Source organism: Alosa sapidissima, chromosome 14 (genome assembly GCF_018492685.1).
Source record: "Alosa sapidissima isolate fAloSap1 chromosome 14, fAloSap1.pri, whole genome shotgun sequence".
In the NCBI taxonomy this organism is placed as follows: Eukaryota; Metazoa; Chordata; class Actinopteri; order Clupeiformes; family Clupeidae; genus Alosa; species Alosa sapidissima.
Genome location: NC_055970.1, coordinates 12,017,403 through 12,079,503, shown reverse-complemented (window position 1 = coordinate 12,079,503; position 62,101 = coordinate 12,017,403). Strand labels below are relative to the sequence as shown.

At 43.5% G+C, this 62,101-nt stretch overlaps 3 protein-coding genes across 7 annotated transcripts in view; 2 read left to right on the top strand and 1 right to left on the bottom strand.

The window, feature by feature from the left end:
- Positions 1-1,812: 1,812 nt before the first annotated feature.
- On the bottom strand, positions 1,813-3,912 carry cartl (cocaine- and amphetamine-regulated transcript-like). The gene is made up of 3 exons (XM_042062634.1): positions 3,001-3,912; positions 2,672-2,746; positions 1,813-2,135 (listed from the first exon to the last, which is right to left on the bottom strand). The coding sequence occupies exons 1-3, from the start codon at positions 3,136-3,138 to the stop codon at positions 2,028-2,030; spliced, it is 321 nt and encodes a 106-aa protein (XP_041918568.1). The 5' UTR covers positions 3,139-3,912; the 3' UTR covers positions 1,813-2,027.
- A 451-nt stretch (positions 3,913-4,363) lies between these two features.
- iqgap1 (IQ motif containing GTPase activating protein 1) lies at positions 4,364-53,016 on the top strand. Its single transcript, XM_042062578.1, has 37 exons — positions 4,364-4,591; positions 6,384-6,486; positions 26,417-26,573; positions 26,928-27,005; positions 27,426-27,502; positions 28,148-28,215; positions 29,161-29,274; positions 29,829-30,007; positions 30,700-30,787; positions 31,085-31,248; positions 31,640-31,724; positions 31,871-32,034; positions 32,294-32,454; positions 33,736-33,860; positions 34,517-34,680; positions 38,482-38,572; positions 39,957-40,124; positions 40,649-40,791; positions 41,238-41,408; positions 41,810-41,893; positions 42,323-42,394; positions 42,770-42,839; positions 43,443-43,807; positions 44,076-44,239; positions 44,541-44,765; positions 44,993-45,133; positions 45,442-45,526; positions 46,385-46,617; positions 46,948-47,080; positions 47,211-47,313; positions 47,731-47,866; positions 48,011-48,098; positions 49,297-49,506; positions 50,552-50,718; positions 51,138-51,260; positions 51,799-51,907; positions 52,055-53,016. Exons 1-37 carry the CDS (start codon positions 4,546-4,548, stop codon positions 52,166-52,168), a joined length of 4,968 nt encoding a protein of 1,655 aa, XP_041918512.1. The 5' UTR covers positions 4,364-4,545; the 3' UTR covers positions 52,169-53,016.
- Positions 53,017-56,391: 3,375 nt separating this feature from the next.
- Positions 56,392-62,101, top strand: part of crtc3 (CREB regulated transcription coactivator 3) — a 48,561-nt gene continuing 42,851 nt past the window's right edge. For 3 of the 5 annotated variants that reach the window (XM_042062593.1, XM_042062591.1, XM_042062590.1), the window contains exon 1: positions 56,392-58,063. In XM_042062593.1, the coding sequence (XP_041918527.1) occupies positions 57,932-58,063 (132 nt within the window). In that variant the 5' untranslated portion in view covers positions 56,392-57,931. The remainder of the gene's footprint in view (positions 58,064-62,101) is intronic. The other 2 variants (XM_042062592.1, XM_042062589.1) reach the window with 1 other exon arrangement.

Below are 62,101 nucleotides of genomic sequence, written 5' to 3'. Positions count from 1 at the left end.
ATGTTTTTTTTTTACTGATGCACTGTATCTTAAGGGTTCTTATTGACTAACAGTAGGAGTAGAAGGCATTCATTCTAGGACACACAGGCAGCAGTTTTGTGACTTTTTGAATGATGGAGGAATGAATGATGTGACTGTGTTGGTAGTAGAAGTAGAAGTGTCAAATATTCTGTGCCATGTTTTTTTTTTAAAGAAATAATAAAAAAAACTGGAATCTATTAAACACCAGTATCACTAAAGACATATCAGACATATCTTGTTTCTACTTTTGAACTAGCTGTTTTGACCTATCAGTGGCGATCACAGAATACAGCTGTGAAGTATATGGCTTCAGGGTTCTCTCAAATGCACATAGCCAAAACAAACTGCTACAATGTTGCTGCATTGACTGCTGACAGTAATGACCCAGCCGACCACACCCCACCCCATTCAGGCATGATCCTGGACCCTCAGGAAGGGCCTGAGGAGTTGGAGTGGTACACTCCCCCATGAATACCACAGTGGAACAGTGTCAGCAGCTGTGTCATATCATTGCCTTGTTGGGTCTTTAGTGTGCTGTGTCATGTAATCATTTGGCAAATCAACACACAGAAATACAGGTGCTCAGTCAGACAGGCTGCTTCCATTAGATATGGTGCATTAGGAGTTCATCTCTAACAAATTAGACAAGCCCTGCTTACACAACAACATTGTGTAAAATATCTTATGGTGTAAACATTTCACTGAGACAGTGTAGTGTTCTTCACAATATAAGGTGTCCAACAGATATCCTAACTCAATATGAGATTTAATAACTAAGAACTTATGTTGTGCATCTTTACTCTTGCAATAAACATTTTTATTAGGCTATGTTTGAACAACTTAGATCAACCCCTGAATCATGTTTGTTTACCTTCAGGTCACATAAAGGTTATTTTTACATGTCTTTGAAAAGATGACTACATTGAATACACAGGGTTTTTCTGCCATCTACTGAAAGATGCATCATAAGTTCTGGTGCTGTGTTTTTTGTAAAATACCAGGTTTATGGAACATTTGTGATTTTTGTCATTTGTCTCTTTTAAGGTCAGCTACTGCTGCCTTTGTCTGTTGTTGAAATGCTCACACCAGAGGATGTGGGCTGCTTAAGCCACTGATGATCACTGATGAGTTTATGTATCATTATGTCGAGAGTTGACCTTGGTAAGTCATGCTGATGGCATGTAAAACTAGACAGATCACAACTCATTCACTGGTGAGTTCTGTTGACAGATTCACAGGATAAAGTTATGCTGGGATGCTGTGTAAGATGTCATGGGAGGCCAAAGTGGAGGGATGCTGCATGCAAATTGAGTTTTGTGGGGTAGGCTACTCTCAGAGCAATAATTATGTACCATTATGACTTTCAAAGGTTCTGCTCAATTAAATTAAAAACCCAAACAAATCATTAAATAGGCCCTTTGCATCATCAGTGCACTTCAGACAGACATTGATGATGAGGGAATACCTGTGGTATAGTATTTCTGTGACTGTATGTTACATGAACGGGTAGGCTATCATTTACATCCTAATTCTAATTATACAGTAAGCGGTCAAAACTGCAGTAAACTATAACACATCAAACTTAGTGATATGAACAGAGCGTACTGCAGCAGAGGTTTTTCTGGCTTTTCTTATGAAGGTGAATATGACTGTAAATAACCTTATGAGAGCTATTTGTTGAATTCAGCTGTTTCCCCCCATATATTAACTGTTTACACAGGATAGCTAAGATTCACACAAAACGAGAAGTTGTATCTTTATATTATTCAAATGATGGTCCTGTAACAAAGATCTTACAGGTATACCTTTATTTCTCCCATTAAAGTTTACAACATTCACAAACATCATCATAAACAAACACATTAAAAAAACATTGTACATTTCATACCATACTCATGCTCAAAGGTAATTACAACGCAAGTAAATATTTTTGGACACTGCGCACACGGGTAGATATCTCTTGGTGGTAGAACAGTGGTAGTTGTGCTGTGGTGTTGGTGAAGCTCTTATATGCACTTGAGAAGGTAAGAGTTGCAGTTACTCCCCCGGCCACAGTCGCATAGAGTCCCATAGCGTGGTCCGTATCTCATGGCACAACGGGAACCCATCGCACACTGCAAAAATAAAGTAAAGACAGTCATCACGCACTGCGTCATGGCGCTGCCGTCACCTTACCTCTTTCTAAACAGGATAAGTGACACCTCCGTTAAGGACACCAATTGGCATACATGTAATGTAGGCAATATTTAGCTCTTCAAAGAAAAAAGGAACGTGAGGATAGGCTATTTTGTTGTGGACTTCAGTTGTAGACGTGAGCTATGGACAAATTAAATAGGTCTGTATCATAACTTGCATTCCAATTGGGCTAATTATAAGCTCTGTTATCTTGACTGTTGGCTAATTGCATGTAGGTGAACATTGCCCATATGAATGATGGTTACTGACATTTCGCGGCTAGTAGCCTCAGTGTGTACTCTGCCAGAACTTTTTAATTGCATCAGACTGCTCCCACAGTTACAGTGCAGTAGGAGTTTATCTCTAAGAAACGAGACAAGCATAGCCCACACAACAACATCGTGCAAATAAAACCAAACATGTCTCTCTCTCTCTCTCTCTCTCTCTCTCTCTCTCTCTCTCAACAGTTACTGACCAAGGGGATGCCTCTTTTCTCCGCACTTGGCAGCTGGTCGTGATATCTTCCCAGGAGTGCCTCCATTGCCTGCAACTGTAGGAGAAAGTACAGCGAAGCTGTGGCTTTTAGGTCAAAAATCCAAAATCTCTTAACCTTACCGCATTCAACTTAGTTTCCACTGCACATCAACAGGCCTGACCTTCAGATTTAAACAAAACTGGTTGTTATTCTAGTCTTTGCTGATTTTTAATTAGTCTATCAACATTGTTTCAGATTATATTTGGTATAGGATATACTAGAAATGAAAAGTCTAGCAGTTGTGTAAGACAACATTTTGCATGACTCACCAAATCTCTCTCCGCAGACACTGCAGAGTTCTGTGGCCCAGCATCTTCTGCCGAAACTTCCTTTGACACCTGTCCGTTAGAGATGGCGGACAGTACACAGACGCACAGGAGACCAAATAACAGTCCTGCGCTATCCATGGTCCTGAGAGGCAGTCAGATGAAACTTAGAATCAAGGGTCACCAAACTCAAACTCAGGGGCAAGACTGAAGACTGGAATGACCGTACGACCCTCCTTTATAAACTAACAAGCTCCGCCCGCAATGGAAACGTTATTGTCCTCAAATGCATAATTTATCGGTCGGAAATTATCCAGTAGCGTATCGTATCTGATGCATTGGGTAGGATGAAAATAAACAGCAACAATATCCTTGTTGTATCCGCCAAGAGCTTTGTTTACTGTTCATCTAATCTATTAACGCCTGTTCAAAATCATTGTGCATGACTCCAGTCAGTGAATTGGTATAATGTTAAGAAATATTTTAATTAAACTAATCTTTTTTAGTCCAATTTAGAAAAAGCCCCTCATAAAAAAAAGACATTCAAAAACCAATCACTTTCCCAGAGGATGATAACTAAACTCCTAGTGCTTCAAAAGTAGATTAACTGTGGAATTGAATTCAATTCTAAACATATTGCGTTTGGGTTATTTGACATAGATAAATTCATAACGTGCTAATGAGACTTATTTGTGCAAGGCTACCTACAGGCAGGCTTATAACCTTTAACAAATCATATGACAGATCATAACAATTTGTTTGAGCAGAAATATAGTTGTGGATAACTGCCATTTGGTGAATTCAGAGATCATAACTGGAATGGCCAAGTATAAAACATGCCCACCGACGCCCCCAGAATTACAACTGGGATTAGAAATGGAAACAAATGGGCAAATTCAACATGTTGTAACTTCTTCTAAGCTTAGCCATTAGCCTATAACATGTATCCCACACATACAAGCCAAAAAGTGGGTTCCTTTTTGGGCCACAGCCAGACTCTGAACCTAAAGGAAATAGTTTCCAAAAGGGGATGTATTTATTACAGTAATTTAATTTATTAATATCATGATAACCTTATTGCAACAGTAGACTCCACGATAAAAAAAGATAATAATTTCAACAACGTTAAATGATGTCAATGGACCACAATCTTTTTTTTTTTGTTTCGGATCACTTACAATAGGCTACAGTAGGCCCTATGTTGTAGCCTGCTAAAGTTTGGTCAGCATAACTATGAAGCTATACGTGCCTGCCCTGCGCTGCGCGGTAGAGGGAGCTGCTGTAGCACTTAACTTGTTTGACTTGTGATGGTTATTTCCTGAAACGCATACTTTTGGATTTAGGAAGGAACACACCCAGTGACATCAGTAAGAAAAAAAAAAACCTTCACTCAGACCTTGCACTGAAGGAGCGAGGGGCAAGGGGTGCCTTTTCGAATATCTTAGAGCAACTTTACAGGGAAGATCTGGAAGAAACCACGGCACGCAAAATAATCCAGAGGAACACCTGGAGAAGCGTGGATACCTTTAAGAAAGTTTTAAAGAAGCAATGTCAACTTCAGATGAATCAGACGGGCTTCGGCCACGTTATGGGTGTAAGTGCTCAAAACTTTTTCTCTCTCACCTTGAGTTATACGCTACCCGTAGGCAAAGAAAGAGGAGTTGCTTGAACTTCTCAAGGATTTTGGAGCGTCATTGTTTTGTGCGATTATGGTCTGCAAAATACTGCGTAAAGAAATTATTACAACTGTAAGAAGTTGTCTCTGGTTAATCCTTTTGAATCAACGCGTGTAACTCAGACTTCCGCGTTTTCATTAATCGCTCTCTACTGGTCCTCGCCCTGCCTTCCATCGATACTTGAAGTTAATTTGTGTAAGATATGTACTCTCAGTTGGTTCTTGTGCTAGTTAGAGCACATCTTTGTTTTAGGTTAGATTTACAGACAGTAGGCCTATATGACGAGCAAAAAATCCTAGGTGGACACAAGTTGCTCAACTTTTCTGTGCAACGTAGGCTATTCGTTTCTCACTAGTTGGGTTGTGCCTGATATGTGTAAATTATCCATGCAGCATGTGGTAGCCTATTAGAGTGTGTACAGTTGTTAGTCAAACATCAGCCCCAGTCGACGTTATCGTTTCTCCAATTGAAGGGGGCCTGCGTCGAGGTAGGATGGAGACGAAATTTCCATTAAACACTGAGGTATTCGTATGAAACTATAGTAGACTGTCATTGACTAGTAGGTTCAGTAATGAAAGCATCACACGCCACAGCCAGCGCAACAGACAATGACAGAAGTGACGTCTAAGGATACATTATAGCCCATCCATCGTTACATTGCTGCTCATTACCGAAAACAATATCTATTTCAAGTATCTGAACTACGTAGGCGGGAAGTTTATTAACACTTTCAAAACCATTGGCGAGAACAGGAGTAGTTATCACCCCCTACAAATTGATCTGTAGCTTACATATCAAACATAACAGCCCAGAATAGTAGCTTACATATCAAACATAACAGCCCAGAACAGTAGACGATTGCTGAAGAGAAATGTAAGAAGTTCTCAAGGGATCAATCATGTCCACACCTTGCTGTGTGTGTCCTCTTGAGCAGTGCATTCATCTCTACATAGTGAGGGTGAGAGAGAGGCTCAGTCTTGAAAATGTATCAGTCAATGCATCATGACTGAAATAGAAGCTCAATACCCAGTTTGATGTTTTGAAATTAATCTGAGGTTCCTTTCCCCAAGGTTCATCAAGAAATCAGAGTTCACTTTTGAAGTTCAGATCATCCACAACACAACACAAACATTAAACAAATGGCGAGGTCTGAAAGTTACAGGGACAACAATATTCTCCTCTCAGCCAGCCATTCTTATGACTCTCAGCAAGACCCTCATAAATCACTTCAGTATGTGAGCTCAGCACAGCTTCATAGGGAGAGCAAGCGAGTGAGGGAGCAAAGGAGGGAGGGGAAAGGACCGAGAAATAAAGAGAGAGAGAGTGAGTGAGAGAGAGAGAGAGCCAGAGGGGCAGAGGCTGCTGCCAAGTTACGCAATTAGGATCCTGCGTCAGCCCAGTCGGCTACACAGCAGCACCAGCAACCTTTAAAAAGCCAATAAGAAAACCCCAGAGTAAGGAAATGAATGAATGCACTACTTTGTTTCACAGCTTGGGTATCTGTAATGTAGGGCAAGGACCCAGGGCCAAGAAATGACATGAAATACTGGTGTTACTGAATCAGTGTATGTAACCCCATGCTCATAGTGAACTTAATCCCGCGCCTGGTTAGAGGGGGTCTCATGTTTGTGTCTGCGCTGACAAATAGTCGTGGTGCATGCCTGAGACGTTAATGTGTTTACCACTCGTTTATTGTGTGTTTGTGTTCAGCGGTCCTGGATGGCGAGCAGCGGCTCACAGCCGAGGAGATGGACGAGCGGAGGCAGGCGAACATGGCCTACGAGTACCTGTGCCATCTGGAGGAGGCCAAGAGGTCAGTGGCTTGGGCACCTGCTGAGGGCTGGGCAGTGGGGTGGGGTGGGGTAACTTTAATGTGTTGAATGTGTTGGGGGATGTGTGCAGCCGTGGCCTACTGGTTAGCACTTCGGACCTGTAACCGGAGGGTTGCCGGTTCGAATCCCGACCAGTAGGCACGGCTGAAGTGCCCTTGAGCAAGGCACCTAACCCCTCACTGCTCCCCGAGCGCCGCTGTTGATGCAGGCAGCTCACTGCGCCGGGATTAGTGTGTGCTTCACCTCACTGTGTGTGCAGTGTGTGTTTCACTAATTCACGGATTGGGATAAATGCAGAGACCAAATTTCCCTCAAGGGATCAAAAGAGTATATATACTTATACTTATAAACTCGGCTGTCAGCTGAGATGCAAAGGGGTGTGGACTTTGTGTGCTTTTGTATTTGGTGTTTGAAGAGCTTCTCTGAAGTTGTGTACAAGGTTGAATCAGTTTTGAATGGGAAAGGAAGTATAAGACTGGAATGGATTTGGCTAGGTCTAAAGTTTTTTTTGTTTGGTGCTTTTTTTGCCTTTGTTCAGTGTGTTGACTTTCATGTGAAGGAGTTGTTGGTTTGATATTGATGTGAGGCTAATCTCGTCGTCAGGGGTTTGCTACAGATGTTGACTTGATATACTGTAACTCTTAGGCTAAGGCTTAAAGCTGCAAACCCACTGTGTGCACTTTTGTCCTTGCTATCTGAGACCATTTGCGACTTTCAAAGGTTCTGCTCTGTTAAATTAAAAACCCAAACAAATCATTAAATAGGCACTTTGCATCATCAGTGGTAGGCTATCATTTACATCCTAATTCTAATTATACAGTAAGCGGTCAAAACTGCAGTAAACTATAACACATCAAACTTAGTGATATGAACAGAGCGTACTGCAGCAGAGGTTTTTCTTGCTTTTCTTATGAAGGTGAATATGACTGTAAATAACCTTATGAGAGCTATTTGTTGAATTCAGCTGTTTCCCCCCATATATTCACTGTTTACACAGGATAGCTAAGATTTACACAAAACGAGAAGTTGTATCTTTATATTATTCAAATAATGGTCCTGTAACAAAGATCTTACAGGTATACTTTTATTTCTCCCATTTGCTCTCATGGGAGACAATACATTTGATTCTCACTGACCTATCTCAAACCTGTTCTACGATTTAGTGCATAATAGGTTGTAGTTAAGTGAGGGTGGGGTGTTATGCGCCGGGCATGTATGAGTTCCCAGACAGGGTGACCCACAGATATGTAGGATCTGTGTGCTATGGACTCCGTTACCAAGGGAGATGGGGAAAGCCATGATATTGGAGCAGGACTTGGGCATTGGGCACAGTGTCGAAGTCAATGACTGGCTATCTCACCTATTAGCCTGTGGCTATCTCACCTATTAGCCTGTGTTTGTAGCTTGGTAATCCAAATGAGTCTGAAGCCCTGTCTCTTCCCGGTGCTCTGCTTGACGATCGGCCATTGTGGAGACCCATCAGAACCAATTGTCTCTTGTTATCCGGCCTGAACCGGAGCCACATCAGTAAATGATTTAATCAAGGCATAAATTGATGTTGATATCACCAGCGTCATTGGGATTTATTGGTATTCTGGAATGAAATGCACACACCCATATAATCACTTGAGCTACTGAGTCAAGAAAAGAAGGAAAAAGCAAAAGTCCTTTTAGACCAATTGTTCTTGAAACACACAGTGTGATGAACGCTTTGGCACAGTACATTTAGATATTTAGAACATTTAGTACATTTAGAAAGTGAATCTACTTTTACTTCTACTACTTCTCTTCATTCATTCATTCATTCATTCATTCACTCACATTCATTCATTCATTCATTCATCCATTTTGAAATGAATTCTCTGAAGCCTTCGGTCCTCCTCAGTGTAGTGAAACCTCTTGTCGTCAGTGTAGTGTCCAATACTAATAGGCAGCCTCTGCAAACGTGGGACAGGTGTTGAGAAGCACATGCCATCGTCTGCTCCTGCTCTCTGCTGCCTGTGTTGAGCCTGCGGCCTGGTTTGCCTCTGAAGAGTGACGGCTAATGGAAGAAGGGGCCTGAGACCTCTTCTTTTCACCTCTCGTGGTTAGCGTTAGCAGATGGATGGAGATGCCCCGAGGGTTCTGTCACTCCTGAGATCTCTGGCGGATGGATAGTTTGTTGTCTTGAGTTTCATTTGAAGGTTTCATACCTTGAGAACCTGACCCATAGGTTTTATATTAGGCAGAACAGTGCGGTTTTATACAGTAACTGCCCCTCTCTGTCTCTCTTTCTTTCTTTCTGTCTCTCTCTCTCTCTCTCTCTCTCTCTCTCTCTCTCTCTTTCTTTCTTTCTTTCTTTCTTTCTTTCTTTCTTTCTTTCTTTCTTTCTTTCTTTCTTTCTTTCTTTCTTTCTTTCTTTCTTTCTGTCTCTCTCTCTCTCTCTCTCTCTTTCTGTGTGTGTGTGCGCGCGCTGATGTGATTTGGGCATAGTGGGGACTAATGAATTGGTTTTGACCGCTGTGGCGGTTCACTAACTAATGGCCACTCTCTCTTCCTCCTCCTGCCCTATTTCTCTGACTCTAGATGACACTCTGACTCTGTCCTGCTCTTTTACTCACACATAGACACACTTGTCTTACACACACTCACACACAGTCAAGAATACATACAAGAATACAAGAGGAAGTGACTCACTTCAGTCCCTGTTGATTTCAGTTTTTCATTGTGTTGCTGCAGAAACCTTTGGTTGTTATAGCAACATGTTCCGGTGTGCTCATATCTCTGTGTGTGTGTGTGTGTGTGTGTGTGTGTGTGTTGGTGCATTTAGAAAGAGGGAAAGGAGTAAGATTGTCTATTCAACTGCTGCTGAAAGCTTTTGCATGGCTGCACTGCAGCTGCTCCATTCTTCTGTTTATGCTCTTCTGCTCCCACTCATACAAACTTCTTTGTGTGTGTGGTGTGTGTAGTGTGTGTGTGTGTGTGTGTGTGTTTGTGTGTGATGGTGCATATACATGTACTGTTATGTCAAAGTACCAAAAGGCTTTCCCCATCTTTATGTAGTCATTCATTTGCTGTGTTTACATTCTGCTGACATCACAGCTGTGGCGTGTTACTGGCACTCCACTTACTGTAGGCTGTGGGTGTGGGGGAGAGCTCAATGCCACTGGCGTAACCAGCCTGAGGGGTGAGATGGTCTTGGGAAGGCCCGCACGGCCCCAAGCTCCAGGCAGCCATGCTGGAATGCAGAGTGCATGCAGCCATGCCAGAGAACCAGAAAAACCTCAGCCAGCTTGGAATGCGTGGAATTTTCTCAGCAGGTGCACAGGTGGTGTGTGTGTGTGTGTGTGTGTGTGTGTGTGTGTGTGTGTGCGCGTGTCTGTGTGTGTGTGCGTGTCTGTGTGTATGCGTGTCTGCGTGTGTGTGGGTATGTGTGTGTGCATGAAGAAGTATTATCAGTTGATAGCCATTGTCTGCACAAATGAAGGTGTTTTGTTTTTCCTCTAAGCAGGTTATGTCTGTGGTAAACACTCTGTAAGTGTCATCTGGGGTTCATGTGATCTGCAGGGTGTGTGTATGCATGTAGGGTGACTTGTGATCAGTGTGTGTTGTGGCGTCCTGTGTGACTTCAGGCATAAGGTCTTGACCATAAGTGGACACAGTGGTGCCATCAAAGCCATGATGTCAGGGCTGAAGGTCTGCCGCTCAGCCTCGCTTGCAAATGAGTCAATGATCTTATCATTGTCATTTAAATGCGGTGTTCTTTGTGCGGTTCATGACACTCTGAAACTCACTGTAATCGAATGAGGGCTCTTCTCTCACACTCACTCACACACTCTCACTCACTCGCTTACACACACACACACACACACACACACACACACACACACAATTCTCTCCATCTTTCTCTCACACACTCTTCCTATCTCAGTCTCTCTCTCTGACGAGACTCCAGGAAGCCTGTTTTTTCAACATTAATCCACCTCAGTCCTGTATCTCGGTGAAACGCCACGTTCTCCGTCGTCAGAGAACGACCTCTGTGCCATAACAAGTGCCGCACAGAATGTGCAAAATTTTTCTCCTGTGGCTCATGCGTGCTGTGCGCTATTGTAGATGGAACACCCGCTAGAGAGAGAAACAGAGGGAGGGAGGGAGGGAGGGAGGGAGAGTGAGGGAGAGAGAGGGAGACAGAGAAAGATGGCTGGTTGAGTTCTCCTTAGTCCCTTCTGGCTGAGAGGGAATGCTGTCTGTCATGTTTAATAGGATCTCACCACGCAGCTCACTTCAGCCAGACTGAGAGGGCAGCTGGGCCTGACTGGGCTTCGCTGGGGCTTTATGAAGAGGTGAGGACGGGGACGTCCAGAAGCTGAAGTCACATGGGGAGTGGACAGAGCGTAGATGAAAGCGTTTTTTGGAGTGAAAGGACTGGCAGCAGCCAAATGAGAGACACTTAACCTGCCAGGCCCTGCTATGCCTAGAGCCCACAGCACATCATTTTAGCCTCCCAAATGCTACTGATTCCTTTTACGGCTGCTGTTATTCATTTTAAAGGTTTCTTATGTGCTCGCTGTCCAACCTGAGTTAACATGGTGTTTAAGGAGTTAGATGTGTGTGTGTGTGTGTGTGTGTGTGTGTCTGTTTGTTTGTGTGTGTGTGTGTTTGTGTGGTTGGGCTGTTTGAGTTCCGCTGAAATGTGGTCAATATTAGTCACCGTTTAGTCAGAGTTTGGATTAAAGATACAGAACATATTCTATGATTCAGCCATGTTCTCTCTCAGATAGTCCTAATATATTTCTGAGAACTGAGAAGATTTACTATGTTTTTTAATTGCTGAAACATGGACGGTTTCAGTGACCAATGCAGATTTGTTCCTGCTCCTTGGGTAGGTGCTCCATTGCCCACCAGTGTGAAAGGCCTCTTTGTATGGATCAGGCACGACTCTAATTACTGAATTTGATGCTAGTTGATTCTTAATTTAGTTGATTTGCCTTCATCCACCTGGTTGGACCAGGTGAGGCTGTTTGTTTGTGTGTCTGTGTGTGTGTGTGTGTGCGTGGGTGTACGTGTGTCTGTCTGTGTCTGTCTGTCTGTGTGTGTGTGTTTGTGTGTGTGTGTGTGTATGTTCAGAAGGCTTCAGAATAAGGCTGATGTGAAAGGTGGAATGTGTTGGAATGTGTTGGAATGCTTGTATACCTGGGGCATGATGTCATTCCACTTTTTCAGCGCATACCTCACCTTGACGACTCCGAGTTTCAGACGCTGGAGATGTTTGTGTGTGTGTGTGTGTGTGTGTATGCGTCTGTGTGGTGTGAGTGTGTGTGTGTGTGTGTGTGTGTGTGTGTGTGTGTGTGTTTGTGTGTTCTATCCCACTGCAGACAGCTACTAAGGTATAGTAATTAAGAGTATTATGGCAGACCTTTCATTTGTCTTCACCCTTCTCTGTGAGCATTAATTATGGGCTTTTTGACACACACAAACACAAACACGCATGCACACACAACGCACACGCATGCACTGACACAGACAGCCATATGAGATAAGTAATGTTCTTTAAGCTCAGGAAAGCACTTTTCTTCTATATTGTGGTGTGTGTGTGTGTGTGTGTGTGTCTGTGTGTGTCTGCCCTCCCTCCTCCTAACTGCAGATGAATTGGGCGTTGCAGATTCTTGTGCAGTGTTGCCTTTTGGCATGTTTTGACAGCCATATTGATGCACCACAGAGAATCCGAAACAGCCAAGTTATTCTTTGTATGCAAGAGCCAGTGGATCATTGTTTCAAGTCCTTTTCCAGACTTAACGTTGATACAACCAACACTGTTTCTCTGACTGCTGGTTTTGGGTGAGTTGGCAGAACACTGGAGTCTATTGCCATAGCAACAGTTGCAGATTCACAGGTGACTTGTATAGTGACATCTGACCAATCTACTGATAAGGTGGATTACAACCTCTCCAGTTCACTCTTGCCATCCAGTCTCTCATTTAGCCTTTTATTATTTGTGTGTGTGTTTGTTTTAGTCAGTGCAGTACATATTCTACACATTCTCCAAATCTCTGAATTCCAGCAGGTCATGAGAAACTGGTCTGAAGCTGTACGAAAGTTCCATATTTTGTATGGAGTTGACCCAGAGCAGTCCAGGGCCTCTGATAGCGTTGATAAGGGAGGAATTCTGTAGCGCTCCCCGGCCGAGGGGGGAGATGGCCGTAAATCAGGAAACTCTGTCCAAAAGAGCCTGGGACCTCTCCAGGCCTCTCACATCCTCCGCCTCAGAAGTGGCACACACACACACACACACACACACACACACACACACACACGCACACACACGGCTGGTTCCTCATCTGAGCGGGGGCCATTTTCAAGCAATTTCCTGTTGCGTGGCAAACAAGGCCTTAGATAGCATTATGTAAACCTATACTGTTACTTCTCCCTTTTCCATTTTGGCCTAGGTGCTTTCAGATTCCTTACTTTCCCATCCCCTGGCTACACACACTCTGCCCCCTGCTCTGTGTGATCTCACACACACACACACACACACACACACACACTCGTTTTCTCTACCCTGCCCTGTTGCTCTGGTCAGTACTTATTTCTCTCCTTTTTTGGAAGCTGTGAAAATTTGCGAAAAGTTGTGAAATCTAGAGAAGCCCACAAAGGCAGTACTTGTGTTGTGTTGCCAACATCTGCCTGTACTCTGGGTGGAATACTCATAAATATGGTGTGTGTGTGTGTATGCGTGTTTGTGTGCGTGTGCGTGTGTGTGTGTGCATGCGTGCATGTGCACTTGGAACTCCTTGCTTTCTCAAATAGTTTTAGGTCAAGCCTTGAATGACCATAACTGCTCTTTTGAGATTGCCAGGCCCTTTTAACATTGTCTTCTTTTGTGAAGGTCAAATGAAGGGAGGTGAGCCGGTCTTTGGCTACCTGCTGCATGCCTTGCTAGAATAATTGCATTGAACTTGGAAAGGGCAAAAGCACTCTTAAGGAAATGCTGTGGACAAGTTAAGGCCAGTGGTTGGCAGTCACTTGTTTTTAATGTGCAGTATTTCATTGTTTTATCCTTAAGAAAAACTCTTAACAATTCTTTTTTAGTTTTAATACTTATTTATTTCAAGTATTCTTAAGATACTCTACTCCACCTTCTTAATGAAAATAACATGGGTGTGGTTAAAGCAGTTGGTAGTAGTTCTGCTTCCTGGTAGCAGTTTGATTGTAAGACATGGTACTGATTTTCTTGTGCAATTTGTTCATTGAAAGACATTTATCTTAGATCTCAATTAATTATTTTATGTTCAGATAATATAGTAATGTACATTGTAGCTATAGAACAGGCTAATGGGTTGAACGACTCTTTATCTCAAATCTTCTGATATCTGTCGTCTGATCTCTGTCAGCTGGACCATTTCCAGTCAGAAATGGCATGATGTATCTGTGCAGATGTTGTCCTGTGCTTGATTGAACATGTCTAGAGAAATGCTACACTCCCAGATTGTGAACCCCACCTCTGGCTTGTTTGATAGTCTCTGAGAATTTTATCTCGACTCCAGTGCTCAGCAGTTAGGAACATTGCAGGACCCAATGTCTCAGTCCTGTGCAATTTGAATCCATATTTATCTCATCCCAGGGAATACTTGGACTCCTGAAAGCATGGTTAGAATGCAGAATGAGCAGTCAGAATATGTCATTCAGTAAGTGGCACAGTCGAGGAGAGATCCGTCCAGGCCTCAAAAGCCGTGTGGGCTAACATGCTAAAAAACACTGCTAGGGCAGGAACGCGCACACACACACACACACACACACGCTGCTGGTGAGTTTCTGGCTGGAGCAGCCTTCAAAGGCCGTGTGTGCTAACATGCTAAAAAACACTGCCCAGGGCAAGAGGGTCTGCTCTGAAGGGCACCTCGTCGGTATACATAGTGATCCAGATAAGAGGCGGGGGAGGGTAACACATTGGTGGGGGATTTCTGTCTCCAACAGAGTATGTTTGTGCTTGTGTGAGGAAAATTGATAGATGATGGATGAGGTATTGTTGAAGTGTAAGCAGCAGTATGTGTTGGAACGTGTAGTGTTATGATGTGTTATGAATGGTTGCATGTGTATGTGTGTATGAGCAGTTGTGCATATGGGATATTTAGATTCGTGTGTGTGTGTGTGTGTGTGTGTGTGTGTGTGTGTGTGTGTGTGTGTGTGTGTGTGTGTGCGCAACTGAGGAAAGGTGTGTGTGTGTGTGTGTGTGTGTGTGTGTGTATAACTGAAGAGAGGTACAGTATGTCTGTGTGTGGTATGTATAACTGAAGAGAGGTACAGTATGTCTGTGTGTGTATGTGTAACTGAGTGTGTGTATTTGTGTGTGTGCGTAACTGAAGAAGGGTGTGTGTGTGTGTGTGTGTGTGTGTGGATCTGCGTGTGCATTGGCAGACACCTGTGGACAGTGGCAGACTGCTGTGCATGTGACCCAGTGCCAGCCTGGCTGCTGCCGGTCATCTCCACACACAGCGTCTCCTTTGTTTGGACAGAAAAAAAGAAAAGTGTTTGCGCCCTTCATGTTTGTCCAGCGCACTCACACCCTGCCCTCAGGCCTCCTCTCACTCTCCCCTCGCTCTCTCTATCTCTTCTCTTCTCTTCTCTCTCTCTCTCTCTCTCTCTCTCTCTCCGACTTCCTCTGTCCTGTCTTTCTCTCTGTCTCTCTCTCCCCTCGCTCTCTCTCTTATCTCTCTCCTCCTCTCTCTCACTCCCCTCACTCTCTCTATTTTTCTCTCCTCTCTCTGTCTCTTTCTCTCATATGCACACACAGTCTTTCATTCTGTTGCACCCTCTCTCTCTCTTTTCTTTCTTTCTGTCCCACCCCTCTCTCTCTCTCTCTTTCCTTTCTTTCTGTCCTGCCCCCCCGCCTCTCTCTCTCTCTCTCTCTCTCTCTCTCTCTCTCTCTCTCTCTCTCTTTTCTTTCTTTCTGTCCTGCCCCCCCGCCCTCTCTCTCTCTCTCTCTCTCTTTTCTTTCTTTCTGTCCTGCCCCCTCTCTCTCTCTTTCTCATGTCTATCAGCCTCACTCCCTCACAGACCAAGTCGGTTGGAACAGATGCCCCACCTGCTAAATAATGGGAAGTAGGAATGAGTCACTTTAAAGGAGGGAGGGAGTAGATGAGCCGAGGAAAAACACAGAAGATGAGCAGAATGTGGCGGACACGCACGCACGCACACACACGCACGTACACACGCACACACACACACACACACACGCACGTACGCACACGCACGCACACGCACACACACACACACACAAGCACGTACGCACACACACACACGCGCTGCTGGTGAGTTTCTGGCTGGAGAAGTGCTTATTCAGCTGCTGGGGAGGAGTGGAGTACAGCACTGTCCTGAGTACTGTTTAAGCAGAGAGTCCTGCCCTGGTCAAACGACTGTAGAGGACATGGACTGGTGTGTGTCTGTGTGTGTCTGTGTGTGTGTCTGTGTGTGTGTGTGTGTGTGTGACCGTGATCTTAAGGCCACAGCTGGAATACCAATAGCACAACAGCACACTGGAGGCATTGTGATGCATAAAGCAGGATGCACAGGTCTGACTAGATGACCCTCCAGTGCAGGGGTCTCAAACTCAAATGAGCTGGGGGCCAATTCTGCCAACGTCATCTGATTGGAGGGCCGGCTATTTCTGAAATGCAATGTTCTTTTTTTCAAATACCACACAAAACTGCAAACAGAAAGTGTTTTTATCTAGTTTTAGACACCTGTGCTTATAAAAGCTTATAAATAAAATAATGATAAAATAAATATTAATACAAATTATAAAATAAATGAAAAACATAAAAACAGGTATGTGTGTGTGTGTGTGTTTCACACCAAATAAAAACATTTCCTCTCATAACTTTTTTAAACCTGGCAAACTAGGCATCAGGGTTAAGAAAGCCATTGCCAACACCATTGGATTTTTATATCAAAATTTCAAAAGGCCATGGCTTGAAAGTGGTCAGAGATAAAGTCCTACTGTAAATGTAAAAATCTTTGAGTAAAACAAAAGTTTATGAAGGGGGTAAATTTACCCATCTAATTTGTCACTGGATGGCAAGCACCTCAAATGATGCACCTTTCAGTAAATACTGGATGAACATATTTAAGCAGGTTTACTTTCCTTTTTTCATATTACCCACATAACAAATTAACAGGAAAACACCTAAGATGTATACCAACACCTAAGATGTTGTGGTTTAGTAATAGATTACTACAATATAGGCCTATAATGAAGTATTCTGGTCAAACAGTTCCTATCGCGGGTAATCTGCAGTACCCAGAAGTTCGCATCATATTGCGGGTGACTTTGTAGTTCTTTAGAGCCCTATTTCTACTAGCCCTGCTGTCTGTACCACATCCATTACGGACACTATTATCACGATTACCACTGCAACCTCCAAGCTATGTTGGGCAGAGGGTCGAAACAAGCATGGTATGCTTAGTGGACACCGTTGTATACACGCACCTCCATTCACAGACGCACCGTGACTATCACTGTCATAGACGATCGATCATAATCTCCAAAAGGATATTCTTCTTCAGAATTAGAATAGGTGAATAACATAGCTTACCTAAGACTTCATCACACGTGAACGTTTTTCAACATTTGGTGTAGGCCTATTTCTGCTTAATTTCTGCTTCAATTTCTGCAACACTATGGCCTGCATCGCTTCCGCGTCATTACATATGCACGTCTTTGTGTTTCTCGCGTGTAATACAAGTATTTCCTGAAAACTTTGCGCAGCGATTTTGGGTTTGAAGAGTAGAGTAGGCCTACAAATGAGATTTGTCACCGTACCTGGATCTATCGTCTATTTTAAGCAGTATCGTTGTTTGTCGCAATTAATAGCCTCAAGGGCCGGATTACATTATTATTTTGTCATACGTCGCGGGCCGGAATTGGGCAGGACGCGGGCCGGGTGTTTGAGACCCCTGCTCCAGTGGGTCTCCCCCTCCCTCCTGCCCCTCAAGCCCCGAAACACCCCGAACTACCCATCCCGGCGGTCAAGCACAGATATTTGATATGATCTTTAACTCAGACACTCACTTCTTCAAGGCTACATCCCTCCTGTGTCCACTGACCAGATCAACATGGTCTCCTCTGTCCTAACAAACAGACTGAATCGTGTCACCTTGTTACAGGAATATGAATATGGAACCCAAAGGACAGGAACATGAAAGATACAGAAAAAGGGATTCTCCCTCTCCCTCTCCCTCTCTTTCTCTCTCTCTTTCTCTCTCTCTCCCCCCTCTATCCCCCCCATCTCTCGCTCTCTATTTCTCCCCCCTCTCTCCCTCCCTCTCTCTCTCACTGTCTTTGTGTCAGCTGCCTCTTTGGCTGTATGATCAGAGGGGTCAGCAAGTACTGGATTCCACTGTTGCAGCAAAGCATGTAATGCACTATTTGGCGCACACACACACCCACACACACTACTAATTCATCCCTTCATCTCTCTTCATCAACGGTCTCTCACTCTTAGATCTCATATAAGCTTGACAGATGCGGCTAACTCACATCTGCGCTCAACGAAGCATAACAACTTCAAAATCTCCTCAACAACATGATATATAAGCCCAGATGCAAGACACAATATATATATATATAAGCCCAGATGCAAGACATATTATATATATATATATATATAAGCCCAGATGCAAGACATATTATATATATATATAAGCCCAGATGCAAGACACATTATATATATATAAGCCCAGATGCAAGACACATTATATATATATAAGCCCAGATGCAAGACACATTATATATATATAAGCCCAGATGCAAGACACATTATATATATATAAGCCCAGATGCAAGACATATTATATATAAGCCCAGATGCAAGACATATTATATATAAGCCCAGATGCAAGACACATTATATATAAGCCCAGATGCAAGACATATTATATATATATAAGCCCAGATGCAAGACACATTATATATATATAAGCCCAGATGCAAGACATATTATATATAAGCCCAGATGCAAGACACATTATATATATATATAAGCCCAGATGCAAGACACATTATATATATATAAGCCCAGATGCAAGACACATTATATATATATAAGCCCAGATGCAAGACACATTATATATATATAAGCCCAGATGCAAGACATATTATATATATATATAAGCCCAGATGCAAGACACATTATATATATATAAGCCCAGATGCAAGACACATTATATATATATAAGCCCAGATGCAAGACATATTATATATAAGCCCAGATGCAAGACACATTATATATATATATAAGCCCAGATGCAAGACACATTATATATATATATAAGCCCAGATGCAAGACATATTATATATAAGCCCAGATGCAAGACATATTATATATATAAGCCCAGATGCAAGACACATTATATATATATATAAGCCCAGATGCAAGACACATTATATATATATATAAGCCCAGATGCAAGACATATTATATATATAAGCCCAGATGCAAGACACATTATATATATATATAAGCCCAGATGCAAGACACATTATATATATATATAAGCCCAGATGCAAGACATATTATATATAAGCCCAGATGCAAGACATATTATATATAAGCCCAGATGCAAGACATAAGGATACCTCTGCTGTGCAACAGCAACGTCTGTGTGTGTTTGTGGGGGGGGGGGGGGGGCATAATTTGTAATGACCGTCCAGTCATGTCCTTCCCACTCACTTTTGCTTGGTTGCACAGGCTCAAAGCAGTGCTCTGTCTGCTCCTGTGGTAATTAGACACCTTAGTGACACCCTATCATTCAGCTCTGAGGAGAGATGGAAGAAATTTGTGAGGAAGAGGGTGAATAGAGAGAGGGAGAGAGAGGGCACATGTGGGTCAGGTGAGGAATAAGTGAGAATGGACTCAAGCTGTGCCCTTGTCCGTTGTTACATCTGAGGGACATTTCAAATTTGGACACCCGGTAACCTGTAATCAGCCAGACACCGAGACAATAGATGTCAGGGGGAAAAACATAAAGGACATAAAATAGACAGAGGGGGAGAGAGGGAGAGGGAGAGTGGGAGAGAGAGAGTGACTAAGATAAAAAAAGGTGTGCCCTGTTTGTTGGGCCTCTGCATTTCCACGGCATCCAGATAAGGGCGACCACAGATTTGCTTTTCTCCTGCTGCTGGTAACCTTAAGCAAACACCAGTTCCTGGGCAGCCACAGGTCGGCCATTGTGCTCCCAGCACAGTCACGTCCTCCAGGCGTCACCCACAGGGAACGCAGGGCTGCAGACCCACACACAGAGGACAGGGAGTGGAGGAGTGGTCCTTTTAGGTTTGCATGGTAGCCTTTCATGGTAGCATTTCCGTTAGCATCCTTGGACACCCCTTGTGGATGTAGGCTGAAAGGGGTGTCCAGTTCTAACATGTTGGAAGCATTCGTTTTTCTTTTTTTTTTTTTATCAATGCGGGTTGCCTGAATATCTATTTGAATATGGAAATTAGAATCATAGTTTCTCTGGGACGACACTTTGTTAGTTATTTTCTTGTGCTTTCCATCTCTGTTTGTAAGCAAATCAGCTTTCAAGGAAGCCTAAAGAACACAAGGTGTGTGTGCGCTTTTGAATTTGTTTTGTTAACAGAGAACAGTGAAGTTGCCTCTTAAAGTTAACTGTAAAGATAAGTGCTTGGGGTAGATATGCACTTTATTAGCACATGCTGAGGACCGGCTCATGCTGAACTTGATGTCACGAGTTGATGTGTGTGGGGGTTCTAAGTTTGCAGGCAGTCTAAGAGTGGATGTGTGTGTGGGTTCTAAGTTTGCAGGCAGTTTAAGAGTGGATGTGTGTGTGGGTTCTAAGTTTGCAGGAAGTTTAAGAGTGGGTGTGTGTAGGGGGTTCTAAGTTTGCAGGAAGTTTAAAAGTGGATGTGTGTGGGGGTTTCTACGTTTGCAGGCAGTTTAAAAGTGGATGTGTGTGGGGGTTCTAAGTTTGCAGGCAGTTTAAGAGTTCATTTAGGAACCACCAAAACCAACATCCACCCTGAGTGAACACTCTGTTACGGAAGGAGATAAAGAGGAGAGGAGGGAGGAAGAGGGAGGGAGAAAGAGAGGAAGTGGTGGTGTGTGGCTTCTCAGCACAATTCCTGTCATGCTTTTATTCGCTGTCTTGCTGGACACTTCAGAGGAGTGAGGTAGACAGCTCAGATGGGGTATTTACACTCCAGTCGGCCTGTCGTCTCTTCCTATTGCACTGACCTTTGAACTCTGCCTTGAATTAAACTTCCCGTGTCACGCAAACAGGAAGTCTGGGTGGCTCTCTCGGCTGACATAGTAACGTAGATTATTGGATGAGTCATGACTGCAGATTATCGTATTGTTTGCGCTGGATGGTTTGACTTTATGACTTTGGCCTCTTTCTCTGTAATTCTTTATGATGGAGTAATGATGCCTGGTGAAGATGCCCCTCTCAAAGTGTGGCTGAGGAACTCAGTGGGCCCATGTGGGGCAGATGCCTCTCTCAAAGTGTGGCTGAGGAACTCAGTGGGCCCATGTGGGGCAGATGCCTCTCTCAAAGTGTGGCTGAGGAACTAAGCGGGCCCATGTGGGGCAGATGCCTCTCTCAAAGTGTGGCTGAGGAACTCAGTGGGCCCATGTGGGGCAGATGCCTCTCTCAAAGTGTGGCTGAGGAACTCAGTGGGCCCATGTGGGGCAGATACCTCTCTCAAAGTGTGGCTGAGGAACTAAGTGGGCCCATGTGGGGCTGTTTGTTTTTGCAGCGCTGTGTGTTCCCTGACTGAGGACATTTTTTGTTTCTCTTGCCTGGGGCCTGGAATTTAATGATCGTTAGTCTGGAGCCCTATTCACGCTTGTGACAGGACCCTGGGTGTGTCTGGGCATGGCCCAGAGCTGGGTGTGTCACCGCCTCTTAAAGAGCCATTAGTAAGCTTTCCCTGATGAAGATGGAAGAGCGTGTGTATACTCATAAATGTGTGTGTGTGTGTGTGTGTGTTGGTGTTGGTGAGAGAGAGACTACCTCTTTGTTCTGATTCTGAAGTTAAGTTAATTTGTTGGTTTGGATAGTACAGTACTTTCCTCCTGGTAAGGAGCTGCACATGCATTTATTAAGTTACAGTCCACATCAGAAGTGACAAATCATTGTGCATGTCATTGTGCATATGTGTGTGTGTGCCTGTGTGTGTGTGATGGTGTGAAATTAAAAAGCTGAATGATCTGTGTGTTGGACTCCATCTAAACTCACACAAAGCGTCTGTGGTGCGACTGCATGGTCGTTCCATGTTCACTATCACTGCAGATCTCTGCCACTGCCCTCTAGAGTTTCATCAAGGCTAGTTCTGCCACAGACCTCACGTGACTCACATTCTCACAACTAATTATAACGTTTCTCGCACCTTCACATAACTTATGATCTTCCTCTCACTGATCCTTCCTGTCATTTTATTGAGCGACAACAAATAACACTGGCTCTAGCCAGCTTGTTGGTTATCTTGTTTCTGTTGAGATAGCTCTGATGAATATACTGTCAGAAGTGTATTCACAGTATTTAAATGGAGGATGTAGAAAAAGCTATTGCTGCACAATGTAACCACTTCAGAGTTGAAACATTTAGACCAAACCCATAGACCAAAACCAATTTAGCTGATGGCCTGGTTAAAGCACATGATCCAGTTAATGAGAACTAGCACCTTGTGTCTTTCCAGACACTGGTCTTCTGTATTTCTGTAAACATCTGCAGCTGTCAATGAGTGAACAACAACTTGTATCTATTTCTGATTTCTAAGTCAGAATTGAATTGGACTCCAGTATAGTCACCATACTGTACTGTACTGCTGGAATATAAAGTACATTACTGCTATGCAAAGGTAATCTGGAAGCCAATGCCCTCCCTTAGAGAGTGGTGTTGAGAGCCAGTTGAGCTCAGCAAGGTTTGTTTTATGCAGTATCAAATATAGCAACATGAAAGGTAATGATGTGTGACAACAGAAATGTTGAAACTGAGTGGCGTTGCACTGCACTGTGTTGCACCAGGCGTACTGGTTGGCTGAGCCTGCGTGGTTGAGCACAGCAAGGCGTGGCAGCCATGCTCCAGCAGTTGCTACGGTTACACACTCCCACGCCTGCGCAGAGCACCTGGCCATCAGCTCACACGCATGAGGTCACTCCATCGAAATGCCTTGAGGAATGCCGTGAGCTCGTCAGACATGCGGTGGAGAAACAACATGCTGGCATGTTGTTTTGGACTCTCACTCTTAGACACATACTCTAAATACAGACACACCAATACACACATACACACATGTAACTATTTCAAAGTCAAAGTCAAAGTCAAAGTCTGCTTTATTGTCAATTTCTTCACATGCCAAGACATACAAAGAGATCGAAATTACGTTTCTCACTATCCCACTGTGAAGACAAGACATATTTTACCAATTAAGTCCACAGACAAACATAACATTCAAGTAAACAATAAAAAGTAAATAAGAAGGCACATACAATGAAGAAATAAGAGCAGCAAAATTGGGTTGAAATTGTGCAATTGTGCATAGACAGTCAATATAATAGTGCAAAGTCAGGCCAATAAATGGCTGAGGTAGTTCTGTTTGACCTAAGTAAGCAAGTGGCATAGTGGTGCAAGTTATGTAAGAGCAGCAGAAGTGTTGTGTTTTCAGGACAACAGGACAACAACAACAAGTTGCAAAGTGTACAAGTGGAGTAGTGCAAGGCAGCCATTGTGGGTCCAAAGTCAGGATGTTATGTAGCTGAGGGTGGAGGGGGGAGAGAGTTCAGCATCCTAACAGCCTGGTGTATGAAGCTGTTGGTGAGTCTGGTGGTGCGGGAGCCCAGGCTTCTGTACCTCTTCCCATAGGGCAGTAGATTGCCAAATTGTGAGCGGGGTGACTTGCATCACTCACAATACACACTAGAACTTAATGAAAGTTAATAAAGGCGATTTGACGGCCTCCCTAGATAAATGCTAAATGTATGTACTGTATGTTAGCATTCATACTAGCCAAGCAAGAATGTGCTGGAAACTTGCAAACATACTGGCCCTTTGTAGGTAGAATCTCCCACCCCTGCTATAGATTGACCTGGATGGTTAAAATAGTCTCTTTTCACACTTCTATGTGCGGCTAGGCTGAAATGATGACCGCACTCTTTCTGTCAATGAGTAAACACACCTCTGGACAAAATGTCCCTGATTTGAAAATGAAGTGCACACAAAAACTGCATGTGAAAAAGTTTGGTAAGTCCACTGACCAACTACAGCATTAGCCTGAAGAGTGGAGGAGTGGATTTCTGAGAAGACTCAGGTTGGACTGGTGATGTGCAGGTGTTGAAGTGGCTGTAGATGACAGTCTGTGAATGATTGCTGTGTTTTATGATCTTGTGTTTTTAACTATGGGTGGATCTGGACTAGATCAGGGGCCTGTACTACGAAGGGAGCTTAACCTACCCAGATGTAACCCAGGGTTACTTTGTTAAACCGGGGTTGACAAAACCTGGTTATCTTAAGTGGTGTTAATCGGTACTACGACGCTGATTATGAAGTTAATTTGTTGAGCCGGGGTTAACCTAATTGGAGTTTGTGCGCGTTCACATTAAGGGGCGGGTTGCAGCGCAAGTCACCACTTTCAATGATGACGCGATCACCTTATTTTACGGATGAGGAATGCACAATTATTATGCCAAGTTATGAGGAATTAAAACCCACTCTACGACAAAAATCAAATACGTTGGCAGTGAACAAAGCAAGGCAAGGCTGTTGGCAACGTATTTCAGATCGGGTAGCCTAAATGCCTAAAAGTAAAGTTTTATTTCCACATGTTCTTCAAATATGTGTTATGGAGGATTAATAGCTTGCGGAATGTCTGAAATGAGTTGAAATGATTTAATTGCCTATTTTGAGTTCATAGAAATGCCTACAAATGCAACACAATTTAGAAGTGGGCATATAGATTACAGTGATAGGATAATTGAATGTTTAAGTAGCCCCCATTGACTGATTTAGTGTATGCTTAATCCAGTGAACATTTCAGATGCAACACCATTGCCAAACGCACATGGCAGCAGGTGAAAATGAAACACAAACACATTATTCAGAATAGTAGGTTTAGCCTATATAGTTATAGCTTGCATTAATATTTCTTAATTATGAAAACATGTAGGCCTAGTATGCTTCTAGCCTTCACTTGGCCTCTGTTTTACAGCTAAAGAAAAGGGTGTCTTTGAACACTACTGTAAGGAGTGTGCATGCAACTATGTATCAACTGTCTGTAGGTTGTTCGAGGTCGTTTTAATAGGATATTTATAAAGGTACTTTAATACAGTATACATGTGCTTCCTTATTAACCACTTTGTGAGTGAGTGAGTAGCCTAAATTGTGAATGGCAAAACGTAACATTTGGCACTAAAGATCAGGGACTGAGGGGGACTGATTTCCATTTAGGTTCGTTCTGAGCAAAAACATTATTTGACATCATAATATTATAATATCTATATAATATTAGGTCTTAAAAATAATAGCCTAACTTAAAGGCACAGAAAATGTCCTTGCTTTAAGCCTTGCAATAGCCTAACCTGTGTATGGTGCTACCAACTGCATGACAGGCCTATAAATATTTGCCTAGTGTCTCTGGTATCTTATTTCACAAATTGTTTCAGTAATTTAGACTACATACTTGGAAAAGGCAGTTAGATAGTGTTGGATATTAATATTCTTCTTTTTTTTTATCTCCCTCAAAACTCACTAGAAGACATCATTTGAGGGGTCATGTTTTAAAAATACCCCCAAATCATCAGAATCTTGTTTCAATCCATATAACCTAAATCTATTTATGGCTTATTTTATAAATGTATCCATATTCCCTCAAAACTAACTAGAAGAAATCATTTGAGGGGTCATTTTTTAAAAGAATTCTCTGGGGGAACATACCTCCAAACCCCCCTAGAATTGCTTTTTGACACTATATAATTTAAGTACAGACTACACAGACTGTATAGTGATTACACAGAGAAAGAAATTCACATATTAAGACCCACATCATCCAAAACGCCAGCTACATCTCCGATTTGCCTCCCACCTCGTGTAATGTAATGTAGAGAACAAAACATATTCAATGAAATCCGTAGAATTTTAAGTTTTGAATAATGTCCATGGCCCCCCTCCTGGAACCTCATGCCACCCCTTCGCCACCCCAGGAAAAAATCTCTAGATCCGCCCCTGGATCATCCAGGTACGCCGAGTCTCGAATTGTTAAATGGGGCGGTGGTACTTATAAAGGGTGTGGTTAACGGAAACCTCGGGTTAACCAAGAACATAACTTGCTCGGAGCAGGTTTGAGATGCAGCGTAAATTGCCATGGCAGCATACCTCGGTTAAAACCTATCCACCTTTCGTAGTACGGGTTAATCGGGAAGTTACGCCACACGTGATCAAGTTACTCTCGAAGTTACCCAGATAAGCCAGTAACCCCGCTTCGTAGTACAGGCCCCTAGTCTGTTGCATTACCATATAAATGATCCACAACCAATCTGGGGGATGATTACAAGATCTTGTTTGTGTGTAGGTGTGTGTGCAAACAGTTCCTTGACACTTAATGTGTCTAGATGTCAGTCATTTCTCTCTGTGTTTAGTCTATGATTATTTTAACGTCAGACAACATGCGTCTGGTATGTACAAAACTGTGGAAGGTGACAAAAGGTCATGATCCTCTGTTAACTTTCTCTCTCTCCCTCTCTCTCTCCCTCCTTCTCTCCCTCTCTCTCTCTCCTCTCCCTCCCTCCCTCTCTCTCCTTCTCTCCCTCTCTCTCTCTATCCCCCTTTCTCTCTCTATCCCCCTTTGTCCCTCTCTCTCCTTCTCTCCCTCTCTCTCTCTCTCTCCCTCTCTCTCTCTCTCTTCTCTCCCTCTCCGGTGGTCAGATGGATGGAGGCGTGTCTGGACGAGGAGCTGCCGCCCACCACAGAGCTGGAGGAGGGCCTGCGTAACGGCGTCTACCTGGCCAAGCTGGGCAACTTCTTCGCCCCACAGACTGTCTCCCTCAAGAAGATCTACGACCGTGAACAGACGCGTTACAAGGTTGGCACACTGGATAGTAGTGGGATCATTTTAACCAGTAATAGGGTTTGTGGACCGATTGTATTCAGTCAGGAAACGGGGGAAAAAGTTACACTTTTTTATTTGCTATTGTGACAAATACTTGTATTTTCTCTTGATATTTACATTGCAATTTACTGTAACATGGATAAGAGTGACTGATATTGCAGCAGTTATCATTACAGAGCTGATACAGACCTCTGCTTACTACTTTCTTTATCTTGATCTATCTATCTATCTATCTCTCTCTCTATATATATATCTATCTATCTATCTCTCTATCTCTCTATCTATGGGTGTCTCTCGTTCTCATGTTCTGTATTGTGATCTCCACAGGCAACAGGGCTCCACTTTAGGCACACAGATAACGTGATCCAGTGGCTGAACGCCATGAGTGCCAAAGGCCTGCCAAAGGTGAGCAGGGAATCGTGGGATATGTGTGCAAAAACATCCGGGAGTTGCCCACCCAACCCTGCACACAATAGGTGTTGCTCTCTCACTTCTGTAAACAGGGAAGCGCCAGACACATTTACTGTAGAAGGCCAGAAAAAAATGGATTGTAGAATTCTCTCAGATGTATCATTCATACCCCCCATGAGCTGAACTTTGTGTACAATTCTGCATGGAAACTAAGACCTATAAAATCTAATGCCCCCTGAATAGATTTGAGGATGAAAGCAGCAGTATTTAAGCAGGCCAGATAAAAACGGCTTTGGTAGTTGATAGAAATGTACTTTAGGGCTTGGCAGTACACACCCTGTGTGTGTGTGTGTGTGTGTGTGTGTACTACTGTTAGGTGTTACATCACCAGAACACTTTTCTTTTTTGGCACAGATTTTCTACCCTGAGACGACAGACATTTACGACAGGAAGAACATGCCTCGCTGTATCTACTGCATCCACGCACTCAGGTACTGTGTGTGTGTGTGTGTGTGTGTGTGTGTGTGTGTGCGCGCAGGCGCGATTGTGTGTGGTTGGGTGGGTGTGTCAACAAACAAGCACTACGCTACACTGCTGCACAAAAAAAGAATGCAGAAAAAAAATCTGTGTGAGGTCTGCTGAGGAGTCTGTTTGGCCAGTGGATGTGTGTTTTTAAAGTGAATTCCAGAGACGTAAAATAGGTGCTGGTCTCTGAGGTCATAAATTTGACCTACACTGACAGGAAGTCTAGACACCGAGCAGATCTGGTGTGTTTGTGTGTTTGTGTGTGTGTGTGTGTGTGTGTGTGTGTGTGTGTGTGTTTGACCACGTGTGTTCAGTGACCGCCTTCCTGAGTTCATGGTAGTTGTTCGAAGCAGTCCACCAGGCTCTCTCTGATGGAGGCCCAGTGCAGTGCTGTGCTGTGGTGTTCATGAGAGGCTAAACTGATAAAGAGAGTCTGTGAGCTGAGCACCACCACACTTGCAGCTCTAATGCTCCCTGTGGAAGAGAAGGCAGAAGGGCACAGTTGTGGGACACATTTGTGCCAGTCTTTGTCTTTTCTCTCCTCTCCTCTCTTCTACTCTTCTGTCCTTTTCTTCAGCTCATAATCCTTCTTTCTTTTGTTTACTCTTCAGTCTGTACCTGTTCAAGCTGGGTCTGGCTCCACAGATCCAGGATCTGTATGGAAAGGTGGACTTCACAGGTGAGTGAGCAAGAACCCCCCGGGAACCCCCTCTGTCTAACTGTGTGTGTACACCAGCATCCTGTGGGGAGGGCTTTGGTGTATGTGTGTGTGTGTGTGTGTGTGTGGTGCTGCCGTCAATGTGAAAGTCATTAGTGATTGTGCGAGGGTTTCCTGTTGTTTAGAGCTGCCCGCTCCTGGCCTGCCAAACTCAAGAGTCGGGGGAGATAATTCTCCCAACACACACACACACACACACATACAGGAACACAAAGTACACACTCATGTCAGTGTACAAATTAAATTATGAAGCACGGGGGAACATAGAAACACACACACACTTTCACCCACAAAGTACATACTCCCACACACAAACACACGTTTGAGTGTACAAATTCAGTTGCAAAGCACAGAGGAACACACATACACACACACACACACACACACACACACACAGTATATAAACATGTACAAACTTAACAATACCCGTGCATACCCAGATCTGACCTTCAGGTTGCACTGTTCCACTCCACGTCCCGGCCCAGATTACAGCTCTGACCAGTGCACGTCAGTGTTGAATGAATATGACATAGCTCTTTGTGGCCGCACCAGTCCCCCCAGTCCAGCACCCCCCCCCCACTTCCCCAGTTTGTATGGGACTGTAGAGCCCTGGTTTCCCTCTGTCAACACGCCTCTACACAACAGCCCCACTGTGGGCCACAGATGGCATCTACTGTATGGGAGAACAAGAACACAAATTCCCCTTACACACACACACACACACACACACACACACACACACACACACACACACACACACACACACACACACACTTATACATGACCAAGCTCTCTCATCCTGCCTCTGTTATTTTCATTCATCCATTTCCTCCCTCTCTCTCTCTCTCCCCCCCCCCCCCCCTCTTTCTCTCTCTTCATCCCTCTCCTGTGCTGTCCGGTTCTCAGAGGAGGAGATCAACAACATGAAGAGTGAGCTGGAGAAGTATGGCATCCAGATGCCGGCCTTCAGTAAGATCGGAGGCATCCTGGCCAATGAGCTGTCCGTCGACGAAGCAGCCTGTGAGCCTCACACCTCTCCCTTTACCTCACAAACACACAGGGCTGCAGAGCCCATTTAAGAATAGCACTGGGCCCTAATGACCCTTAATAGCCCTAGGGCTGACAGAAGTGAACCATAGCAATGCATTTTATGACCACTCAAATGACCTATTGTCCATAGCTGCTAATTAGGCTTAGGTTAATAATGGTTGTTTAGTGACTTTCAGTTGACACGTAACGGTGTCATGGTGCAACTGACCCGATCATTGCACAGATTTAATTAGCGCCCTCTTGTGAGTTGTGTGACTTGTCCGCAGCACTATTTAGAGTGTTACAGTAGCTTCATTGCAAGAGTGACTTTTATGTGTAGCATAAATCTGCCATTGATCACTCTTCATGCTGACTTGTTTTTAGTTTTTAGTTTAAGTTTAACTGCATGTTCAGTCCGATATGAGCAGTGAGTTTATGAGCTTATAGTCATCTCTCAAAGAACTATGACTTTGCATCCCTGTGGCGTTAAGAGAAATCTGCTGAGTCATGGAAGGCTCTAAGTCTCCTCCGGCGTCTGTACACAGTGCACGCGGCCGTTATTGCCATCAACGACGCCATCGACCACGGGGTGCCCGAGGGTACGCTGGGGGCCATGCGCAACCCCAACGCCATGCTGGTCAACCTGGATGAGGGCGCCGTCCAGCACTACCACGACACGCTGTCCCAGGCCAAGGCCCAGAAGGTGGAGAACGCACGCAAGCGGGTAGGTAGAGATTTCAACATGAGATCTGTCAGACACATCCGCTCAAGTGTCCCTTAACAAGCTGTTGTTCAGTGTCCCTTAACAAGCTGTTGTTCAGTGTCCCTTAACAAGCTGTTGTTCACAGTGTCCCTTAACAAGCTGTTGTTCACAGTGTCCCTTAACAAGCTGTTGTTCACAGTGTCCCTTAACAAGCTGTTGTTCAGTGTCCCTTAACAAGCTGTTGTTCAGTGTCCCTTAACAAGCTGTTGTTCACAGTGTCCCTTAACAAGCTGTTGTTCAGTGTCCCTTAACAAGCTGTTGTTCAGTGTCCCTTAACAAGCTGTTGTTCACAGTGTCCCTTAACAAGCTGTTGTTCAGTGTCCCTTAACAAGCTGTTGTTCAATAGAGACGCGGGCTACTCCTACACAGGTGCATTAGCACGGAGGGCAGTCCCTGTTGGAGGATGATGGCCCAAGAGATTGACATTCTTGTTTTCAGCAACATTTCTTCATGTTAAATTCTATGAAGTCACACATAAAGTTACACAGAGGGTTAAGAATGATAGGAAGCTGTGGGTACATTTCTTTTCAGTGTGGACTGTCCAACACGCACATCCTTACTGATCTCGTTCCCTCTCTTTCTCTCTCTCTCTCTCTCTCTCTCTCTCTCTCTCTCTCTCTCTCTCTCTCTCTCTCTGTTTCTGTGTGGTTTAGATTGGGGAGAACGCGGACGCTGAAAGGGATGTTTACGAAGAGCTACTTACTCAGGCTGAAATCCAAGGCAATGTCAACAAAGTCAACTGTAAGCAAATCTCCATTGAATCACCTGTCCAATAACACATTCATCTGTCCTTGTACACTGTGATAATCTTTCCTCCTCTTAGCTGTCAACACACAACTGTAAAAGGAACATTAAAACATCTCAAAAACATCAGTCACTCAATCTATCGATTAAGCTATTTTATGTGTATAGCCTATTTGACTATATCCCTCAGGGTAAATAACAGTCTTGTCTCTTTACTGATCTGTCACCCTGATTGACGACTGTGACCCTTTGTGATTGGGTGTTGACTGTGACCCTTTGTGATTGGGTGTCTAGTGGCGACGGCCCTGAATGGGGCCGAGCAGGCCCTGCTGAGCGGTGACGAGGACAAGCTGTATGAAGCACTCCGCTCCAAGGCTTTGGGCCTGAAGAACCTCAACAGCCAGAACAAGGGCTGGTACTTCAAAGAACTGATGGCGGCACGGGAACTTAAGGAGCAGGTGAGTGGGGGAAAAAACACCTGATATACAGTAGGTAGTCGTTATGTGCAATGTTTTAAAATGCTAATATACAGTAGGTAGCCGTTATGTGCAATGTTTTAAAATGCTAATATACAGTAGGTAGCCGTTATGTGCAATATTATAAAATGCTAATATACAGTAGGTACAGTAGTGGTTATGTGCAATGTTATAAAATGCTAATATACAGTAGGTAGTTGTTATGTGCAATCTTATAAAATGCTAATATACAGTAGGTAGCCGTTATGTGCAATCTTATAAAATGCTCTTTGCAGTTCTTGTGTCTGCACTTTATCTCCAGTATTGTATTCTCAGGCCATCTGCGATGTTATATTTAGTCTCTCCCACTAATTTGTCATTTCCTTTTACCCAGAATTCCCCTGGAGAGGCACTGACAAAGGAAGAGTTACAGAATGGCGTAGACGTCTCTAATGAGGTCGCATCAGCATACCAGAAAAGTTAGTTCCCACACTGTGTGTTACGCCTGAAGGATTTCAATTGTCTTAAGAAAATAAAAAGGAATTATGTCCAGTCAATTCTGTTTAATTTAACCTGTATGTGTTTGTGTGTGTGTGTGTGTGTGTGTGTGTGTGTGTGTGTGCAGTGCTGGAGGCAGTGGATCGGATCAACGCTGCGATCCGTAATGGTGTGCCTGAGGAGACGGTGAAGGAGCTGATGAACCAGGACGCCCAGCTGCCTCAGGTCTACCCAAGCGCTGCTGACCTCTACCAGAGAGAGCTGGCTAGCCTGCAGCAGCAGAGCCCAGAGGTATACACACATACACACACACACACACACACACACACACACACACACACACACAACATATTTAACCACCTATGTGCATTCACACACAAAACTAACACACTAAATATAGAGACCTGCCTAAACCTAAACACACTGCAGTGTTGCTGGACTCGACTAGTGTAAGAGCCAGTCTACTGCTAAGACGTGCACACACACACACACACACACACATTGAGTGTGGACTTGTACAGTAGCATTGATGCAGTAATACTGCTTTCAGGGCTCACTCACACACCCCGAGCTGCTGGTTGCCGTGGAGATGCTGTCGTCGGTGGTGCTGATCAACGGGGCCCTGGACGTGGCCGACCGCGCCGCCCTGTGGAAACAGCTGTCCAGCACCGTCACCGGCCTCAGCAACGTGGAGGACGAGTATGCTCAGAGGTGAGAGAAAGTGTGTGTGTGTGTGTGTGTGTACAAGGTGAGGGAGAGTGTGTGTGTGTGTGGATGTGCGTGTGTGTGTGAATATGTTTAGAGGTTAGTGTCTGTGTGTGACCATCTCAAAGGTGTGTGTGTGTGTGTGTGTAAATACACATAGTTGGTTAAATGTGTGTATATGTGACATGTGCTGCACACACAAATGAAGAGACCCAGATGAATGGAGCATAACTGTCTCTGGAGTCTGTTCATGAGCTCAGAAGGCAGCTCATGTGCTCATGTGCTTTAGCACTGTGCTAAAGGCTGCCCATGACCCAGAGGGACAGAGCAGGGATTCACTACGCTGCGGCTAAGTTCTGCGGCCTCTGACAGGACAAGACTGGTCATCGCCTCGTCACTATGAGTGTATAACTGTGTTGCTCCCCTGACCGGTCCTCTACGCTCCTTCTAAGCCACCCAGTGTCTGCAGCGTCCTGGACTACCCGGCAGGAAGTGCTGTGCGCTAATGCAGTTTCTATAAATCAGATGAAGGCCAGCTCCTCATGAGCGCTAGAGTGACCACGGCTAGCAGACACGAGATGGGAGGGGCAGTCAGGCACAGTGGAAAGGACACTGAATAAAAAGGACAGTCAAGATCTGCATGACAACAAATCAGTATGATTTAGTGATGACAACAAATGAGTATGATTTAGTGATGACAACAAATGAGTATGATTTAGTGATGAAAACACATGAGTATGATTTAGTGATGACAACAAATCAGTATGATTTAGTGATGACAACAAATGAGTATGATTTAGTAATCTGCATGACAACAAATGAGTGATTTAGTGATGGCTTTCCACCCGTACTCGTCCGAGCGTACTCGTCCTCCACGTTGCTGAGGCCGGTGTTTATGGGGCAGCCGTGGCCCACTGGTTAGCACTCTGGACTTGTAACCGGAGGGTTGCCGGTTCGAGCCCCGACCAGTGGGCCGCGGCTGAAGTGCCCTTGAGCAAGGCACCTAACCCCCTCACTGCTCCCCGAGCGCCGCCGTTGAAGCAGGCAGCTCACTGCGCCGGGATTAGTGTGTGCTTCACCTCACTGTGTTCACTGTGTGCTGAGTGTGTTTCACTAATTCACCGATTGGGTTAAATGCAGAGACCAAATTTCCCTCACGGGATCAAAAAAGTATATATACATACATATATACACCCTCACCCTCCTGGGTTCCCCTGTCATGTTTTGGTTGGTCTCCTCTGATCCCTTTCTCCCTTCTTTCACCCCCCTCCCCCCTCTCTCTCTCAGGTACATGGACGAGCTGATGCGTTTGAAGGCGGCCGCTCGTGAGCAGGGGAACGAGTACCTGACCTGGAACGACATCCAGGCCTGTGTGGACCAGGTCAACGGCACGGTCCAAGAGGAGCATGAGAGTGAGTGTCCGCAGCGCCGGACCAACACCACGTTCCTCAATTCTGCATACTGACTTATACTTCTCTCATACATGACTCAGCAGTGGTCATTGATGAGATAAGATGGCTGCCATCACAAAGGAACTCAATGATTTCTCACAATATATCTGACCAACTTTAAACTCGCCGTCCTCTCCGGCTCTGTCCTTGAACCTAATATGACAGTGATGGCTTTAGATAGCCTGTTTAATTTAGTGCTCTTAGTTGTCATTTTCATGGAGGGAGCACTATTTTAGAACGCTATTAGAGACTACATTTACTTGGTACTGTACATCAGCCACATCCATTTGGTCATAGTCAAATTCCAAAGGGAGATCCTTCCTGAAGCCCACTGCCCCACAGCATACTGGCTGCTGGAGACAGAAATGTGTTCTGACACGCTGATCTCTGTTCAGCGCTTCTTGTCTAGAATCCTTGTAAAAGACCCCAGGCCTCAGCATACAACTCTACTCCTGGCTCCAGAATGAAGTTTTAGGTTTCACTGTAGATGAACAGCACCGTATAACCGTCTATCATGTGGATGAACACTCAAGGTCTGTGTGTGTGTGTGTGTGTGTGTGTGTGTGTGTGTGTGTGTGTGTGTGTGTGTGTGTGTGTGTGTGTGTGTGTGTGTGTAGGGATTGCTGCGATCGGGCAAATAAATGAGGCTCTGGACGGAGGCGACCTGGAGAGCACTCTGGCAGCTCTGCAGCATCCAGCAGCAAAGCTGACCGATGTTGACGACTCACTGGCCCAGCACTACTACGACCTGCTGCTGCAGGCCAGGCGAGAGAAAGCCCACGTAAGACACACACACACACACACACACACACACACACACACACACACACACATATACACACACACACACACACACACACACACACACACACACACACATTAAGCCTTTTTCTGACAAGGGAAAAGTGAGGGGAATAGAATGATCTAGAAGGGTCTGAGGAAGTGTCTGGGTGTTCTGGGCAGCCAGGCGTACCATGTGACTCATGAGTCTCTCCCTCATGACTGCAGCAGCTGGGTGATGTCATGGTGTGTGTGTGTGCGTGTGTGTGTGATCACCCTCATGTCTCTCACTCTGTCTGGCTTTCTCACCCACCCTTCATCCACCCCTCCCTCTTTTTCCTTTATGTTCTCTCTCTCTCTCTGTCTCTCTCTCTCTCTCTCTCTCTTGCTCTCTCTCTGTCTCTCGGTCTCTTTCTCTCTCTCTCTCTCTGTCTCTGTCTCTCTCTCTCTCTCTCTCTCTCTCTCTCTCTCTCTCTCTCTCTGACCGTCCCACTCTTCGTCTGTGGTTTGATGGACTCTCAGTCTGGTCACCAGTGGTCACGCTCTTTTGCCTGTTATCCTCAGCAGTGTTATCAGACCTCACATTTCCTGGCCCCTTTGAGGGCCGCTAAAATAACGCGTTGCACGCCTGTGGTGTGGTCCAGGGCGTCACCTTAGGGCGCAGCATAGTATTGTTAGTGTGTGTGTGTGTGTACGCTGCATACTCGTTGTGATATTGCCCGCGTTCTCTTTGTGGCTCTGTGCTGCATACTTCAGCTAGAATGTGTGTGTGAGCGTTTCCTGTCGGTGTGAAGCTGAATGCTTGAAGGTGTGTGTTCAAGCAGGCCATGGAAGCTCTGGTTGACCACAGAGAGAGTCTAAGTGGGGTCACATATGTACATTTGCACAGGCACGCGTACGTGCACACACACTAACACACACACACACACACACACACACACACTCTCTCTCTCTCTCTCTTTCTCTTTCTCTCCCTCTCTCTCTTTCTCTCTCTCTGTCTCACACACACACACACACACGCCGAGCGCACGCTCCAACAACAGATCAAATCTATTTCTAATCTATAATCTATCAAATCTATGGCACAATAAATCACATCTGTATGGATTAGGCAATTTATAAAGTCATAAAATCCCACCGTGACTCTCTGTTAGGGTATTTGGGGTGTGTGTGTGTGTGTGTGTCTTGGAGAGCTTAGTGGGCAGATCTCCATCTCTTGACTGGAGTATTTCCATCCCCTCCCTCCTGCTATTGCTGAAACACTGATGTATTCTCAGGGCACAGACAGCGATTATGACGTGTGTGTGTGTTCTGTCAGCTGGCTGGCTCAGTTTGGCCAAGGCCCTCCACGTGCCAGAAGAAGCTGGCTGCTATCTCTCCCTCTCATCTCCTGCTAGACTAAACTTCAAATACACACACACACACGGTACACCAACATCCATGTACCACATTCACATACACACTAACCAACACCCATATTCACACACACACATACACACAAACTAACCAACACACACATACTCAAACACACACACTCTTGGGATTCTGATGCCCATTTAGTGCCATGGCCTGTTTTCAGCATCAGTCTAGACAAATAAGGGCCAAAGAAAGCAAAGCCATTTCCTCTGTGATCATTTGCACAGGAATAGGAAATAACCATGACTGTGATTCCCTCGCTGCCTTAAAAGGGCAAAGAACGTGATCCCAAACAGTGAGCCAGCTACTGTGACTCGCTTGTTTTTTAGGCACTAATTTCCAGGAGCTATGTGTGTTGACAAGGGGACCTGTGCGTGTGTGCATGTGTGCGCGTATGTGCGTGTGTGTGTGTTGACAAGGGGACCTGTCTGTGTGTGTGTGTGTGCGTGTGTTGGGGGAGGGAAATTCTTCAGTGTTGGTGAAGCAATTAAGAGGGACAGGAAGTGGGTTTAGAGGAGAGGAGTGCCGACATCCCTCCTTAGAGGCCTCCATTAACTAAAGGTCATGTTAGGTCTGTGTGTGTCTGTGTTTGTGTGTGTGTTGTACCGTATATTAATGTCATGGAATGACTAGACGGAGCAACCAGTCACAACTTGGTCATAGCTAGTCGCCTGTCACAAGAAGAGTTAAAGATTAATGTTGTTTACTGACACTGCTGTTCCTAACTAACTTCCTCCCTCACTCGCTTAGTAACTGAGCTATATCTATATCTATGTGGCTAAACAAGGCACATACGTTGAATGAGAATCCTGGCAGACTTTTACATAACTGAATGATCTTTTTCACTTCTTTCTTTTTTACTGTCACTTTTTCAAAACCACTCAAAATGTGTTGACCTTGCAATCTGCACAACCCTTTCCTTTCCTGCTCCAACCTTTAGTCTTTTTTATTCTCTCTGTCTCTCTCTTCTCTCCTCTCCCTCTCTCCCTCTCAGTGTCTTTCTGATTCAGTTACTCCTGCTGTTTTCTTGAGGGTAGTGCTGTTGTGAGCTTTAAAGCGTCCCTGAGTCCCGCTGCTGGCAGAGCCAGGCTTTCCACTTCTCCATTAAAGTTCAGGAGAAACTCCACAAGCTTCTTGAATTTTTTCTCCCCCCCCCCCCCTTTTCTCTGTGCTTTTGTCTGTGCTGTACATGTATCTCTCTTTTACCTCCAGCTCTACTACACACACTCTCTCTCTCTCTCTCTCTCTCTCTCTCTCTCTCTCTCTCTCTCTCTCTCTCTCTCTCTCTCTCTCTCTATATATATCTGTTTCTCAGAAAGCTAGAGACTAGTTTACATGTCTCTCTATCCCTCTCTCTGGTTTAGAGACGAGTTTCTACATCTCTCTCTATCCCTCTCTCTGGTTTAGAGACGAGTTTCTACATCTCTCTCTATCCCTCTCTCTGGTTTAGAGACGAGTTTCTACATCTCTCTCTCTGTCTCTGTCTCTATCGCTCTCTTTTCTCTGCTCATTCTCTCCATTCTTTCTACCAGACCTCTGTTGTATTCTTCCTCTTTGGCAGTCCTCTCTCTTTCTCTCCATCTCTCTGTTTCCATCTTTTCTGCACCTCTGCAAAGGAAAGGGGGGGGTACAGTGTGGATTCTGTCCCGTCAGCCAATCAGCAGCCAGAGATGAATGCTCCGTAAAGGGGCTCGCCGTGTTGAGCCGTGCCTTGAGGCTCCCCCTGTGGGCTGCTATGCGCTACTGCATCCGCAGTCTGTGGTATCTCTGATGAACACCTGGCCCCTTACTTAGGTTTGTCATTAATGCGTTCAAGAGTAAAGCCCATGATTACAGCTACAGGCACAAACAGTTTGTTGTTGGGTTTCTCTGTTGGCTATATTGCCTTCCACATTGAAGTGTGTGTGTGTGTGTGTATGGGGGGGTGGGGGGGGGGGGGTTGATGTTTGCCTGCTTTTTCATGTTGTGTTGTGCAATGCTATCAGCTTCAGACTGGATTGAGTGACGGTTGTTGAAGCCTGTGGTTGAGAACTGCATGCCTGCTGCCAGTTTAGATTGTGAATAAACTGAGCGTTAGCTTTAGAAAAGACACTAGCCCCATCTAGTGTTCAGATGGCTTCATAACAGTGTGGTGGAAGTAAACAGACATATTCAAGGTTTACGCATGTGTGTGTTCACAGCCGACAGGATGAAATAAATAGATACTTGTATATTACACTTTTAGTTTTGTAACTATTAATTAAACCATCATTCCCGTCCAGTTCTCTATTTTGGGCAACCTATTGATACTCCTGTTGTTCCTTATGAAGTTCTTTTGTTGCTCTAGCATTTGATTAATCTTATCTTGTGTGTGTGTGTGTGTGTGTTTGTTTGTGTGTGTGTGCAGGAGACACAGGACCCCTCAGCGGTGCTTTGGCTGGATGAGATTCAGGATGCCATCCTGAGAGCCAATCAGGAGACTCAGGAGGCCCTGCAGTGTAAGTGTGACTAGACCCCCCCCCCCCCCCGAACATCACATCAAAGCCCCCGCCTCCACATCAGGCCAGGCGCTTCTGCCTCTCCGGCCCCTCATGCGGACAACCCCAACATGGGCTCACCGGGCTCACCAGTGGGCGTCGCTCAAGCAGGGTCCGGTCAATAAGTCCACTCAGCCCTTGTGCGTGTCAGTGTTTGATGCAGGATAGGAGTTATGTGCTAAATGTAGATGAACTTCCTGAGAAGAGACCCATTTGCGTTAGAAAGCAGAGGCCCTGAGTGCTTTTGAAGGTGGATGGCATGGAGATGCTAAAGCATTCAGGCTTCTGTTCTGTGTTGTTAGCTCTCTGACTCACACGCCTCCCTCGGCGAGATCTTCTGTTATTTGTACATTTCACAGGAGCTAGAATGTGCAATATTCCCTTTACTCTTTAATTGTCTTTCATCTTTTTTTTCAAATGGGTGCTCTTTTACGACTCAAGAGTTTTAGCACCTTTACACTGAAGGTTTCAGGTTTTAAGTTTTAAGTTTTAGTTGCACTTCCTGTTTTTACAAAATTGAAACTGTCTCTAAACCATATTCCCCTTTTTCTCTTGGTTGATATTTTTATACATGTCATTGTTATTACTATGGAAACCCTATGATGCCATCCGATTACCGGGACATTTATCAGTATTTTAGGTTACCATTTTCTTGATCTTGACCTTATTTATGTAATTTCTTAAAATAATTTCTTTAAAAAAATTTCTATTTTCCTGAGATAGCATAAATAATTTAGTATCTTGGGGGAAAGGATCTTTTAAGCTCTTTTGGTGTTGTGATGGAATATGCTAATCAGCCTTGGGAGACTTGGTCACTGATGTGTGGTATAATGAAACAAATTCTAAAATAGATACAACCATACAAGTAAAAAAAAGATGTAAATCACTTAATATTATTTGATAACAGGGAAAAACTGTTATACACTATTGCCTATACTTCCACAAATGTATCTATGCTAGGGGTTTCACGACTATGGATTTTTACTATTTGAGTTACTAGTTTCATTACAGTTGTCAACTACCATAGTCTTATTACGGGCGCTGGTGCTAACATTAGGCTACTGCTAGTGCTGGCTGTTGGCAGCAGATGTTTCATCTTTAGATGGTTATCCACAGCACACAGCTTCACACAGATCTCCTTTTCAGTGAAGCACTTCCATACATAGGAATGTCTAGCTTTTTTAGCCTTTAACCATTTTGTCCATGACCAGTTGACTACTGTCTACAGCAATGACTGTTGATTTTAATAGCCCTAATGTATGCATGAATGTATGAATCACTATGTATGCATTCACATAGTATAACACAAGATGGACTTAAAGAACCTCCTCCCCTTCCTCTGTAGTCTCTAAGGCCATCCAGGGCATTAATGAGGCGGTGGACAGCGGGGACTCTGCCCAGACGCTGGCCGCACTCAGGACCCCGGCGGCCGGGCTCTACGGGGTGACGTCCGAGTGCGCTCCCACCTACCAGGCGGACTTGTCCAAGATCAAAGAGGACAAGAAGAAGGAGGGTAAGAAAGTGAAGGGTGGCATGCTCCTATAGGGACATTTAACAACATCACATACATTAAGATATTAACACTGTGTGTTGTGCACATACATTAAGATATCAACACTGTGTGTTGTGCTCCTACATAGGGACATTTAACAACATCACATATATTAAGATATCAACACTGTGTTGTGCGTATGTGGCATTGTGGTCATAGCACTTCCTAAAACCTGTTACTGTTTGTGTAATGCATATGGCATAAGGCTTTATTGCCTGAGGCTTTTTATTTCCGTTGTCAAGGAAGTTGTACAGTATGGGAAGAGTGTAAACACATTTTCACACACAGACAAAAGGTTCATAATTGATACCCTCTCAGAAGCTTCCTGTACTCTGTCCTCCTCACACTGGAATTATGTTTAACCTTCAAATGATGCAGAATATCTATGGCTTGTGGATAAGTGTGTGTGTGTGTGTGTGTGTGTGTGTGTGTGTGTGTGTGTGTGTGTGTGTGTGTGTGTGTGATTCTCTTTTTTTGTCCCTCAGGTGATAATGGCAGTGAGTGGGTGCAGCACTGGGTGAAGGGGGGGCATAATTACTACTACAACCTGAAAACAGGGGAGGGCAGCTGGCAGCAGCCCCAGGACTTCGTCCAGAACAACACTCTGCTCAACAAGGAGGACATCCAGGTGGGCACTCACAACAGCACTCCGTAGCGTCTCAGTCAGTCAGAGTTGGCTAGTTAACTACCAAATTAGCCTGGTCATTTAGCTAGTTAGATAGCTGTTTGCAGTCTAGTGTGCCATTTATGCTAGTTTTTGTCCTAGAGATGCAATTCTGAATCAAAATTAGGTCAGTTTGTTAATTAGCTTCTTGTAATGTTTTTTTTATGTAAGACTGAAAAGGCATAATTGAGAAAAGATAAATGGCTGCGGTGAGCCACGGTTGCTAATGCACAAATGCATTATGCAAATGGCTCTTAATGGATAGAGAGGCTGAGTGGAGCCTTGGTGAGCAACAGACGAGCCCCTGGGACCAGCTAGATGTGGGTGTTTGTTACTAATTAAAAAGTGGGCCTTCATCGTTGCCTCTCTCTTTCTCCCTTTCCCTCTCTTTTTCTCTCTCTCGCTGGCAGGGTGTGGTGTCAGGGGTGACGGCGGCGTATAACCGGGAGCAGCTCTGGCGTGCCAACGAGAGCCTCATCGCCAAACTTCAAGCCCGTTGCCGTGGTTACCTGGTCCGGCGGGCCATGAAGAATCGTCTTGCTTACCTGAAGGATCAGGATCAGTCTACCAAGTGTATACAGGTGACCTGAGTTAACCCTGTTCTCCATTTGCCATGTGACATGTGTACAAACACACACACACACGTGCACACAGACAGACAGACAGACAGACAGACAGACAGACAGACAGACAGACAGACAGACAGACAGACACACGCACGCACGCACGCACGCACGCACGCACGCACACGCACACGCACACGCACACACGTGCACACAGACACACACACACACACACACACACCCCCCACACACACACACACACACTCACACACAAACATTTCTTTTTTCTTTTTTTCTTGTATTTGCAGGACTTTTAGCCTGCTATTTTGTTGACTTCCAATGCTGTTACAAATAAGCCCAAAGTCTGCCCCTGCAGTGTATATTTCATGGTAAAAGTGTTGTTCCTTTTCCCACTCTAGGCCCACTGGAGAGGTTACAAGCAGAGGCAGAACTACAAAAACAGAGTGAAGTATCTCAAGGACAGCAGTGATCAAGTAGTCAAGGTAAGACTGTTGTGTGTGTGTGTGTGTGTGTGCGTGTGTGCATTTATGGAGAGAGGGATAGAAATACTCAGGTGAGACTAATATCTCACATCTGAGTCCTCCAAGAAACCCATCCACTGGCGAAAAGTAAGACCCTTTAAAGACCCTTTTCCTCTGAGCTGTGTCATCCTTTTAAACTTGATCCTGGATTAACTTTGCCATCTTAACACCAGTGCATTTTAAGGAAACAGAATACTAGATTTTTGCCATTTACACTAAATGCCAGATTTTGCTACCAAATGCCATGGCCCTCCATTGCAATCTCACCACAGAGCAATCTGGTTACATTCTGGCCTGAGCATAGAGAAAAGACTAGTCCTGAGAGACAACTGTATACACTTAAGCCTTTGTCCTGGTGCCTTAATGCACAACGGCTAATCCTCTTTGCAGATTCAAGCAATGGTGAGGATGCACCAAGCTCGCAAGAAGTACAAAGACCGACTGAAGTACTTTGAGGACCACGTGAGTGCCCATGCTCTATTCCCTTTGAATTCTCTCCCACAGATCTCCACTCAGCAGCACTCTCCCTCCCTGTGGCATCCATATCAGATGCCACGAGTCTGTGCTGTTTTCAAACGGAGGAAAACGTGTCTGCTGTTTCGCCTATGGTATACAAGAGCCACCACCTAAACTCTGTTGCTTGTTTGTCTTTTAACAAACACTAAACATTGACTCCCTTTATGGACATGCTGTGTTTCCTTTATCTTGAAGAAAGCGCACTGCGCACTGCGCACTCCTGAGCTCAGAGGCCATGTGTTTGACCTGCCTGGCTGGCTGTATTGTCTGGCTTGACTGGTGTTGATGCTTGCGCTCACAGCTGTGTGCTTTGCTCCCCAGATGGACGAAATTGTGAAAATCCAGGCCTTCATCCGGGCCAATAAAGCCAGAGATGATTACAAGACACTCAGTGAGTACTACGGCTCATTTCTCAGCCCAGTCATTACTCCAGATGAACCAGTTTATTCCTTAATCATTATTATTCAAGTAAACTTCGAAGCTGGATTATACTGGCAATTGTATTATGAGTTATTACAATTACAAATGTGCAGGTCTTGGAAATGTTGAAAACTATTTTGTTTGGATGAAATCCCTCAAAATTCCCATCAAGTCAAGTTTGAAACTGTCAAAATAATTACACAGTCCATAGCTATTTGCTTCTTTTACGTGTTTATGACACCCCATTTCACTCATAATTTCTCCCATTTGTGATTTAACATTCAAAGGTCATTATCCACAGGACATTGAACATAATCCATGTACCGGTACTTCCTGTGTAAAGCAATAAAGCATAGAAATAAAATGGAATATGTCTGGAATCGTTCAATCCTCGACGATCAAGAAATTGATCAGTTGATTGAAAGATGTGTAAACAGTCTAGTTAATGAATCAATCAAGTGTGTAATTTTATGCTTGCATTTATTTAATAATGTTACATAAATTGAAGCAAATAAACAGAATTGACATCAGTGTTGTATAAATATTTCATCCAGCTCGTGCTCCTTTTCCGCAGTCAATGCTGACGAGCCCCCGATGGCTGTGGTGCGCAAGTTTGTGCACCTGCTGGACCACAGTGACCAGGACTTCCAGGAGGAGCTGGAGCTGATGCGTCTGCGTGAGGAGGTGGTCACCAACATTCGCTCCAACCAGCAGCTGGAGAACGACCTCAACCTGATGGACATCAAGATTGGCCTGCTGGTCAAGAACAAGATCACACTGCAGGAAGTAGTGTCACACAGCAAGAAGCTGACCAAGAAGAACAAGGGTGCACTGTCCAACATGATGATGATGAACAAGCAAAAGGGCGGCCTCAAGGCCCTTAGCAAGGAGAAGAGGGTGAAGCTGGAGGCCTACCAGTACCTCTTCTACCTGCTGCAGGTGAGTGCAGCCGCGGCCTCTGCACATGGGTGCCAGTGGAAGACCTCTGTCAATGCAAAATTACATAAGAATCATGTGATCTAGTGAGAGTCAGAGTAATGTACTACTATGTCAGAGATCTATTTTGTATCACATCACATGGACTAAATGATAGATTCATTGTTTCTTTTCTTGTCTTTTATACCTGTGTGTTTAGAGTTCCCCATGAAACAACGCCATAATTAGGTTGTCATGATTATAACAATCAGTGATCCCTCTCTTTTGCCAGACAAACCCAACCTACCTGGCTAAGCTGATCTTCCAGATGCCCCAGAACAAGTCCACTAAGTTCATGGACTCTGTGATCTTCACCCTGTACAACTACGCCTCCAACCAGCGCGAGGAGTACCTGCTCCTCAAGCTCTTCAAGACCGCCCTGCAGGAGGAGATCAAGTAAGGAGGCCGGCCTGCCATATCGCCCATAATCTCCCTGAGGCTGAGGAGGGTGGCAGGTTCTTAAACGTGGATTTAGTCCTTAGATATATAACAGATCTGGCTTTCTTATCATACATTGAATGGGGGAAACTTGCCATACTTGCTATATGAGAAATGAACACTCATATGAACTACTTACTGTATATATTGACCGTTAACACTGTATTAAGTAACTATGCTTTATGCCATGAGAGAGTTCTATGGCACCCAGTGTCCAGAAGGAGGAGACTCTGTGTTGAGCAGCTCTGTGTGCACACAGGTCAAAGGTGGACCAGCTTCAGGAGATTGTGACCGGGAACCCCACAGTCATCAAGATGGTGGTGAGCTTCAACAGAGGGGCGCGGGGCCAGAACGCCCTCAGACAGATCCTCGCTCCCGTCGTCAAGGAGATCATGGACGACAAGTCGCTAAACATCAAGACGGACCCTGTGGACATTTACAAGAGCTGGGTGAACCAGATGGAATCGCAGACTGGAGAGGCCAGGTTTGTTTGTGTTTGTGGTATACATGTCAGTGTATTTGTTTAAAATATCCCACATGATTTTCACATATTTCCATGATTTCCCTTTGTTTGTTTACATGATAATTGTGTGAATGCTAAAACGTGTGCTAGTGACATTCATTCAAATGTACTCATAACCGCATCCCATAATTTCGCCCGTTTCCTGTACTCGTAACGGCATCCCATTATTTCGCCCGTTTCCTGGACAGCAAGCTGCCATACGATGTGACGCCAGAGCAGGCCATGAGCCACGAGGAGGTTCGCACGCGCCTGGAGGCCTCCATCAAAAACATGAGGACCGTCACCGACAAGTTCCTGTCCGCCATCGTAGTCTCCATCGACAAAATCCCGTGAGTGTGTGTTCCCGCACGCACAAGAATCTGTCTGTGTGTGATGGTGGGGCTGTCTCGATGATGGCTATCTAGAATGGAAACTCTCATAGGGCACATCATCATCATCATTGTGTAATGTATGGAAATGACCTGCGGCGGGTTAGAGTTTGCGTATTCAAACCAGCTGGGGGTTTTATGGGAGGCTCTGCTGCTATTGATTGAAGTGTGTCTGTAATTTGATGTGTGTGTGTGTGTGTGTGTGAGTATGTGTGTATGTATATATTTCGAACTAAAAATAAATGCCCTTTGTCTCCTGTCTGCTGTAGGTATGGGATGCGCTTATGCGCAAAGGTTTTGAAGGACACGCTTAGTGAAAAATTCCCTGATGCCAGTGAAGATGAACTAGTAAAGGTTTGTGGACTCTTCATGCTAGAGAATGGCTCAAGTTTATGTTTATGTGGTTAAGGTTCAGTACGGTTTTGCTGTACAAGTCAATTCTCCACAAAAACAAAACAACAGAAAAAAGTCAGAACAACTCTGAACTCTTAGAGAGTGTGTGTGTGTATGTGATATTCAGCTGTGAGGAGCAGACATCGTCACTCTTTCTCCCTTCCTCTCGCTCCTCTTGCCTATGTTGCTATGGTGTCAGAAAAAAATCTCCACACTTTTATAACTGAATGAGGTTGCCATCTACAGTACTTCTACAGCTTTTCTCCTCCCGTCTCTCTCTCTCTCTCTTTATGTGTCCTTGACTGCTGTTTTATTCTCCTTTGTTCCTTCTTGGCCCCTCCTACACCTCTGCAGTTTCTCCTCTTTTACCTTCACTGTTGTGTGGAGATATTTGCCCTGCTGTGGCCAATCAGAGAAGGTGAGCTTGTGCTCTCTTTCTCTCTCTCTCTTTCTCTCTCTCTCTCTTCCTTACTCCCTCTCTCATTTTCTCTTCCTTTTTTGTCTCTTTGTTGATCTTCTTTCTTGTTTTTTTCTATCTGTGCATTAGTCCCTGCATACATAGGCATTGATGAGGTGATACAATTTTCACATCTACTTTTAAACCAGAGCTGTAAAATGACTCACTTCCACTGTTAACAGTGTTGGTTTTCAAGTGGCAGTCGCCATGTGTTTACCTCATGCATGCAACATGATACTAGCAGGTGCACAGTCTCTGGTGTGTCTAAAATTAGTTGCAATATGTTTCAATTAACACCCTGATTTTTGCTAACATGCTCAGCATTGTGTGTGTGTGTGTGTGTGTGTGTGTGTGTGTTTCAGATTGTAGGCAACCTGCTGTACTACCGTTACATGAATCCAGCTATCGTGGCCCCTGATGCTTTTGACATCATCGAGATGTCTGCGGGAAGTCAGCTGACCACTGACCAGAGGCGGAACCTGGGCTCCATCGCCAAGATGCTCCAGCACGCTGCCTCCAATAAGATGTTTTTGGGAGACAACGCCCACCTAAATCCCATCAACGAGTACCTCACCAGCTCCTACCAAAAGTTCAGGTATAGAACCACACAGCCACTGCAATGTCTAGGACTACTAAAGTAGCTGGAATCTGCCATATAAAACCGATTTCTCTTGATTATGTAAGTTTATGTTTCTACTGCCAATATCTTTGCCATTGTTTTCAGTGTATAATGTACCATTTTAATTAAAACATAATTATAAAATAATAATATAATGTATCCATTGCATGCAAACATTGCTATTTTGTATTATTTAAAAAGGTCTAAAGTATGTAGTAAGTTGCCTAGGTGGAACTATCAAGATGTTGTCACACTGATGTTCAAACGGATATCCTGTTCTCTTGTCTATTTCCTCTGTCCATGTAGACGTTTCTTCCAGGCGGCGTGTGATGTGCCGTCACTTGAAGATAGGTTTAACATTGATCAGTACTCAGACTTGGTCACCCTCACCAAACCAGTCATCTACATCTCCCTCGGTGAGATCATCAACACACATACGGTGAGTCAGCACCTTTTTACTTTAGTGCTCTGTGTGTATGGAGTGCAGAAATATGGCTGTTCTGGGTCTCACATGGTAGGAAGTGTGCTTTTCCTTCTGACTTCTCTTGGTTGGTTCTGTTTTCTTTTAGCTCCTGCTAGACCATCAAGATGCCATCGCTCCTGAGCACAACGATCCCATCCATGAGCTCCTGGAGGACTTGGGCGAGGTGCCAACAATCGAGATGTTGATAGGTGAGAAACAAATGGGGTCAGGAGTAGATGGACTTTGAACTGGACCTTTTATCAACATCAAGAGTAAAATCTGAGTTTATTGGTTGCTCTTCAAAGAGCAAAAGGTTCTACAGAGAGCCAACCCTACCAAAAGGAGTCTATGCTGTTTCTGTGGGGTTCCATAACTGTCCTGGGGTATATCTGACTAAAATAACAATGTTTTAATAGTGACCACTTTTTAGGGCTTATATTTAGGCTTGTAGGCAGGAAGGTTCATCTCAGTGGCTTTTAGCACTGCATGATTTATTCAAAGATTTCATCCCTGTGTAAAAATTCGAACATTTGAACATAGATTACAGAAATCCCTCTCAGTTCCTAATTGGATGCTCTTGCCATGATCTGACATCCTTCAACACTCACCACCTCCTTCCACCACAGGAGAAAACCCCCTCCCTCCTGATGACCCTGCCAGGGAGCAGATGGGGAAGACAGAGGTGTCACTCACCCTCACTAACAAGTTTGATGTCCCAGCTGAGGCCAATGCTGAGATGGATGCTAGGACCCTCTTACTGAAGTAAGCAGTGTTAACTTCTGGCTCTTATTGTCACCCTGACGCCTCTGATGAGCACATTGAACTGGGCACTGGTGGAATTTGTGTGTGTGTGTGTGTTTTGTTAATATATCTGACTGATTGTTTATCTCTTTGACTTTGTTCCAGCACCAAGCGGTTAATAGTGGATGTAATCCGTTTCCAACCTGGAGAGACGCTCACAGAGATCCTGGAGTCTTCACCCTCTCCTGAGCAGGTAAACATGAGCTTCAAGCACACCTCGACTAGAAAGGGGAAAGGCTTCTCTGGTATTTTGAGTCCTACATCTACATTGACTGCTGCTGAGGAAAACCAGCTGGCCAAGACGGCAGATGGAGCCAAAAAAAACATTTGGGGTTTTCTACAAGCTAGAGTTTTTTTTTCTGACAAAAGATGGTGTTAAAATAGGATAATCAATGTAAGCAGTATGTCACAGCAGCAGAGAAAATAGTGCAATAGTAAGAAGTCATCAATTAATATGAATAAAAAATGAATGTACCAGTAGTGAAAGTAAACTCTTGTCCTCGTCTCTGAGCTGGTTATCTAACAGTCCTGAAAACAAACTTTGGGCTCCCACAAATCTTAAATTCAACCTAACAAACGACTGTTACTCCAAAGAGTTTGATGCTCTCTTCAACGGTCCCCATGAAGGCAGCTAACAGATCCATGTGAAGCATCACTGGACCAGTGTTCACCATACTAATATGAACTGGATGGGACAAATATATTTCCGTTCCGTTTGCATCTGCTTCTGAACGAGCTTTAAGCGCACAGATCCGTCTCTGTAAATCATGCTGGACTGCTTGCAACAGTGTTGCGTGACTCACATAATTGAGTGCAGCTCTTTGACAGACGTCGAGGCCAAATTCACTCAGGGATCACACAAAGGAGTCATTGTTTCTCCCAACGATAGGCTGATACACGGCAGACAGACAGCGACTTTGTCACATCTCTGTGTAAATCTAGCCTCAACATGTATCAAAGGATGCACTGCCTCTGTCAAACCCTCAGAGGATGATGGATTTATTTTTGAACATTCTAAGTTCCGCAACAATTGAAGGTTCTAAAATTCTATGTTGAATTCAATGAACCCAGATATTCTTTAGAATGTTAATTTCCCAACATTTCCGTCACACCGGTGTGACGGTACTCCTTTAAGGGTTAAAAAATCTGTTCTAACTGACAAATGTGGTAGCTCTCCTGAATCCAACAACAGGATTAATTCCAGAGTGGAATGAGAATTTCCTTTAGTCTCGTCCAAAGACAGATGTTTAGGTCTGGTAATGCCTTCTTAAGAAATGAAAAATGGCCTCTAGGCAAGCCCATAATGTGGTATAAATTCGTAAATTAATGCTCTCAACCACTCTCTGTCTTTCTTGTCTTTTCTTGCCTCATTGTCTCTTTTCCATTCACAGGAAGTGGAATACCAGCGAGCCATGCAAAGGAGGGCCATCCGGGATGCCAAGACCCCAGAGAAGATGAAGCAGGCCAAGCCAGTGGTGGATGACAGCCTCACCCTGCAGGGCAAGAAGGACAAGATCAAGAGCAACCTGCAGCGGCTGGGGGAGCTGGGCAAAGTGCATCCAGAGAACCGCTACCAGGACCTCATCAATGACATCGCCAAGGTAACTACACAGCATAATGCAGAAGATTATGACTGGGAACCAAAATGGTGTCATCATTTTTTTTTTAATCAAATCAGACTTTATGTAAGGTGACAGCAGAGCAAAAGCAAAGATAAATGTAATCATCTCAAATATATCCTTACATTTGTTCCCTCTTTAGGTAACATTGTATCTAAGCATTCAGGGATCACATGTTTCCTTGTAGTGGAAATTTGGTGTAATATGGTAATCATTACTGCAAACATTTGTATATATTCTTCAGTATTATTCTTCAGTATTATTCAAGCACTGGTAACGTTGCATTACTCAAGTGCTGGTAATGTTACCTCTGAGTGAAATAAACCAAGGCTATTCTATAAATACACTTTTCGAGCTAAAAATATTTCAAACAACACTCTGCTTGTGTACTGTGCCCTGACAAAATTTGAACGGAGCTCCTCCCTGGTTTGAGAGGACACTGTAGTCTCAAGTGTTTGGGCCAGATCAGATTAGCAGCCACAAAAGAGCATGTGGCAGCTCAACGTCTGAGGGCTGGGACTCAAGCAGCAGATCTCAGTGATGGGAACACTGGGGACCTTGCCACTCAAGGAGGGAAAGGGAACAACCCGAGGGGAAGGTTTCTGTTCACATGAGTGCAGTAGATGGGATTGATCGCAGGCCAAGGCTTAAGGCGCGGCGCAGAGCCTCCGCTGAGTGAGACGGAGCAAGGAAGAGTAGTAACACTCACTGCATTCTGTTCTGTAGTCTCCAGGCGTGTCAAAACAGAGACCGCAGAGCTGGCACACACACACACACACACACACAGAGAGAGAGAGAAAGAGAAAGACATGCAGTACACACAGCACCGAGAGGATATTTGCCAAACTCTGACCTCAGTTTCCCATGTCTGCTCGAGGCTACACCATTTCCCAATAATCCGATTCCTCAGACCAAATGACGCACACACCATTTGATTATGGTCCCTGGCAGCTACTATATTCTCGCATTGTCTGGACGTTCATACACACTTCTAAAGCCATGTCTGTTGCAATGATGTCTTTCGTAGGATATCAGAAACCAGAGGAGGTATCGGCAGCGGAGGAAGGCGGAGCTGGTCAAACTGCAGCAGACCAACGTTGCCCTCAGCTCCAAGACAAACTTCTTCAATGAGCAAATTGACTACTACAACCGATACATCAAGACGTGCATGGACAACCTTGCCACCAAAGGAAAGTAAGTAATGCTCACTTATCCACAGTTTGGGCTATGGCCATTACAACAAGAATGTCAGGTGTGAGCATACACTCATCTTAAATGACCTACAGAGAATTTTTTACAGGGTATTTTAAAGAGTTACATCATGAAAAGGTGTGTTGAATATGTGCCCACAAGGCAAGATTTAAATATCAGCTGCAGTGTCATACACACTCAAAAGGAACACTTCTCTCCTCTACTCTAGCTGCAGTGTCATACGCACTCAAAAGAACACTTCTCTCCTCTACTCTAGCTGCAGTGTCATACGCACTCAAAAGAACACTTCTCTCCTCTACTCTAGCTGCTGTGTCATACGCACTCAAAATAACACTTCTCTCCTGTACTCTAGCTGCAGTGTCATACACACTCAAAAGAACACTTCTCTCCTCTACTCACAGGCCTCACAAAAAGCCTGGAGATGCCAAAGCCAAGAAGAGCAAGCAGGTTTCCCAGAAATACACTGCAGCACGGCTACACGAGAAGGGCGTCTTGATTGAGATTGATGATCTGCAGACAAATCAGTGAGTTTGCTAGTTACATTCACTGCTATGCATTTACACTGTCTTTTCCTCAATTATGGACATATTTTAGTTTGCTGATAGAAGTATTTTCCTTATTGTTAAACACATGTCTTCATAGCTTTTTACATCAAGTCCCAACAATGGCTTTAACTCTTGTATGAATCAGAATTCCAGCATATTATAAAGCACTGAGACCAAATAATCCTTAAACTGCCTTGACATATTTACTCAGACAGGCAAACCAACCTCCATGTATTGTTCTTGCCTCTACCCTTAATGTGGTGATGTGATGTGAATGTGATATGATTTTTTTTTTATATGATTTTGATATTTTAACTTTATGTGATATGATGTTCTGTTATCAACTAATTGAATTATGGTTATGGTATTTGTCAGACAATTTTGTCCAAAGTGACTGTATTAGTTAAAAAATATTTCAAATAAAGTTGGAAATCCTACATTTAACATAATAGTAATAATAACAATATCAAATAATTGGATTAACTAACTCTTTTCCTTGCCCCCCCCCCCGCCCCAGATTCAAAAATGTCATCTTTGAGATCTCCCCATCTGAGGTTGTGGGTGTGTTTGACGTGAAGGCCAAATTCATGGGTGTCCATCTGGAGACAGTCATGCTAGAATACCAGGTACCTCCACCAAGACCACATAACTTCATGCAGGGTTTTGAGTTATTTATACGCTCAATCATACTGTTCAGTTATACTTTCATGTCGTTAAAGTCAGTTGATGTCATACTTAAAAACACTATGTCTGTATCTGTGTGTCTGTCTCAGGACCTGCTGCAACTACAGTATGAAGGCGTTGCTGTGATGAAGTTGTTTGACAAAGCCACCATTAATGTCAACCTGCTCATTTTCCTGCTCAACAAGAAGTTCTATGGCAAATAGAGACTGAAAGACACTTTAAGAATGAATTGCATACAAAGTACTCCTCCATGTAAGGATGCAACCAAAAACTCCTTGGTCTTCAGCCCTTTATCTTTTCATTTGCTGCACTACTACAAAAACGTTGCCTTAAGTTCACATCTGCCTTATTCACTGTGGATAATTCCTTGGAGCTCACAGCCATGGCTGCGTATATAGTATCGTAGAAGTTTGTATTGTATATCATTGGTTATTATTCTGTTGCAGCTGTGTTGAATGTAGTCCAAAGGTCAAGATCTATTTTATTAGTTTGCTCGAAATTTGCTGCAAACTATGCTTGCATGAGCTTATAGTTATGTTGTGTAAAGAGAGAATTTCATTTTCTAATTGGTCTGGGGTGTCCTGGACTACATATATTTTGTTTAATAATATTTGTCCCAATGAAAATATCCATGCCCTTCAATGACAATTGCCATTAATGCTAAACATAGTAAGAGATATAAAGATGTTTGCATATTTGAGATGAGCGAGGATGGTCCAAAATTGGTGATTCATTGGGAAACAGTCATGTTCATGTCAGGTCTGTAATGGCTGTTGGAGTGCCAATACCATGTTCCACTCCTGACATTCCTTTTTGGCTATCTACAGTACCTTTGCAAAAAAGTAGATTTTTCAGCTCTTTTATGCTGTTTGCATTTTATTTACGTCCTGCTATTTCTGTTTTTGTCCAATTGTCATATTTTGTTTGTTTCATTTTTAAAGGGGAATCTATTACTTATTAGTAATTTTAAGTTGAACACAATTGAAGTTGTACAATGTCAGTGTCAGCATTGCAACTTGTGGAAAAATTAAAAACAAAAGTTTTGTAAAGATATATTGTGGATTATTAAACTTTATAAAAATATAATTTCGTTTTGAAGACTTTGAGAGGACTGTCTTCAACATATGTTTGGATTGATGCCCGGAAAACAACAGAAAGAGATCAGAAATGTTCCTGCATTTCCCCCTGCACTACTGCAATATTACAGGAAAACATATTAAATAATTCCATATGCAATTGGTAGGAGACTTCCCACAGCAGCCGTTTGACAGCCTAGCCTAATTTTGAGTCAAGGTGTCAAATATTTTCCATTGTAGGCTAAAATAGGCCTAGCACATGTTCTACATGTTTTCCATGGCCTGATCATCACTGTATAGTCCATTGGCTTTAAGAAAATGTAAAACACATATTAATTGCATTTAATCCAATATATAAACTGCTCATTGTTGATAGTTGGATGGATTTTAATATGTCTGTCTACCTTGTGGTAATATGTAATATGTCTCCCATAGCATGCTTTCAGTGTGGAGCAAGGAATGTCCGGTCTGTATCGCCCAAAGTTGGATGTTAGATCTACAGCCTATTTGTTCATATTCGAGTTTGACATGGAAAATTCCAGAACCTAAGAAATGCTTGCAAAAGCACACACACACAAAATACTTTGGATGTAGACTACTAAGGTCATTTGTAAAATGTGTCTAACCATACAGTAATTAGAAGAATGTAACCCTTTGCGCCTAATGGATGCAAATTGTGTCCACAATTACACCCATTCTTCTCAGTTTAATTACTCACAAAAGACACAAATTTAATCATATTTACAATCTGCATACAGCTCTGTTAATTTCCATACCTATTCTGTTTTAATAGCTCACAAACTCTTCAATCACACATGACCGTATGTATGTATGAAATATGTATGTGTATGTATGTATGTATATGCCATCCCTATGCCTGTGACCATGTAGGCCTATGTGCCACCCTGTGCCTGTGACCATGCAGGATGAAAAGAGTTATGGAAAATGTGTCATTTGATCGAGTTTGTAACATTATTTAGGTTGGAAATGCCTTAGATGGCTTATTTAAAGCTATTCTAGCATTGTCTGAAAAGCCTGGTAGAGGAGACGACTGCTTTTCTCATGAATATTTAATATGTAAATGAGCTTTGCTCTGATTGGTAGTCCACAAAAAATAAACGGACTACACTTCGTCTGCCTCTGCAGCAACAAGCAAGTGGGACAGTTGATAGGCATCCATGGTTAACACATTACAGATGACTACTCACTCCCCTCGACTTCTCATGTAACTTACATTACAGTCTATAGTACCTAACACAGCTGATTTATACTATCCAACCGATTGTGACAGCCAAACCCTTCTTTAATCGAGGTGTTAATTTTATTTAACTGCGTGATAATTGTGGGAAAACGTGTTATCCTCGCTCGGAAAAGCTAACTATGGTTAGTTTCTGCTCGCTTGTGACACATTTAGCTAGGAGACAGTTAGTTAGTTTTTCGCTGGTAGCAGAGGCATAGCAACAGTCATATTTTAGAGATATAGCAGATGTAAAGTCCTCACGGAGACAACATGCACGCTAATTTTGACAGGAAACAAACACGGGGACTCGGGAGCAGTTATTTAACTATCGGAGGCATTATTTTTTTTATGATTATCGAAACCCCATTCATTCACTCATAAGGATTTTTTCTCACGAAACGGAACAAGCGAAAATGCTAATTGAATACATACAAAATGACAGTAGTGTCTACCACACTCTATAGGTCATGTAGTTACATGTAACTTTTTTTAAAATAGGATTTCCTTGTGTAGATAAAAGTATTTACAGCTGGTGGAGAGGTGGACAATCTCCGTAATGGCACAACTCCAGGTTTCAATACCAACGTGATGCAAACCCCCTGCTGTACTCCCCATAGTTGATGAAGTCATCATCTTCAATTTGCCGAACAAAGCACTAATTTGGTACCATAGTGTTCTGGTATTTCTCCAAAAATAAATTGTAACCATTTCTCCTTCATCTCATCTTTCATTGGCAGGAAATGCATTGTAGATGTTTTGTTTAGGCATAACACACAGGTTCGCTGTCGTTCTGCATTCAAAATTCTGTAACTAAGCAGCAACTATGTGTATTACCCATTGACTGTGGTATTAGCCCTAGCTCAATCTAGATTCTGTCAGAACTTCTATGGGTGGTTACGAACCAACCAAGTGGGCAGGACCATGAATAATAATTAGTCAGTTCTACGTAGCAATGAACGCTTATCCAGATTGGCACATGTTTTCTGCCTTTTCCTTTCCTTGGCTATTGCATATGTAACAGGAGTGTTTTGACCTCCCTTAAATATACTCTGCGTTGTGTTTTGTTGTTAAATCAATAAATATAAGGCCACATGACAACTAAATTGGATCTTACAGCATTTATTGCTCAGTGTAACATGCGTGCTCTCAAGATGCACAATCCAAGAAGAGAGAGGGGGGGTGGGGGGCGGACTGCCCCAAGTTAAAGTTAATTTTCCTGGGCCTGAGCCCCACGTCACTTTTACTCCACACCCCTTTATCCCAACACAACCGTGGGAAATTATCACAGAACAGAGCGACACACAGAAATCATGGGGGAAATTCAGGGAAACACAATCACTCCTGCTACACATACAGCAGACAAACCGCATAGATTTCAAACTTACCACAGGTCACAAACTCATTTTGACCTGTTATTTCAAAAACAACAGGAAAAATGGGATTTTAATAGGATCTTTAAAACATTTATGTCAGACATTATTTATAAGACACAATTAATTTACTTGAGTTACCTTGGTGCATAAATCCCTCATAGACAGTAAAGGTAGGGTATCATATCTAATAGTGTTCAGGGGAGTAAACAAGCTGTAGATTTAGCTATCTTACTTGTGAGTTCTTTGAAGCTCGGGGAACAACAAGGAAAATTAAAATGAATCCAGCAAAACAATATAAAAAAAATTCTCAGAGGGCAAACAATGTAAAAAGTTGACATATATTGTCCCCAGCCAATGTGCAATGCAATAGCCATCAAATCCCCCCCATATGTCATAACATGTTGCATGCATGCATATGTCAAGTCAAGTCTATTTATATAGTGCATTTCATACACAGAGGTCATTCAATGTGCTTTACATAAACAAAACCAAACAATAATAACAAATAAAAGTAGCCAAAAGTGTCATATATCATGACAGCATGGCTATAGCCTATTTTTAATGGGGAAATTATTTAGCCTAAATTTAAGATTTATATATATATATATATATATATATATATATATATATATGAGACTTAGTTTGATCTGAAAACATGAGCTATGTCTTGTCTAACTAATAAACATGTCTGTCCCTTTAAGAGCTCTTCTGTGCCCTCTTGTGGAGTGCCATCCAGAAGTTGTTTCGCAGTTTTAAGGAAGGTACTGTTTTCGTGCTATTTGCGCTTTGAGTAAGGGATCTTGGTATACCAAACAAACGTAGCCGAGGAGTCAGAACTTCAAAAAGTGATAACGCCGTCGACTTCTGGAGTGATGAACATGCTATAAAGGACACTGAAAAGGAGTACATGGCATTGGAAGAAGGAATATCACGGAATAATAATAGAGAGATTATTTGATCACAGACATATTTGATCTGGTTGCAGGTTATGAAATTGCATGTTGCACCGTGAAAGTGGCGTTATACTGTAATGTTGGAGAAAGACACACGCTGGCTATAAGATAAAAGCTATTTTAGTGTTTTGTTTTGCTTTTGCGTAGCGTACTCTGCACAACCACTTGTTGAAATACCAAAATCTACAGATGCGAGGATATTTACGTTTTTCGTGGATTAAATGAAAACTTCAAAGTTTGGGAAGTTGATATTTCTCAGGAGCCAATTCATAATTGTTACTGCGTGAGCGGTTGTTGGGGGGAACTCTAACGTTATTTTTGATAAACTTAACATTGCTTATGTTGGCTAGGGAATAAGCTTGCCAACGTTTCAGCACAGACGCTTTAACGAGCTAACGTTACCTTGGTGTCGCAACATTGTTACAATTATAGCACTCCGTTTACAGTTGTGCATTTTGCATAGAAAAAACAAACGTGAATGTTGTTTTTTAGGTTTTCCTGGTTGTGGCGCAACAAAATATGTCAATGACAGGTTAGCTCGCCAAATAGTTAGCGTGCTAGCTAGCAGAAGCTGGTACAACTTTAGCCAGTTAGCAAGTCCTTTGCTAAGATTAGTATTACCGAACCTTCGGTTACGCTACCGTTAGCTGTTTGAATCTGTCAAATCAAGTTGTCAGTTATCAAACAACTACAATGACTGCTTCAGATTTTGGTGTAGTAAATTTGTAACCACTATATCAGTTGTTTTATGTTGTCAAATTCGTTGATAGTGAGTTGAGTTTACTTGTGTTATATGGTAAAACGATGCACACAATAAACTAGCTAGAATAGCTGGCTACTCAACCATGCTAACGCAGGCTTGTTAGCTTGAAAACTGCGCTGGCTTAACAAGTTGTCCAATTAGCCAAGTAGGTGGCATTTCCATTTGAATTGTATTTGCTATTTTAGCACACTTCAACAAGTTACTTTGTGTCTCGGAGTTTAGTGGTCGCAACGGGATTTCCCCCTAATTGCTAACTTCTAGTGCAAAGTGTGTCGGAGCTGCTTTGGGAGTTATCCCCGTATATTTCTTCTCGAATTTTTAGTTTTAGTTTGTTTTTCTAACGTAAGTGGCTGTTGGACTAGCAAGTTAGCTAGCTAACGAATGTTTTTATAAGCTTGACAGCAAGTAAACAAGCGTCCAACGATTTTGTCTCTTTCAACACTTTGGAGAAATCTCTTCACGAATCCCGACAATGGACTGTTGGTCAGACTTGTGACTTTTGCTCCAACTCTAAACTCCTACCTTTGTCAAGTTAAGTTGTTTAACTCTGCGGCCCTCACAATGTCGGGATCCCCGAGCTCGAGTGGGTCAAACCCGAGGAAATTCAGCGAAAAGATTGCCCTGCACAATCAGAAACAAGCGGAGGAGACACGGGCCTTTGAGCAGCTTATGACGGACCTCACTGTTTCAAGGGTAAGGCAATTTGTAACCCTAAAGTTAAGCAAAGTATAGCAAAATCTCTTAGCATTTAGCTGACAGTTTGCATGTAATTTAGCAACTCTAGACTTTCGACCGGATGAGGTTCTCTAGCAGCTAATGCAGTTAGTTGGGTGAGCTACCATGATGTGGGTGGTCGGAGTGAGGAAATTCTAAGGTACGGACTTGTTCACTCACAAATCCACAAAGCTATCCAGGCTAACGTTTTACTCTCTTCTGTGGTGGTGTTCAGTGTGCAGTTATGCATTTGAATGGCAAATAACTTTGTGTTTGGCTTTGCTGTGCTGCTTTTTACCTTGCTGCAAATATTGAAATAAGCACTGAAATAATATTAGCAAGTTGCATTCGTGATCGTAAACGACAGAAAACCTGTTTTTTGTAGGCTACTAACTAGTATTTTAGTGAACAACACGGGTATACTTTTCTTAAGATTTTATTTTCAGAGTATGTGTAAAAAAAACTTTTATTTTTTCTAAATTAGGTAGTGTGATTTTTTTTTTTTTTACAGTTTAAATGTCATACTGTTTAATATGTGACCCCAATTAAATTAAAGGTTTGATTACATTTCTGAAAATCATGAAGGTGATATCATATGGCCATTCGTTTTTGCAGTGGTCTTAGTCAGTTGCTCACCATTTCATCTCACTTGAGTGATATTCTTGGCTGTTTGGAGCACATGTTGAGGGGATGAATGAATGGTGTCTTTGTGTTTTTGAATCATAGTGACTTCCACTTTCAGTAACAGTACCATTGATTTTTGTGGCAGGAAAAATGCAGCCTATGTAGAGTGAACTGTGCTTGTAGGATGCACAAGCCCACACATGACACAAGTCACTTTGCACCACTGGCTATGTGGTTATCAGCAAGACATGCATATTTGTTTTAAGTAAATACTTGTCCTTAACTCCATCATTGAAAAAAGGCTGCTATCTGTCAAAATTGCTTTTGTCTTTTCTTTTAAGTGGACTGGACTCTCCACATGCTAGACTCTCATCTGACATCCGTTGTGTGTGTAGCGCTGTTCTTCACCATTTGTGGTTTAGATTACAAGTCTCAAGGACACTGCACCAGAAAGAGCTGTTAGATTGTAACTGTGTTTTCTATTTTTATTCATTGCTGTTGAAGAAAGTCTCTTTTTTTTATTATTAAATTGCTTTACAGAATGATCTGCAAAATGATTTCTTAATCTTGATCGGTGATAAACATTTGTTTCTCCAGCGCATCTGCAGTCATGTAAATTTACAGGCACCAAAATGCATGCACCAACACACAGACTAAAATAACATATTTGGCCTTGTTTTCACTCCTTACTTAGTAGCTGTGTGTGCGCGTGTGTGTGTGTGTCACGTGTTCGCGTGGCAGAGGGCCCCATTAAAGCAAGCGTTCACATCGAGGTTGGCCACAGGGGCCCCTATCTGCCTTGCTTTTTCAACCAGCACCACACAAAGCCCTCCTTCACCTGGGCCGGGTGCAGGAAACATCCAGGCCCTCTGCTGCCTCAGCATGGCCTGCTTCAGAACAGGATGCCTGGTCCTGCAAACACAGGTGCACAGGCAACCTTACCTACCCTGTGATCCTCGCCCCTGTGCTCAATGGAGAGAGCCTTGGGCCGGTATGCGTCCTCTATCTGCAGTCAGACAGAGGGAACGCCAGCATGCAAAAATGACACGCAGCAGCGGGGTACAGGTTCTCAATGGAAACGTTTCCGTTGGAATGTAAATTTGCCTTTGTGAGTGAAAGAGAGACGGAGAGAGAGACAGAACTGGAAAAAGGTGTGGTTTTGTTGGTGAGGAGAGGTGAGGAGGAGCAATGATGACTAACATTACCCCATAATTATGTGCCTCAGTATGTTATCCTTGCATGTGTTTTATTGTTGCATTCATTATCCTGAAAAAGTAAGACATTTGGCAAACTGTTCTATTCTCTTTCAGAACTATAATTGCCTGGGCCTTATCGTCAGGTTTGGAAGGTGTGTCTTTCCTCATTGCCACACTGTGTGTGACACATCCTTTAGGGATGGGGTGTTACTGAAAATCTCCATCCTTCAGCCTTTACTGCCTAGCTCAGGGGTGGGCAAACTGCGGCCTGCGGGCCGGATCCGGCCCGCCAAGCACTTTCATTCGGCCCGCTGAGCATTTCATTTGGTTATCAGGCTGCTCGCTATTTTTTTCCTGGACGTTGGTTAGCTTTACTGCAAACTGCTTTTCACCCCCCCTTAGAGAACGTTTACAATGTCAATGTCAAAACATCATGTTAAATAGAGATAACATCATGTTAAACGAAGTTAACTCTTAGTTATCTCCTTTGCAGCAGATCTAACGTGAACATTATGCGATCCATTTAATTGGGAACGCGTCTGCACTCACGAGAGGGAGAGAGAGCCACAGGTTCCAGCTGGCTTGTCATTGTTGATAATTGATATCTCCTTTTTATAAGAAACTTTTAAAAGGAAATCATGAAGGTAACAGTAGTTCCCACTACTGACCATTTAAAAACTGTGAGAGGGCCCAGCCGTAGATACAGCACTAGCCATAGCGGAGCAGGCAGAAGATCATTGAGAAATAAACGTGAATTAAAGCCACTGTCTTAAAAATGTATACATTTGTTAAACAACATAAAATTAGCAGTATTTTTAAGCAATTCATATTTTAAAAGAAGTACTTTTCATACTAAATTATAGGCTATTTATTTTTTATTTTTTATGTGTGTGTAGTGTGTGTGTGTGTGGGGGGGGGGGGGGGGCTGTTGTGCGCTGCCAGCCAATTTTCAAAACCCAATTTGGCCCTTGAGCCAAAAGGTTTGCCCACCCCTGGCCTAGCTGAACAAATGGAAGTGTTTTGTCTCCGGTTAATTGGCAATAGATGCATAAACCCATCGGAGGGCATATGACATGTTAAGACGGTGCATTTGAATTAGGCCTAAATATTTATTTTAAGATAATAGATGTAGATTATATATTATTTGTTCTGGATGGTGAGCGAATTGTTATTTCTGTCCACGATCATTATTTGTCCGAAAAAGCACACTGTGACACAAAATGGTCCATTGCTTATCCTGTTGGACAATTAGTGTTCCAGTGATGACTTTGAGAATAGAGTGCTCATAATGGAAACAGTTTAATATCACTAGTCGTCCCTATTTCTGCCACGTTGTTAATCCACTGTTGCCATGGAGGGATTAATGCTATCAACAGCATGATGCTCCCTCTCCACTCACAAAGCATATTGTGTAACATTATGTTGCTTTTGTTATGAAAACTGGGACCTGAAACAGATTTGTTTTACAAGGGACAGTTGGCCTAACCTGACTCTCGCCAGATGAATTTCGTTCCGCTTAGCTCCGCCTAGCTTCACTCACATCCATCTGGGACCTCTTCCATTGAGAGTGATTTCTGCAACCGATTTTATGGTACAGCCAATCAGGACGCAGGGCGGGAGTTTCCTAGATGTGACATAGCGTAGAAGCGACTGTGAGACTGTTATTAGCGTCACGGGTTGGCTTCGATGTGAGTGGTTGAAGTAGCACGTCAATAGATGACGGACAAGTGGCTTATTCAATCATATGCAAGCAATTTTTGATTAGGCCCAGCCTTCTGAAGCAACACTTCAATGGATCGGTTCCAGATAGATGAGTGGAGCTAGGCGGAGCGAAATTCATCTGGCTAGGGTCAGGTTACAGTTGGCCTGCAAACCAATGGTGTTTTTAATGATTGGCTTTTATTTGCTGATATGCTCACACTGCACCCACCGCATGGGTTCATGTGCAATGCCTATGTGTGATATGTTTCGCATACGCTTGTGTTTTTAAATGTCATCCAAAACCGAATACGGCAGTCTGCAGCTTGAAAAGCTTGCAAAAAGTGACCTGAAAGAATCTTTTCCGCTGCATGACTTTGGGCTTAGGTATGTGCTTATCTTTCCTACAGCTAGGCTGTATAGATCGCCTCAACTAAGTAGACATTTATGTTGTGCATAAATACCAGTGATTTCCGCTGTGACGAATAGCATCATTGCT

Coding starts and splice junctions, on each gene's coding strand:
- cartl (XM_042062634.1), bottom strand. CDS start 3,138: ATGGATAGCGCAGGACTGTTATTTGGTCTCCTGTGCGTCTGTGTACTG. Junction 2,747..3,000: donor TGTCTGCGGAGAGAGATTTG/GTGAGTCATGCA, acceptor TTTCTCCTACAG/TTGCAGGCAATGGAGGCACT. Junction 2,136..2,671: donor AGAAAAGAGGCATCCCCTTG/GTCAGTAACTGT, acceptor TTATTTTTGCAG/TGTGCGATGGGTTCCCGTTG.
- iqgap1 (XM_042062578.1), top strand. CDS start 4,546: ATGTCAACTTCAGATGAATCAGACGGGCTTCGGCCACGTTATGGGT. Junction 28,216..29,160: donor TGGAAAGGTGGACTTCACAG/GTGAGTGAGCAA, acceptor TCCGGTTCTCAG/AGGAGGAGATCAACAACATG. Junction 43,808..44,075: donor ACCTCTTCTACCTGCTGCAG/GTGAGTGCAGCC, acceptor CTCTTTTGCCAG/ACAAACCCAACCTACCTGGC.